At 42.0% G+C, this 60948-nt stretch overlaps 1 protein-coding gene across 3 annotated transcripts; it reads right to left on the bottom strand.

Annotated features, from left to right (window-relative positions):
• Nucleotides 1-18351: 18351 nt before the first annotated feature.
• Nucleotides 18352-60716, bottom strand: kcnk10a (potassium channel, subfamily K, member 10a). Of its 3 annotated transcripts, none has more exons than XM_086060940.1 (8): nucleotides 60581-60714; nucleotides 60244-60461; nucleotides 57273-57655; nucleotides 49289-49406; nucleotides 49010-49170; nucleotides 31547-31739; nucleotides 28958-29100; nucleotides 18352-26468 (listed from the first exon to the last, which is right to left on the bottom strand). In XM_086060940.1, exons 2-8 carry the CDS (start codon nucleotides 60413-60415, stop codon nucleotides 25791-25793), a joined length of 1848 nt encoding a protein of 615 aa, XP_085917066.1. In that variant the 5' UTR covers nucleotides 60416-60461; nucleotides 60581-60714; the 3' UTR covers nucleotides 18352-25790. The 3 variants fall into 3 exon arrangements, with proteins under 3 accessions (XP_085917066.1, XP_085917067.1, XP_085917068.1); XM_086060941.1 differs by having other exon boundaries at nucleotides 60244-60480; nucleotides 60581-60704; XM_086060942.1 differs by having other exon boundaries at nucleotides 31622-31739; nucleotides 60244-60716.
• Nucleotides 60717-60948: the final 232 nt, after the last annotated feature.

Raw genomic sequence — 60948 nt, forward strand, 5'->3', positions numbered from 1 at the left:
TTGGCATTGGTGGAACTAAACTTAGTTTGATTATTAGGTGTATACATATACTGTATATGTGGTTATAAAACCAAAAATATGAATACTTATTATGTTTAGGCTATATTATAAATATAATATTAATACACAACTATATCTAAAGTATATTTAAACAAAAAAATCTCGCTTGGGTTACTGGTGTATTGTTATGTTTAATCCCCTGTTAATTTCCTTCACTTTCACCTCCCTATTCGTTTTTGCACTGTTTTATTTACTTACACGTTATCTTACACGTTACCTCACACGTTACCTCATATTTTACACAAACTATATAAATCACCTAACCACTTTGATTCTATCCTATAACATGCCAGTGGTGGCAAATGGCCTATACAGATATATACATAGGACTGAGTTTATATTGTTTGTATGCATAAATTGGTTCTGGTTTCCTGGAATGTTTGTGGCGCTCGCTCACAGGCAAAAAGAATAAAAACTTTAGACCATCTCTTAAAATTAAAAACAGATATTTGCCTCCTACAAGAAACCCACCTACAAAAATCTGAAGAAAAATAACTTATTGATAAAAATTTTAGCCAAGCGTACTCTGCCCCTTATAACAGTAGACAAAGGGGAGTCTGTATACTCATACATAAGAATTTACTCTTTACTCTAAATAATACAATAACAGACCCAGAGGGCCGATACATTATTATTCAGGTGACTATATTTAATAAAATATATACATTTGGTAATTTATATGCCCCTAATAATGATGATCCGGCCTTTTTCCATGAATTTTTCTCTAAGCTGTTTGAATTAGCAGCGAACTCTACTATTATTATTGGAGGAGACTTTAACACAGTCTTAAATCCATTAATAGATCGTTCTAATAAAACAACATGTATAAGGCGATCACAATCTACAAAAGTAATAGGGAAATATATGGATGACTTTGGCCTCGTCGACAGCTGGAGACTTAAAAACCCAAATAAGAAGGAATTTACCTTATTTTCCGCTGTGCACCGGTCCTTTTCAAGAATTGATTTTTTCTTACAAATAATTCTATTGCTGATAAAACTGTTACAAAAATACATCCTATTATTATTAGCGACCATGCACCAGTCTCCCTTTCCCTACAAGTTGATTATACCTTTAAACCACCATCTACATGGCGTTTTAACATCTCACTACTAAACGACGCAGAATTTGACAAAATTATAAGAAAAGAATGGCCAGACTTTTTGGAAATAAATGACTCTCCAGACCTATCTCCAGCTCTTCTCTGGGAAGCTGGGAAAGCAGTAATTAGAGGTAAAATTATATCATATTCATCTTATAAAAAGAAACAGGATCAAAAATTAGAAAAAGACTTGGAAGATAAAATTAAACAACTGACGGATGAGTACGCAATAAACCCAAATAACCAAATATGGACTGACTTACAAAATACAAAAATACAGTTAGACGATATGTTAACTAAAAAGACGGAGTTTATAATACAACAATTGAGATACAACAACTTTGAATATAATAACAAATCAGGTAAATTTCTTGCAAACCAACTTCAACGTAATCGGGAAAAATCGCTTATAACGGCTATTAAAGGGACAACTGGTGAATGTACACAATCACCAGAAGAAATTAATCAAATTTTTTATAATTATTATCACAACCTATACTCAGAAATAAGTCTAACCCAGAGCATATTGAGGCATTCCTCAGTAGCTTAAATATACCTCAGTTAACTACTGAATATAAAGATATGTTAGATGCACCACTTACTATAAACGAGTTGTACAGTGCTCGAGATAGTATGCCAAATGGCAAAGCACCTGGCCCGGATGGTTATCCGGCTATATTTTTAAAGCACTTCTGGTCAATGCTTGCTCCACTATTCTTAAGAGTAGTAACAGAAATTAAAACTAATGGTCACATACGCCCACACATGAATACAGCAGCAATTAAACTTTTATTAAAGCCAGAAAAAGATCCCACCCTTCCATCAAGTTACCGTCCGATTTCACTAATTAACACTGATATTAAAATTATCACTAAGGCTTTTACATCTAGATTAGAAACAGTAATCCCGACAATCATTCATAGCGACCAAACAGGCTTTATTAAAGAGCGTCACTCTACTAATAATATTAGAAGGCTCTTTAACCTTATTAGTATGTCACAGCGGCATGATAAAAAGGCAGTTATTATATCATTGGATGCAGAAAAAGCTTTTGATAAAGTTAACTGGTCCTTCCTCTTTGCTGTTTTAAATAAATTTGGCTTTGGGAAGTCATTTATTCACTGGGTGTCAGTATTATATGATTCTCCTAAAGCTACTGTTACTACTAATGGGATTATATCTAAGAGTTTTACTCTACAGAGAGGCACAAGACAGGGATGCCCACTGTCGCCTTTATTATTTGCAATATTTATTGAACCGCTTGCATTAGCCATACGCCAGGAAAGAAGGATTCAAGGAATTCACTCTGGGGTAACAGAACATAAAATTAATCTATATGCCGATGATATTTTACTTTATTTAGAAAAGCCTGCTATTTCGTTAGGGGAAGTATTTAACTTAATAACTAAATTCTTACAGTTATCAGATTATTCTATTAACTGGACAAAATCAACACTTCTACCTATTATAGAAAATTCATGGAACCCTGCAAGCCAGGACCCACACTACTCATTTCCTATAGGTAATTTAAAATACTTAGGCATAAAAATCTCACCTAAATTAACTGATTTAATTAATTTAAATTTTACTCCACTTCTGAATAGCATTTATAGTGACTTGGAGCGCTGGAATAATCTTCCTATTTCTCTAATAAGACGAATAGCCACTATTAAAATGAAAGTTTTACCCATAATAAACTATTTTTTCTCAATGATTCCATTTAAACCTACGGCTAACTGGTTCCAGTTGTTGGACTCAGCCGTTACAAAATTTTACTGGAATAAAAAAAAAGCAAAGATTAGTCTATATACTCTTCAGAAAAATAAATCCAAAGGAGGTCTAGAGGCACCAAATTTTATGCACTATTATGTAGCCAACCAACTACAATATATTATTTTATGGGCACAACCCAAAAGAGATACTAACTGTTGGCTGGAACTAGAACAGAAGGATTGTAATAACCTCAGACTCCTAGATTTACTCTTTATTACAACATCGATTAAGCGACATAACTGCTTTAAAAATCCAATGATTTCTGCCACCCTGACTGCCTGGTGGAAGGCACTAGAAATTACAAAAGCCCAAGTGGAGCCCTGCGGGCTTTCTCCCCTATGGCATAACCCCGACTTTCAAATTAACAACCAATCGTTGTATTTGAATGTGTGGGAGCAGAAAGGAATTACACATCTCCACCATCTCTTCTCAGATAATATGTTTATATCATATACATCCTTGCTCCAAAAATACAAAATAAAAAACGGAAACTTTTTACATTATTTGCAAGTTAAAAGTATGATAAAGAAACAAATTCCAACACTTCAGGGTACGCTCCAACCGCCTGTTTTAGCTAAAGATATTACCAAGCTTTCTCCGACAACAACAAAAAAACTCTCAAAAATATATAAGTTACTTTCATATACTGATAAAACGTCTTTACCCATCTCAAAATGGGAAACACACTTGTCTATAGCGCCGGAATCTGACTTTTGGATTCAAGTTTGTGAAAACGTTTTTAAAATGACAAAACACACAAATTTACAACTTATCCAACATAAAATTATTCACAGAACATACATTACTCAATATATGATGAAGAAAATGGGACTCTCAGACTCCGACATTTGTCTCCAGTGTTTACAAAACACTACAGACACTTATTTTCATGCTTTATGGTTATGTACTCCGGTTATGTGTTTCTGGACTAAAGTCTTAGATAAACTTTCCGCTGTCTTGGACTGTAGGATACCGTTCTCTCCAAACTTGTGTTTGCTAGGTGACTTAACAACAACTGACTTACCACATAAACAATTTCAATCTATACTTGTAGCCCTTACTATCGCAAAAAAAAACAATTCTTGTTAACTGGAAAAATAAACAAACTCTGAATATCGACCAATGGTCTAACCTCCTCATAAATCACATTTTAATGGAAAAAATATCTGCCTCAAATAAAAACCAAATGTCAAAATTTAAAGAAACATGGTCTACGTATATAGAATTTTTTAACCTAAACCTGGTTACTTAATTCTGCCTGTTAGCGAGAGCCACAGCAGCGTGATAACTTGCATTGATGTTTCTGTATTTGGCAATTTGTAACTAATGGTTGTGTTTTTATAGTCAGGAACCCGGCTGCTGCCAGCGGGATCGAGCGGATTCGCCTCCGATGGGCACCAGGGGTTGATATTCGGATTCACGGCATGCCAGTGGGTTAATTCTGTGGGTGCTGTCCCCCCTGGCTGGGCGTGGGCGGGTCTGCCCCTCTGTTGGCTGCTGGGTGGCGGCTGCGTCTTGGCCGTTCCCTGGGTCTCTAGGGGGGTGCTGCGTTGCGGGGCTTTCCCTGGTGTCTGGGGCCGCGCCGTTCCGGCGCGGTCCGTCGCTCTAGGCCCGGCGACGCGGTTCGGGGCCTGTGGGCCGCCGGGGTGCCTGGTGGTTCCTTCTCCCCTCCCCCTTCCTCCCCCTTGCTGCCTCTCCCTCCTCGCCTCTCCCCGCCCGTCCTCCGCCTCCCTGTCCCTTCTCCCTCGTCACCCTTCCTCCTCCTCTCCCCCTCTCTCTGCGGCCCTGCCGCTGCCCCCTGCCCTTCTTGTCGTCTCCTTCCCCCCTCCCTTCCCCCTCCCCGGTAAGCCTTCCTTCCCCTCTCCTGGGCCGGGGGCTCCATCCATGTATCCGGGGGGCAAGCCCTATCGCCCCGCCGGGCTGGTCCCATATGCCCGCCGAGGTCCCGGTCCTGCCCCCGCCCGGTTGGATGGCGGGGGTGGATGGGGGGCGGGGGGGGGGGGGGGGGGGTCGTGGGGGGTGCGGGGGTTGGGGGCCGGTGGGGTGCCTGGCGGGCCTGCGGTGCCCCGTCCTGCTGCGTTGGGTCGGGGGCGCGGGCCGTGTTGGGGTGGGGGGCGCTCCTGCTCCTGGGTTTGCTCTCCGGCCGGTGGCCCTAGCGGGGCCCGGGGGTCGTCCTTTGGCGCTGCCGCGGCCTGGGGGGCCCTGAGGTGTTGCACTTGCTCTGTCCTGGCGGGAGTCGACGGCTCCCCTCTTTGGTGGAGATTTTCATGCATGCCAGATCCACCACACCAGCATCTACCGAAACTCAGACACAATCTGCTTCCTCCTCAGGTCATTGAATCGGTGGAGGCTGGTGTCTGTGGATCTCACTCGGCTTCGTCTGTCCTTCCTTCCTTCCCTCAGTCTCTCCTTCGTTCTCTTGAGGTCTCCCTGATTTTTTATTTTTTTTTGGATTTGTTGGAATTTAGATGTTTCTTGGGTTGGGGAAGACTTCTGGTGGGTGGCCCGGTGGGTGGTGTCTGGTCGGTGCTGGATTTCACCTTCCTTGGTTTTCTTTGGTTCCCCTCGGGTCCCCTCGGGTCTCCTGACGGCGGTGTTCGGTTTAGGTGAACGGTATGGGATTTTTTCTAATAGGTTTTTGGTGAGCTAACAAATACACGCACGCACGCACGCACACACATACACATACTCACCCACATACAAAAAAAAAAATATATATATATATGTGTATATATATATATATATATATATAAAAAAATAAAAATAAAGAGCAATGATGATGACATTTCCGAATGAACAATACTTAGCTCTTTAGAAAAAAAGAAGGAAAAAAAAAGAGAAAAGAATAAAAAAATAAAAAATAAAATAAAGAAGTGCTCAGCTTTGAGCCAACCAAGGGAGTCAATACCCATTCCTGCCCAGTAGATGTCAGCAGTGGCACATTATCATCCGGCAATTCCAGGATAAGTTCATCAGGGCTGCATTAGATGACAGGAGATATCTGCCCAAAAGATTGACTGAACAGTTATGTGCAACCAAAAGAATGCAAAACACATAAGAATGCAAAAGAGTCTGTGAACAGTCACTGAGCATGTGGATTCAGGGCACCATCATTGTGGAAACTGTGCACCAGATAGAGGCAGATACTGTTGGTTTGGCACAGGGGAATGTCATTGCTGCGGCGTGAAGTTTATTGGCCTCTGCCTCACCACCAAGACGCTGGAGGTCGCTGTCTGCAATCGTGGGCCCGATGACACATGTTGGGCCACCCAGGGGTGCCCTTTGACCAATAAATGTACCTGCTTGATACATTATGCACTCGGAAACGACAGAGGGAGATGAGATCACAGCAAGAGAGTTTACTTCCTGCTTTTTCAAAAAATTTCAACTGCACCATAGCAAGTTTTGGGAATGCCCTTCAAAATGGCTGCTGGAAATACTTGCGAATGCAAAGTGAAAGCCGTAGGGGCGTATCCTGTTTTCAGATCAGTGAGGGCCAGAAAGCAGCGGGCTCCCCATCTGCTTTGGAAGTTAGCATCAGATCTGGAATGACACACTGAGAGAAAAGACAAAGGTTAAATAATTTTCTCGCCTGTGAGCCTAATTATCAGGGAGAAAAAATAAAAATAATAATCATAGTCAAAAACAAAACTTTATAATAAAATATCAAACTATAAAAGCAGACATAATTGTTTAAAAAGAACACGGATATCACCTGCTATTAACATTTGTCCTGTAACAGCTTTCTGCACTGCTTGAAGCCAATTGGCACCACCGGATTGCATGGGAGAAAAGTTTCTCCATACACACACTCATTTCAATAGTAGAGCAGCGGGGTGCCTGGAAACCTGTTTTCCCACTTTCCTATTCGAAAGGCGAGTCCTCAGCACCACTATCACAACATTCTTATCTTTCACACTCACCCTCATTTGGCTCATTTGGAGACAATGAAACAATTCCACAGTTTTTTTCCTTTTTAACAGACGACACGAGAGCACAAGCCTTTTCCATTATCTCATAAACATCACCAAACATACAGTTGAAGACATTGAGGAGAAAAAATAAAATAAAATAAAAATATCAATTTTCGCAACACTTCTCATCCACGCTCTCTCCCCCTCCCCCTTGGGGACAATCCAAAAGTTCAGCCCCCCACCTTTTTCGCAGTCCTCATCTAATTATTCAATAATTATTTCTCTACTTCCCTATCTTTTGCAGGTACACACGCACGCACACACTTAACAGGTATACACTAAACACTAACTAGAAAATTCCCATAACAACCACACAATTGACCCTGGTCATTTTACAACAAAGAATAGTCCCTCACACACACACGCACACGCATGCTCACACACGCACGCACACACATACTGCTGACTGTTGGTTTGGAAGAATACGTAGGTCAAACCATACAGTATTGCAGTCAAATTCACCCTCCATTTCTATATTATTTACTTACTCCCTCATTTATTATTATATTCAAGTCGTATTAACCATTATAATTAAGTCAGTGACGTCTCACTTGTGGTACCACAGTCCAATAGGTTATATTAATTCAACAACGTTGCTCATTACCCCACCAAGAAATAAAATCATAATAACAAACAAACACGTGGACGACGAAATGCACGGATTTATAATCCCTAAAATTCCAAAAACGTGGAACGAGATAGCCATGTGGTTTGTCGAATAAATAGATCCGGATCTCCCGATTCCTTCACAGCGGCCGAAACTTCAACTTCTTATCCCAAAAATAAATGCCTCAGAAATGCAAAGGCTTACGATCTCTGCAGATTCGTTCACGGAACGAGACGGCCATGTGTTTTCCGTAATTTAATAAGACCACTGCTTCAACCTGTACTCACATATAGCTCACATAGCTTATTCACTCAGCTGCGCGCGCAATCCAACGTGACGTCACTACCTTAAACAAAGACCTAGGTTACTACGACACAAAACCATCGTGTATAGTTCGATGTCGTAGTAAAAATCAAAATCAAGGACTTCGTGTCCCTGAGCTACCGTAACAGAACGAAACAAACTCGTATTTTAAACACTACTAATACCTGTTCACTCAGATCTCATGTACAATTTAGCCAAAATGTAGTCGACGAAAACCAGTCGCAGAGTTCACAACAGACAGGAATTCACTACTACGAAGATTAATGTCTCCTTACCGTACAATTAATTTTGGCGCCAGAAGTCCTGTCCGTCGAACAAACCCTTCAACCGGCAACGTCGAACGTCGGGAGTCACCATTTGTTGGAAAACGTTCCTTGTTTTCCGCGTGTTATAATGTTGATTATCAGAATCAGACAATGAGATCGGTGAAATCAGGTTTCCTTTGAAGGATTTATTATCAAAAGCTTTTGGACACAGAGAGGGAGAGCGGCCAAACACCGCCATTGTTCTCCCCCATGTGCGTAACGCTCCTTCCACTACAAACGCTAATATAGTTCAGTCATTCTAAAAAGTCCCTCCCTCTGCTCTCCGTGCCCTTCCTCCCAATCCTCAGCGCGCCCCTCGTCTTCTTCTTCTTCCTCTGCTTGCCCAAGCCCCCTCCCTCAGCTAAGACAAACATCATTCAATACAATTTGGCCAGATAGTTAAATGATATGTAAACAGAGCAAGCCAGACATCCTGTCTCCAGCCCCAACATCTGCTCAACCGATTGTAAAACACAAAGGAATCTAATTAACACATTTGCTCCTCCCAAACAATGACTCAGGAATGTGTGAGCAGAGCAGCTCCCCCCTCACATCATTTCAATTCTCACCCAGCTCTACTGAGTAAATTAAAGCAGTTATGTCCAAATCTAAACAGTTATAATTAAATCAAAACAGTTATAATTAAATTGAAACAGAAGATTCACTTCAAGTGAAACAGAGAAACTGCTGATGAGCACTGTATCACATTTTTGTTTGTCTCTTGAAATTATGCTATTTTAAAAATTGAACGCCTATGGCAAGGTGTTTCTAATGAAATTATGCTATTTTCAGAATTGAACGCCGATGGCGAGATGTGTGGATGGCCGTCACGTGGATCTTTTATGATGTGCTTCACACACTGGAGGAATATGGTCTCCCTGACATCTCAAACGCACTGCACCTTTTTTGTGTGCACTGTGTTTTTTTTTTATTTATTTTTTTTTTTATTTTTTTTTTTACTTCGCCTTAAAGCAGCACTCACTGTCTTTACATCTGGCTGGAATAATCATTCAATCAGGTAATGCAAAATTAAATTTTATTTTAATGGTTGTTGTGGCCGAGTGTTCCGGTTTTGTCACGATGGGGGGGAGGACCCAAATGCAGGGAGGCAGGAAAATCACGGCAGGGATGCATGTAATACTGAACACAATTTATTTAACAAAAACACTAACAGGGGAACTGGGTAAAACATTAAATGAACAAAACCAACAAAGTTCCGAAAAGACCAAAAATCTAAGTAACAACAAAACACATGAGTGGTGATAGCGACAATGATCCAACCCAGACTGAACGAAACCAGGAAACTAAATAAAAGCCAACTGACGAGACAACGAGAGACACCTGGACAAGACACAAGTGGCTGGGGGAGATGATTGGATGACACAAGGGAACAGGATGACGAGTACAGGTGCAAACAAAACCTAACAAGCAGGACAGGACACAAACCCAAGACAACAAACTCAAGCATGATATACACAAATCATAACACTACACGATGCACTGAATCATGTATCCTTTCCCATTGTTCCCGGCTACCCATTGCCATTAGCTTTCCCCTGACTGCCCTATATCCTGCATTAGGCATCTGAGTTTTAATAGCTCTAACTAGGTTGTCCAATTCGGAGTCAGTCATGGTGCTGTAATATCCATTCACACTTAGTCCATACTCCTCCATCCTACGGAAAACTGTGCGTATGGACAACCCCAACAACTGAGCAATACATGGCACTGTGAACTGAGACTTAAACAAATGATAAAGCTCCTCTCTCTGGATAATGAGTCTAGGTCTTCCTATCAGCCCCACAGCTGTCTCTACATGTGCCATTGTCACGTTCTTGTCAAACACAGCTTGAATTTTCTCCAATATTAAGTTCAACTGCTGTACAATATAATTGTCGATCTCAAATGGATCCAAAAATTTCTAATTAAGTCAAAAAATGCAATCAAATGACTCCGAAACCCTCTCGTGGACAACTGGTAGGTTATGAAAGTGAGAAAAATTAGAAAAGATTAGTTAATATTATGAAACAGTTGTTTTTAAGTGGAATGTTCGCTCGGCACTACTTTCTTTCGCGGCGTTAATCACTCGGCCTGGTGCTTCTCGGCTCCGTCCAATTAGCTTAAAACCACCAGTTGTGTAAAAGTCGTCTTCTTCTTCATAGCGTTGTGAAAATAAAACAAATCAGATTGTAATGCTTTTTCAGAGATTTTTCAGTCATTCAAAAATATTTTTGGAGATTCAAACCCTTATTATGAGGTTTTCGAGTATTGGCAGGAATCTGAATCCATAAAAATGAGCCGACGGTCAAATTGTGCTGAAATGCTTTACGTCGCGATCAAGACGATTCCACAAAAATGACAGATCGTGATTCCTACATTTTGTCACACGATCTAATATTGTCATATCGCCCACCCCTAATTGAAGGTGATAAAATGATATTCAAACAAAGGCATTTAAGGAGGCTTTTCAGTTAAATCAAATGACATTTTAGTGTATCCTTAATTAAAACCCATAAGAACCCACGGTGACACCAATGTAGCAAACACTTTGAACATCCCAGTCTCTTTGTTATAAAGCTTTATGTCTGACTTTAACTCATTAAAACCTGTTAGAGGATAAGCTTTTTCCTCCGCGTGTTCGTTTAATTTCGGGTAGTGAGAATGTCTGGCTGGAGACGATGAACAGTTCCTTCAAAGCTTTTATTTCTACAGAATATTCCGGGCACAAATAAGTTACAAACAATGCCTGTAGCTGCTCACAAGTGCGCAGTTTCAGAGGACTTACAACATTCTTATACTATCTTGAAGGGCGGTACCACAAAGTTTCCAGTAAACAGTTCAACAAAGTTAACCGGACCTGCGATAACATTCAAGGACACTATCCAGACACAGAACAAAGCTCATTTGAGGAATAGAGGAAGTTATACAGTCATGACTACACCTGGCAAAGATAGCGATAACACTCAAGGCGAGGATATATCCGTAGAACAAAGCTCAACTAAGGAAATGAGGAAATTAAAACAGTTATGACTAAATCTGGGCAGAAACAAACTTCAAACCCTAAGCGACATACAGGGAACATCTCCAAAATGGTGGTATTGCAAGAAGAAGCGAGCTGCAGACCATGGGCGAGTGGAGCTCTACCGGAAACATGTGACCTCCAATTCAGTCTTATTTTTTTTATTAAGCATAAACGTAACTATAACACTAAACATAACCATAATCTTAATGCAAACTAACAAGTAGTATTATTTGTATTTTTGAGTATATTTCGCTGTTTTAACTAAGACGGCTGTTGGCGCTTTCGTCATCCCCGGAACACGTGACCCCCATTTGAACACCAAAGTTGTAGCGCAGCGCCACCGAATGACGAAAACAACGTAGCGTAATTGCAGTACATAGTGTGTTGTACGCTTCACGTTGGTTTGTCTGAACAATTAAATAAGGTGGATGGAATTAGTTGTGATGGAAATATTAAATAACAAAAGCGCTAGCCTCGGCAGTTGAGGTGGGTGCTGAAGAAGTACTGTACATCATTCTGCAGGCTACTCTGCTGGCAGCTCCTTCCAGTTCAAAACACCTGTTTTTTGTTATTAAACATCTTTGTAGATTGGTGTCATTAACAGGCACAGCACCTTTCCATTTTAAATCCCGCTCTTGCAAATTCAAGCATTTTAAAATTTATGGCTTAAATGCAAGTACTTGAAAACTTAGGAATAACTCACAATTAAGTACTCCTAACTTTTTATTTATATGTAAACAAATGAGTAACGCGTCACATGCAATTGCAAATAAGTTTGAGAATAACACCCAGTGGCAATATAATGTAATAATACACAAACAATTTGACATTTTCAGAGAAAATTAACCGACCCCACCCCCCATTAGTAAAAAGAAACAGCATCCAAGTCTTTCTCCATAGAACATGAGAATTGCAAAAGGACAAAAGGAAAACAAAACGAAACATAAAAGAGGTCCAATCAGACAATAAATCCTTCAAATGATCAAATACCAACGAGGCTTGCTTTGTTTTTAACCCTCCTCAATGTCCTTTCAAAACTTTTGTTTTCCTTAAATAAAAATAAAAAAATAAATAAAGGTCGACATTTAAATCACGGTTTATTTGAGGACATTGTAAATGCACGGACTATGTTAAGTCCGTCTGTACGACAGGCTTCATTCAGAGGCAACGCGTTTCTGATGGAGTTGTGTTCTTGATGTATACATTGTTTATGTTCACATTTTCTACATGTTTTGTATACTGTTTTGTTCAAATTAACTAAATAGTTAGTTTATAAAGTAGTTTTTTAGTTAAACAAAAGTGACAAAAGAGCTTCTAGGCAGAGGTTGCCACTAGCCTCATTCTTTTACAGGCACGAAGAGGCCGCCCATCACTCAATCCCACATCTTCACCACCACCACCGCCCAAACGGGTTGTTCGGGTTGTAACGAATACTGGCAGTCACCCTAATTATTATTTTTTTTGTTCTCCTTTCCTCAAACATTTCACTCTTGAAAATATGCGCGAGGTCAACCTAGGTTTGGGGTGAGAGATAGCAACTCTCCCCCTCCTTTTTCACCCTCGCCGGAACCGGCCAAAAGGGCCTTCCACCCTTTTGAAGTCAATCGTCACCGATGTCACCAGGATGTTAATGTTTACTTTTCACCCGCCAGAACCACGAGTTTATGGTACTAAAGTGTCTTATCGGGGGCTCCATCCTCTTCCCTGTTGAGTTGGGGGATTAACACAACAGATAAACCCCACACCAGATGTTCAGTTGAACCCAGGTGGTCACATTCCAGCGTTCTTGAAAGTTACTTGTGACCACAGCGCCTTCAACTGGGGACGATCGAAACTGCCCTCACTTGGAACACCTATGACCCACAAAGCAATCTTACACATTTCATCTAAAAAATTTCATCACATACAAGTGAATGTACAAACAACTGAATGTTTCACACCATGCATGTTTTGTTTGTGTTTGGAAAAGAATGTCATATACATTTCAACCTCAAGAGAGTTCTTAGTTACTCCGTAAAGAACGAAATTACCTCGTGCCGCAGTATTAGTCGATATGTGTAACGATAACATGTTTTGCTTGGAAGAACTTGGCTTGCCAGCCTGACTAAATTTTAATTATTAGTTATTAATTATTTAAATAATTTGGAGTTTAAGAAGTCTTGGAGTTGAGTCGAGTCAAAGAGGGAGGGGTCGCCCCACAACTTTAAAACCAAGGGCGCGCGCTATTGCTCTCTCTCTCGTCTTCTGCCGCTGTTCCTGTTATCTTCCACCTTTTTCTCCCCCGTCCGTCTGGCCCAGAACAGACAAAAGGACTTCCCACGTGGCACTTTTGTTCCAAGAAAATACCAAGTGTCTCGGACTCGGCGAGCGTACTTGGAGGCGCAGTGCACCGAAGCTGGCACGCGTCCGCACTGTCAGACGGACACATCCTTTTTGTTTGTTGTTTTCATTTTTCATATTTTCTTTTCTTGGTGGGCTCGCCCCACTTCGGCAACACCAACTTTACCGTGACCCCGTTGGGGCCCAGTCACCACAGTTGAACGGACATGCGCAAGTCCAGTGCGTCCCGCCGCACTTGCTCCCATCGTGGTGAGAGCGGGTACAATGGCTGATCTCCCTCGGGACGCAGACACGCAGCGAATCTCGGCTTCAGGTGATTGGCCAGCTGAGACGCGGATCTCCCCGCGCGCCGAGAGGACAAAAAGTCCTGAACGCACCTGAGCCGAGCTGTTTCGCGCGCGTCCGACTGCTGAACAATTTTTCATAATTTTTATTTTTGCCTTATTTTTTTGGAGCAGTTTTTCCTGTCTTCTTTCTTCAACCGATCTTCACTCCGCCGCTCGATCCAACTCACTCCAGTAAGTTGCACGTCTCATGACCAATTTGACATATCGCTGGTGCAACTTCCATTTCAAACATCTCACAGATTTGGCAAGTCAAACCTTTCCTTTCTACCTCGTTAAATTGTTCCTTTCTTATTTCTATTAGTTTACTTTTATTTTTATTTTCTCCACCGTATGATAGTTAGGTAGACAGTATTGTGATTCTGTATGTGTGACCGTAGTGAATAAATTGTGCTTGTGTCCGAGTGGATTAGTAATTCTTTTAGTAATACAAAGAACCACAAACTTTGAATGTGGCGACTTCAGATTATGAATAAATAAACAAGAATTTTGATTTTATTCTTAGTGTTTCTTCAAACTGAAAGTAAACAGAACGTGGTTAATTTGCTTACTGCGGGTGTGCCAATAGATGTTTCTGTCTTCATAGGTCTTGTGCTCGTTATCTCACGCATGCAAGTATTTTACTCTGCGTCGCTTTATTTTGTGATTTACGTGTATCTAATTTTTGTTTGTTGTGCCTGTGTCATTGTAACACCCTTGCTCTTTTTCTACCCTGGTTGTGTTTGCCAACGAGTGTTCTTCTCCTGTCACGATATTGTGTAATAAAACTTTTGTACTTAATTCTGGTCTACATTTGTTGGATCCAAACCACCGGCAACCACGGAACCTAACAGGAGGCACTTTATGGTTTCTTGCGACGCTGCAATACTCTTGAGAAGGGCATTAACAAATTATGAGATGACAATTTGATGATGTTTTAATAGAACAAATATATTTTATTTTTTCCCAAACTGCAAAGTTTTATAGCATAATTTCTGAACTCTTCCATTACTGCTACTTTACCTTGAAGGAAAAAAAAAAGTTTCCGGTGGTGTTCAAATTCAAGATAATGTCCAACAAGTGTCCAACAACCCCAGTGGGGATGATAACCATCATAAACATTCATTACTTGTTGTGTATGGGGGACAGAAAATTGACATGGTGTGGCAGATTTAGGACTCAGGCGCAGAGATAGGAGTTTGGCAGATATATTAAACATAAAACTCCTCATTTAGAGGGAAAAACAAAGGCTATAAAATGTTAAACTAAAGGTGCTCCAAAAGGGAGGATATCTAATCTACAAACAAAACAAAATCACTCCTAAACTAAAACTATACTGTGGCTATGCAAAGTTAGAAACAAAAGTTCACACAGAAGACAGGACAACAAGGCTGAGGACTATGACTGTGACTGGGCTAGAGCAGAGGTGGGCAATCTCGGTCCTCGAGGGCCGGAGTCCTGCAGGTTGTGGAGGTTTCTCACTTCCAACACAAGCTGATTCCAATTAACTGGATCGTTATCAGGCTTATGCAGAGCTTTCTGATGAGCTGATCATATATCAGCTGTGTTGGAGAAGGGCAACATGCAAAACCTGCAGGACTTCAGCCCTTGATGCCCACCTCTGGGCTAGAGTGACTCTGACGAAAACACTTTGGCACAAGACAGGGGAGACGCAGACCATTTAACACATGAGGGTAATGAGAAACAGGTGGACACAATAAGGAATTAGGGTTGACACTGACACCACATGAGGAAGGGCAATTGACCTGAAACGAAAGGAGAGTCAGAATTTTCAAAATAAAACAGGAAATGACAAGACAGTAAAAGCCCAGACAAGACAACCTCACTGCGGTGTGACAAAAAATAAACAACAACGTGATACCTTCAGTTTTGAGTCTGCAATATTGTAATCACAACTTCATGCCTACCCCAGGCTGAAATGAAAGCTGAAACCGTTTGGCTTTTTCTATTTATTTTAATTATTTCTTTCATTTCAGAAAGCCTAAACTAACTATAGGTTTAAAAGTGACAACATTTGGTGATTTTCACTTCATTTCAGGGGAAATGTCACCAGCTGGACAGTTACTCACTGTTTTCCGTCCCCAATAGGTGTTGATGTTGCTGCTGCAGGCTGTGAGTCGCTGGCAGAAGATGTAGACACAGTGAAAAATATTTGTTATTTTTGGTAATTTTGCAATAAACTTTTTGCTTTCCTCCTCCTCCTTCGTCTTTTCGCCCCTGCTGGGATTGCTTCTGAGTCTCGCTCGCTGTCGTCACTTCGCGCCCTTTGCTAATTTTTGGCGCAGACTTTCTAGATACTTTCTGCACATGCGCAGTAGAAGCAAGAAGCATTCTATTGGCATTTTAGCAAAATGATTTGAATCAAAAACATAATTAATGTGCGCAAATAAGTAAAAACTGTATTGACCATTAGTGTATGAGGAATTGTATGGGGCCCCCTAGTAACGTGAGGCCCTAGGCCAGGGGTGGCCAAGTTCGGTCCTCGAGAGCCACTATCCAGCCTGTTTTCCATGTCTCCCTCTGTTTTGTGGAAAACACTACTTCACTTTTATATTTTTATGCAGGATCGTGAGTGATCGGCGGCAACAATGAATACACAGAGACTGATATACTGTGCTAGAACAAATATGCCCTTTATTCCCCGCAAACAGCAATCAACACACTTCAACGCTAAGCAGCAGAATATAATCATCATCAGCGCTTACCTTGACACTAGACCGGAGAGCCGACGGTCCGGATAGAACGAGCTGCAAAACGGCTGGGCAATCGTACGTATCCCACAGCTGACTCTACCCACACCGCGTGCCGCTCCGTCTTTTATTCGTTAACAAAAAGGGGTGAGCGTGAGAAACCGGGCTGGCCAAGCCCTCTCCCAGGCACCCTCAAAAACATGTTTCCAAAGCAGGGAGGACTGTAGTAAAAACAAGGCATTCACTCCCAGGCACCCTCGAAAACATTTCCGAAGCATTTGAGGACTATAGTATAAACAAGGAAGAGTTCCCAGGTTGATTCCGCCCTTTATTCACAAATTGTTGGGCACTTGGATTCGTACAACAGTTCAGGACAACAACATATCCCTATGTAAGAGGTTACATGAGGACATATCAAACCATGGTTATTTTCCCTTCACCCTCCTTCAGCACAGCTGAATCTAATGATCAGCTCATCAGCAAGCTTTGCAGAAGCCTGATAACAATCCTGATCATGAATCAGGTGCGTTAGTGAAGAGAAACATGGAAAACAGGCTGGATAGTGGCTCTCGAGGACCGAACTTGGCGACCTCTGCCCTAGGCAACTACCTAGGTTTGCCTAATGGTAAGTCCGCCCCTACTCAAACCCTTTTTTATACTCTCAAACGATTTTTCTTGTTGCAAAGAAAGTCTGATGTTCAAAATTTTATGACAAGAAAAACATTTCTCTTCCAAAATGATACGTATAGTGGGAGTCGGCACTAAATGTTTGTCCAAAAGTTCGGATCTTATGCATATTAATGAGCAAACGTGACGTCAAATTGCTGACTTAAACTTGTGAATATTGTTGCTAATTGGCTCACAGTTATGGAAACCGTGCTGTTTTGCCAGAAGTGGATACAGCAAATTGGACTACACTACAGTCAAATTATACCCACTTATACATGATAAAGCCGAAATTATGTTACGTCCATGTTAGATTAATGTATCTTAGTTATCCCATATTTAGTCTTTTATTAATTATAAAGCATTTATTCAACCTTGTTAATTTATTCAACATTGTGACCTGCTGGAACTGTGTGAGTTGGAGTCACTGCGATCACAATCAGTCACAAAGATTCAACAGAAAACGGAAAATATGCAGTCACGAGCTTCAACAGAAAACAGATGGCCGGATGGTTGAGAAACTTTTAGTGTTAAAGGATGTCTGCAATGTTGCCTGTGTAACGACTTTTTGTAAATGATTGTCACATTACTGCTATGTGCTTCCCCAAACCCCTCAGAGCAGTAATGTCCATGTGGTAGGTCAACCCAAATAAAAGGAGGAGAAACGGCAGAGTGTGTCAGAAATGGGCAGGAATCTGTGATCAGCACATCTCTGTTCATTTCTCCTCGCCAGCCTATATCTCTTGTCTTCCTTCCGTGTCTGTTTATTAAATGTTCTAGGTTGAATAAACACAACAGTCCACATTTTACAGGCTGCAGACAGACCCGGAAAGTAGGCGGAACTCTACTGGAGGTTGGAGTTGAAACTCCTTCTGACAGGGGACTCTCCCAGATGTTCCCAGCAGACCCTTACATTACATTACATTTGCGTCTGATGGGTCAGACCGGGTCCGGCATCTTCCCCCATAATCGGAGCCAGCACACCACCATGTGGCGATTTGTTCACAGCTCCGCCTTGTCTACAATTCCCACATTTCCTATAACATAGCACTCGCCAATCAGATGCAGAGACATATAATACCAGACAGTTTCATTAACTTCATATTCAGTGATATTTATTTCCAAAAGGAAACATTATGGTTGCACCTTCGAGACTGCGAAAACATCCAAGTACAAGGCAGATTTAAAAAACACAGGCAGATAGAAAAATAATAATTAAAAAACAAACACAAAAGCCTTATCATCTAAAACATGTAGAGTGAGACCATTGACATCACACTGTACATTATTTATGTTTGCAATATAGCATGCGTCTTTTTGCATTTGACTTCTCAGTTTCATGTTGAAGCTCTGAATTTTTTTAATAATTTTTTTTTAAACATGTGGCCTTTTACTGCATTCATCAGTTTTATCTTTTTTAATCTATTTTTTTCCACGTGTAATGTACACAGAAGCATAATAAAAGGAAAAAAATGCTTTAACATTGGTTGTGAGAATGTAAGGCTAGGTCAAGTGTCAGTGAATACCAAATATGAGTCATGAGCAAGTGGCACAGTTTACATTTGTCTCGTTTAGTGCTGTAGTGCCATTTAACTGTTGGGTAAATGGTTCATCTGAACGTGCACATACTAATGTTAACTGCTAAGTCGTCACCTCAATGCAGTAATATTTTTCTTTCTACTTAATGAAATATTGTGCACTCATGCCTCCACCTGAGCCACATTTCTTTAAATGTGCATTATCCAGTTTTTTACTTCACTACTTTTTTTTTACTCCAAATCTAAGCTTAAAATCATTCCTTCTGGGAGCTCATTATAAGCATTTAAAAGACTAGATGTGTCCTCTTAAACACAAATTGCACAATCCACACTCAGGAACAGCTGCTACTTAATCATCTCAAACTGATCCATCACTAAATCTCTAAACACAACACGTTTCTTTGCGTTATAGCTTATGTTATATTCGGTTGTCATTCACTAAATAACACACGTCAAATTCAACCATACATCTTTTTCTCTAGCACTTTTCTCACGTTAGGGTCATGGGTAAATGGAGCCTATCCCAGTTGATTTTGGGCAAGAGGTGAGCTACCATCCCTATTTTTATGTATTTTTTTAAATATCAAAGCAGAAAATACGATCAAAAAACAAAAACACAAAAGGCCCTGAGATAGTGCTCAAAGAGGTCATGGATATATGTTATATATAACACATCTAGATGTCATATTAAGGAAATATAATCTCAATCATTTTATGCACGGCGACATCAATCACAGTATGTGTTACATTCAGCTTTTACGATGGATGACTAAATTGTATATATACCGCATTTTTCCCAACAATGTTTTATCTGTTAGATTATGTGTGCTCTGGCATGACTTATAAATGATTTCATAATGTCAAATACTTCAAATTACCTCACAATGGACTTTTTTCAATTAGGAAATATATTACAAAGACGCTCCCAACATTATATTAAATATTTCAAAAAGTAAGCTTGCACTATACATTATATAAATGAGTTGTTTAATTTCAAACAATTTAACCACTTTATTTCAAGCTGCCACCTATTTATTAGGCCACTGTGTCTCCAGAATGTACAGTGGGTCAAAGTATACATGTTGAGGGCCGATATACTGCAAACAGCATGTTAACTAAAGACACCATTGAGTTTTAAAATAAGGGTAAATCTATAACGATGTCAGCAAAAATGGTGCTCAAACTCACTGACAACGCCATTATATATATATAAAGGTGTTTTTTTTAATGTGGATTTTATTTTTATTCGATCCCTTAACAGTGTACGTGTGAATACTGAGAGATATACAGCACATTAAAGCTAATGCACTTGTAGCATTGCATCTTTTTGCATTTTCACTTTGAAAGTCTGTTATATTTTTCTGCTTTTATTAGACTGCGCCATAGCTCTACGTGTTCAAATTAAATTAGAAAACAAAATGTGAAGGTTATGCTTATAAAAGACCTATGTTTGTACGTGTTTGCTTGTTGTTTGAAATGCTTATTTTGGAGTTTAAACTTCCTTTGGAGAAAAATCCACAAACCGCCACTGACCATTAGAGATGTAACGATTATATATATATTGATTATTATATATATTGTAGCAATATCGTGTTATTAAAAGTGCCACAATATCGTCGTCGTCATGTCACAATACTAAAAGTAGCACATCCGTTAAAAAGGCGAGGTTGTATTCCATTTGTGCAGTGTTAGTTCATTAGTGCAGATTAATTTTAAACAGGAATGTTTTGGCTGGTGCACTGGTTATCACTCCTATAAATCAGTCTACCAGCAAATCTTTTTCAATATCTCCATAAAAAAAAAAAAAAAAAAAAAAATTACTTTTGACCCGCTTCAGCCAAACACAACAACATGAGCTTTTATTATATATATTTTTTATTTAATTGTATTTTTTTATTTTTACAATACAATTTTTTACATCAAGCTTGCCACAATATATTGTGATAATTATCGTATCATGAGGTTCATATCGTGATATTTATTGTATTGTGCTGTTTGGATATCGTTACATCCCTACTGACCATACCCTCCCCTCAAAATATCGGAAAATTGAAAATGAAAACTTAAAAAAAAAGTACGAGACAAGCCATAAACATTTTTATAATTTTCCCCAGGTATTTATGACTGGATAAGATAATCGACTTAGAAGATGGCATTATTTGGAAAGAAATATCAGAACAGACTTAAAATAGACATTAAGCAAATCCATATTTATTTTGTAGTTTTTGTAATTATTTGCTTGCGATAACTACACAGCAAATCCCATTGACATCACCCAACTTTTTTTTGCAGGCTATTATCACAGCCACTTTCATGTGTTGTTTGTTTAGGGAGGTTACTGCCTTCTATCTTTTCTTTTACAGGTTAATCTGGAGGTTGACTGGCAATTAAATATTTTCAATCGATGAACAGATGAAATCCTTTTTTGTTTTGGCAGTCTGTTTTGAGTCATTAATGCTGCATGACGAAGGAACTCCCAATAAATTTGGTTACATAATTCATAAAATAAATAATAATTTGTAAAGTCATGATTAAAAAACACTTGTAAGCCACAAATATAAAACAGTCAAATGAAAAAAAAAAGTACAGTGCTAACTGAGCATGCCTTCTTGTGCCGTGTGACCGTGTGACCGTGTATTCTTTACGCCATTGGTTCGTTTGTGACCTCAAACGATTTATAAACTCTGACTTTCTGTGAGACCCTGAAGGTGTCTTTGTGTGTTTTCAGACCTGCACTGTTTCGTCTGCTTTAAACGGACCAGATTTTGTTTCCCACGCTGATCCTGACCTTTTGACAGGTCTGAATACACACAAACAAATCCTGGTTCGGATCAAACTCACTCGGTGCGGTTCACTTCGTAATCTGAATACAAACTACGGCTGAGTCGCACTAACTGTAGGACATATGCGCCTTTTTGGGCTTAACAAGCCACCGTAGCCAAGTATCAAGAGGTAATATCGCTCGGTGTCGGTACCAGAAGTGATCATGCTGCCAGATTGTATCGGGGTCGCCTACCGATGGCTTCATGCTACTGGATTGGATATTTTCTTTCCAATGTTTGAGGTCAACCGGATAATTTCTGGCCAATCCTATAGCGTGACGTGTTCGTTAGGCAACCCCGATACTGATACGATCTGGCAGCCCGATCACATCTGGTACCGACACCAGTAGTGAATGTTGTGCTAAATTCATTCATAATTCTCCGTATTAGGTTTAGTCGTGCTGCTGTAAGCATGTTGTGGGTCAGGGCACGCGGAGCACAACGGCTTTTTCAGGTTACTGCACGCTTGTTTGAGGACGCTGTTCCAAAATTAGAAACAGTGTTGCGGAACCTCCGTTGAATGAGCAAATATTTTGCATCTAATAACACCACAAATATGCAGAGCAGTAAGAATTCCATGTGTTCCTCGATTTCCGGGTTTGTGCTCTGCATGACGCACTCGTCATTTCTGTCCAATGGTAGCAACGATCGTCACACGTTGACGTGATAATGCAATATAGTTCACAGTGTAATATGAGCAGCACCAAATGAAAAAAATCAAGTCCATTTTTGGTCCGGACCAAACAAGCGGACTTTTCTGGTCTGACTACAAGTTTAATGGTGAGTAGGTCAGAGGAAGGAAAATGATTTTTGATGTTTGAAAGAAACAATCGTTTAATTATTATTTTTTTTTTACCACTCCATTTGGCCCTGTTGATTTAATCTTCTAGTGATTATTATTATTATTTTAATAATTGTGCAGTACATCTATTTGCAAACCTGGCCAAATTGTGGGAATAATGAGTGTCAGCATTATTTGGTTCAAAGAATCCTACCCAAAGAACAAAAATGTGTGGCTCGTCAGGGCTGGATAGCTCGTTCTTTCCTCAGTATCTATCTGAATTAGCCACGTTCTGATCATTTCATATTCTGAGGAATTTCCAAATCTGTGTTCTTCTCCAAGATTATCCTCAAAGCACACACTGAGTGTTGAATCACATTTCTCTGATTTCATGCCTCCAATTAACCTTTCGCCAAAGCCCCGCCCCCTTAATTGACGCTTCATGGTTCGACAACCTTCTGTACACTTAAATGAATGCCAGTGAGTGTTCTTGGAGCAATACAAGCACGATATCTTCCAGACCGGGGCAAAAGGGTCTACAGTAAGAAGTAGAAGGATATATTCTCTCCCCAACATACACAGTTTCTCCAACCCTGATGATCTGGTCACACATTACAATTCTGGACTTCATAACATCTTGAATACCCTTGCTTCACTAAAAAAAACGGCCTGTTTCTTTCTCGCTCTCTGCTTCTTGGTTTACCCCCGATCTCCGTCTCCTAAAATCAAAAGCTCGACAACTGGAACGCCTCTACAGGAAAACCGGACTTACCATTCACAAAGAAATGTATGCTAATCACATTTCATATTATAAGGTCTCCATTACCAATGCCAAAACTAACTATTATTCCAAGAGAATCACTGACAATAATGGAAATTCTAAGTCCCAAACAATATCACCCCTAACCAGGACTCCCTCCCTCCTCACTTATGCACAACCGCCTTCTGCAACTCCATCTTGTCATTTTTCCATGATAAAATTAAGGACATTCATCACAACCTTGGGTCAAGCCATCAACCTACCTTTTCAGCTGACTTTTACCCATCTGCACATTCATTTTCCTCCTTTCAGCTCCCCTCTCTCTCAGAAATAACAGAATTCATTCATAAATCCAAGCCATCCACCTCTCAACGGGACCCAGTCCCCACTCAACTTGTCAAAGCATGTGTCCCCTCCCTTATCAACATCCACTCCTCCCTCACCACTGTAACTGTACCAAAATCATTCAAAACTGCTGCCGTTACTCCCTTCTTGAAAAAAAGCCGGCGCAGACCCCACCAACTTCTAAAACTACTGTCCTATCTCCAACCTTCCCTTCATATCCAAAATCCTTGAAAAATCTGTTGCAGCTCAACTCTATTCCCACTTATCCTCCAATCATCTGTATGAACAGTTCCAGTCCGGTTTCTGCCCACTCCATAGCACCAAAACAGCCCTCATCAAAATCACAAATGACCTTCTCATGGCAACTGATTCTGGACTCCTCACCATTCTCATTCTCCTTGACCTGAGTGTGGCCTTCGATACCATCAGTCACACCATCCTCCTCAACAGACTTTCTTCCATTGGCATCACCCACACTCCGTTGAACTGGTTTTCATCCTACCTCACCTGCCGCACTCAGTTCATCCAACTCAAGTCCCTTAAATCTGTCTGTCTGTTACTTCAGGTGTGCCCCAGGGATCTGTCCTGGGGCCCCTCCTCTTCATCATCTACCTCCTCCCTCTCGGCAATATTTTCGTAAATTTAACATTCAATTCCAATCTTATGCTGATGATACCCAACTTTATCTGTCCACCAAACCCTCCTCCACTATACCACCTACCTCCCTTACAGACTGCATCTATGAAATAAAAACCTGGTTCAGTCAAAATTCCTGCAATTAAACAGTAGCAAAACTGAATTTCTACTCATCGGCACTAAAACCAGCCTCTCAAAAACAGACAACAAACAAATTGACAATGCCTCTATTCCACCTTCCCCCCAAGTCAAAAGACTGGGAGGCATCCTGGACAGCACGCTATCTTTTCAATCCAACATCAATAACATTACCCGGTCCGCATACTTCCACCTACGTAACATCAACCGTTTTCGCCCCTCTACGACCCCCCACACTGCCGCCATCCTGGTCCACAGTCTTGTCACCGCCCGTCTCGACTACTGCAGTTCTCTCCTTTTTGGCCTCCCTCACAAACACCTCCATAAACTCCAGTTGGTCCAGAATTCAGCTGCCCGCGTCAACCCGAACTCCGTTCACACATCACCCCCATCCTCCACCAGTTACACTGGCTCCCGGTTCAGATTCGCATCTAATTCAAAATCCTCCTGTTCACATTCAAAACAACATATTATTATATTATTATGTTAGCTATATTAGAATATCATCAAGGTCAATGTTTGCAGGTACTTAAATAGGTGAGAGGAAGCAAAATATATTTAACCAAATATTTATATAAACAAAGATTATGTTTATATATATTTTATTACACCTCTACACATTACCTTGACGTAACTTTGTAGACCTGGATGAAATTACTAAAATACCCCAAAAAAACATTATGCTTTAGCACAGTGATCCCCAACCTAGTGATGTTTTTTATTTTTTATTTTTTTTACATATATTCATTCCACTTCGGAAGGTTATCGCTGACGTGGTAACGGGGAAGGTAATCATTGACAGGGCTGGACTGGCCATCTGGTATTCAGGGCAGATGCCCGGTGGGCCGGCCTCTTTTGGTCCGATGCAGTGCTTTTTAATTTTTATTTCCCTACATTTTACCCCAAGAGACGTGCCCACAATTTAGAGGGACCAGTCCATTAATCCATTTCGAATACAGAAAGAAAACTGAAACATCATCAATAAACATCAGCCCTGGTCAAAATTCCAGGGCCGATTTGATTTTTTTGGTACCAGTCCTGCCCTGGATCTTGTATAAGGGTTTCCTTAGGTATAGTCCCCATTGGTAACTAATTGACGAGGGAGTGGGTGGCTGACATATCTATCTTTGGAAGGTAATCACGTACGCGGTGGTGGGGACAGGGGCTGACATTTATTTATATATTTCTAAACATTTTCTCTGTGTTTCTATGCAGTCCCATACTATATTGCCCGCAGACTGCTACTGGGCCATGGACCGGTGGTTGGGGATCTCTGCTTTAGCACTTTGAGGAACACTTTTTACCCAATGACCATCACTTGGCATATAAGTGCACAACCTATGAGGGTATTTTGCATTATTACACTGGATCATGATGAAGCCAATATAATGTGTATCACATATTCTTAGGGCACTGTGAATACTGCATGTCAACGGAACAGTATATGTATACTGTAGCACAAAGAGGCAGGCATTATTCCTGCTTAAGCACATACTGGCGAAAGAGAAAACCTAAGGCACAAAAGGTAGCATTTTAAAACTTATTGTTTCGACATACAGACTGTTAAGGGCTCATCTCAATATCTAGCTCTTTCATTTCAAGTGTTTCATCATTCTTGTTCTCTTTGGTTTGCTCAAGAATAAGCCCATTATGTGACTTGTAAGCTTCTACAAACAACGGAAATTCAGACAAGCTTGTATTGCACTCTTTGTCTTCAGTCTCTTCAGGTTCCTCATCCTTACGCTTCCCTTCATCCATAACAGGTGTGCTACAATCAAAGGTGGTCGTAATCCAACCATAGGCTTCACTATGAGGACGTCGAACTTCTTCTGTGATGTTCTTCTTCAAGTCCCTATTCTTGTTGCGTTTTGCAAGCTTAGTGACAGAACCCAGACGGTTAAAGATGTTGTCCTCGGATGTTGTTTGGTGGTTGGACTGACGGTCGCACTGCTCAGTGCCCCTCAGTCGAAGATTGTTAAACTTGGTGTCAATACTCTCTTGGGAGGAAGTTTTGTAGCTGTTGGTGTCCAGGCTGTTGAAGATTGCTCGGCGCTCTGGAGAAAGCATATCCATGGAGACCGCACGTTGATCCAGGCCGAGCTGTCGTCTTTCCATACTGCGGATGGTGGCAGCTCGCTGCAGTTTGTCACTGACCTCAACACTCATACGCCGCCTTGTCTCTCTCAGCTCGGCTCGCACATTTGCTTTCCACTCTGCTGCGTGAGCCTTGATTTCCCCAACCTAAGCAAAATACACAAATTACTTTAGTGTGTGTGATGTCATTTATATATTTAAAAAAAAAAGAACCAAGAAGGCAGGGGGAGGAACTCTTTGAGAGCCACTGTTTTGCCTATTTTCCATGTCACCCTCCACCAACACACCTGATTCGATGAACAGGATCATTATCAGGCTTCTAAAGACCTTGCTGATTAGCTGATCATTTGAGTCAGCTGTGTTGGAGGAGGGAGACATTAAAAACAAGCAGGACAGTGGCTTTCGAGGACCAGGGTTCCCGACACCTATGATTCTCTGAGAAACTCGACAAAGTCAAAATTGTGATAACAATCAAGATAATGATTTTAAAAAATCATACACAATTATCATAACCTTTGTTAGGGTTGGAGATGAAACAGTCATATAATGGTGTATAATTTTAGTCACGATAACACATTACTCAAAGAAATGTTAAAAGATTAAAAAGAAAAATCACACACAAACACACACAAACACACACACCCCACACACACACACACCCACCCACACACACACACACACACACACACACACACACACACACACACACACAAATACATACATACATACATCTATATTTATAAATTAATTGGCTTGGAGTAAAAAGTCAAAGTATATATTATTCCAAGCTAATTATTATTATTGTTATTATTAATTAATATTATTTAAATTATTATTATTATATTTACACCAGTGGCATATAGTGGCAGGCATAACAAATAACTGCTCTTCAATTGAATGGTAAAAGGTAAAACCAACCTTTGTGTATCAGTCTGTTGCCAGTCATGCAACAAACTAAGTCATGGTTACCTGCAAATATATCAGCTTTGTGTTCAACAATACAAGCCCAGCTTTCACACTAAGTACATTTGCGACTAAACTGAGTTAAGATCATTATTTCAGTAGGAAAACGTAGGTTTTTCTCGTGCAAAATAAATGCATTGGCTCCACAGGTTGGAAATCAACTCTAAAATCAAATTACAATTATACTATTATAATATGAAATTATTAAATATGTCTTATTTAATGGACATAAGACAAAGATGTGTCATAATTCATGTCAAATATAGATAGAGTAATGCTTATCTTGTTATTACTCCCTCTACATGATCTGTGAATGACTTCAGCTCATGCCCTACTAGGCAATCTTAGTCATATCTTTATTCGCGTTGTAAAGACCACCACACTGTATTACAAACAGAATGTGCTTTAATTGCAGTTTTTGAATTGAGAGGATTTACAGAACGGTCAACATTTGCTTTCCAGGACAGACCTTGATACACCAATCCAACGTCGCAAGTCGGAAAGTGTATGGGCGTATGCGCTTGAATGCGGCTTGAGGCCTATACGAGCGTCGGCTAGCTGTGTGCTATGCTATCATCGACTTTCCTCAGGTTAAACCAAATGCTTGTTTGAAACAAAACACCTCAGTCATGAATATAGTGATTTCCTGCCAGTTGTAATTCCGACGTCACCGTAACCATGGACAGCGCCATAATTGATTAGCGCTCATAAGTGCAGGAAAAAAAAGAGTTCGTGAAAGGACTGAATGGAACGCAGACGGACGAGCTGTTATTTTATACATCCGACACCCCCAAACTTTCTTAAAAGACTTAAGATGACAGTGATATTAATTTCACTTTAATTAAATATTTAATTTCTATAATTTCAAGCAGCATTTTAAACTAGCAACATTTGCAATGCTAGGACTCCTAAATTCAAACTAACTGGACTGTGATTGAGTTTTTAAAGGACTTTTTGTCAACTCATTTCCTAATCCAGAGGCAGGGTTGGGCAATCCAGGCCCAGAAAGTAAAAACCCTGCCACAGATTGGCTTTAGTTTAACTGGCAGGTAAACGAGTTCATAGAAGCACCTGTTGAGTAGAAGCACCTGTGGCTAATGTTGAACTGTTTCAGGGTTTGTTCTCTCTGGACCTGGACTCCCCAACCCTGTCCATAGGTTAGCCATTTGTGATTGAGGTTTCAGACCTACAGTAGCTATGACTCTTTTAGGCCCCGTTTACACGTATGAACGGGAGATCGCTTTCTGCGTTTTACCCTGTCATCCACACGTCCCCAGGGATTTTTTTTCATTAAAAACAAAGGTTTCCAAAAACTCCGGCCAAAGTGGAGCTTTTCTGGATTTCTTGAATACACACATCAGTCACACACTTACCTCAAGTTGTTAAAAAAGACAAGTGAAGCTTTTTATTTTTTTTATTTATCCTCTTTGTTTTCCTCCATGCTCCGTTTATGATGTACTCACTCTGATTGACTGTTTACAGGTATTTTTTTTTTAAATAAAAAAATAAGTCTGACAGTAATTGGCTGTCGTGAAGTGACGTGGCTTCAAGTTCACATTTTCAAATAGTTGAATAAGCAAAATTGTAAAGTGGCCCACCCCAGTGTTAAATGTTAAGATAGTAATTCAAAACCAATTCAAAACAGCATTGAATGATGTAAAAGGCGTGAGTACCTCTTCTTTGGTCTTTTTGGATAACACCCTCAACCAGTCGCCAATCATGTTTAGCACTGCAGCAAAATAGGCCAAACCACCCAGGATCCAGAACCAGACCAGTGGTCTGTACCACTTGCGGTACTCAATCTTCCGATTTCCACCTGAGATGGAAAATAAATAAATAAATAAGTGTCTCATCCATCAATTTCCAATACCGCATGTCCTCATTATTTTCGTGTAGAACTGGAGCCCATTCCAGACTGCCAGACTTCTACAGTAGGTGGGGTACAACTAGAGCTGATGAACACTAAAAGAACTGAAGTTCAAATTTAAATTATTAACATTAATGTAATACATGGCTAACCATGGTAATTAAAGTTAATTATACATCATAATTTTTATGCAAAATGACAGAGCACAAGTTCATTAATTGAAGAATGTTTTAAACTGTATATTTTTTTACATTGTTTTGGTCTCTATTTAAGTTTAATTACTTGTGGTTGGAACCTAATCATTTCAACCCTCTGTCCAAAATCACATGTAATAAACATGCCCTTGTTGAAACTCGGTTTATTGATATCATGTATATTTTAGGGTAGAATTGTTTTATAATATGCCAGAAATGTTGCTGTTGTGAAAGAAACACAACTGTCCATTTATTTATTCTCTACAAGTTGCCAGTCAATCTCAGAGCACATTTTCTCACGTATTGAAAACTTGGAGTCTTCAAGTTAACCTAACACATGTTAATAAGAAGGCATGAAGAAGCTGAGGCACTCTTTTACAGAGGAATTTACTGTACAATGTATTTGCACTCACAGTCTAGATCGTGGCTAATCATCATTTTTGGAATGTCAGACAGGGAGTACCCAGCTATAACTCACACAATCTTGAGGAGAACTTAGTACCCTACGTACAGTCCTGTTCACCATTATTGGCACCCATGAAGGTAACGTACATAATGTGGAATATCTTCTTTAAAAAATTTATCAAGTAAAACATTTTATTTTTTATGGAGAACCTGTGTTTTATCCGAAAGACCAAATGATAAAAAAAAAATAATAATTATAACAATAAATAATGAGCGGAAATAATACTAAACACCATTGTTACTCACCTTTGTTAAATCACAAATGAGGATTCCCTGTTTTAAATTGTCTGTGCCCAATTGACATTATTTAACCAATGAATGATGACTTTGATGTTTTAAAAAGCCACCCTTTGTCACAATCGTGTAAACAAAAGAGCTGTCTGAGGACATCCAAAGTGCAATTATTCACAAACACAAGACCTCCAAAGGATATAGAGCCATCTCGAAAGACTTTGGTAGCCCAGTTTCAGCAGTGCGTAATGTTATTAAGAAGTTTGACGAGCATGGAACTGTGAAGAACCTCCTTGGACGTGGGGGGAAGAGAGAAATTGATGACAAAAGTCTTCGACGGTTGGTGCGAATGATGGAAAAAACACCACGTTAAACATCCAAAGACCTGAAAGCCAAACTGGAACAGTCTGGGATCATGGTTTCAAGAAGTACCATACGCCACACACTAAACCAAAAATAGGGCTTCATGGGCGAAGACCATTGCTGAGACAGACATACAAAAGAACGGCTAAACAATGGATGAAACAAAAATAGAGCTTTTCGGCAATGCACGCGAACAGTTTGTTTACAGACCGCGCAATGAAGCTTCCGAGGAAAAGAACACCCTCCCTACAGTATCTGGTACTGGAGGCCTTAATCATATCACAGGAATCATGAAATCAGATAATTATCAAAACATTCTAGGGCAGTGGTGGGCAAACTCGGTCCTCGAGGGCCGGCGTCCTGCAGGTTTTGGAGGTTTCCTTGCTGCAACGCAGCTGATTCCAATCAACAGGATTGTTACCAAGCTTATGCAGAGCTTGCTGATGAGCTGATCATATATCAGCTGTGTTGGAGAAGGGAAACCTCCAAAACCTGCAGGACTCCGGCCCTCGAGGACCGAGTGTGCCCACCCCTGTTCTAGGGGGACATGTCCACCCAAGTGTTAAGGCAATTTGGTTTGAGTCAAAGGTCATGGGTCCTCCATCAAGACAAAGACCCAAAAGTACAAAGGAATGGTTAAAAAAGAAAAAATACTGTTTTAACATGGCCAGCAATGACTCCTGATTTCAATCCGGTATACAAAAATCTTTGATATGAGCTGAAATGTGCCATTGCGAATGCAAACATTCAAAAGCTTGAACAATTTGCAAAGGAAGAGTGGGGGGAAATACCAGCGGAAAAGTGCAAGAAGCTTAGAGATGGCTACAAGAAACGTTTGGACGCTGTCATCACTGCCAAAGGGTGTGCAACCAAATATCAAAGAGGGGTGCCATTATTGCTGCACATGCTGCGTTTTCTTTGGAATTACATTATGTAAGTTGAAAAACAATTTCCTTTGTAGAATTACTTTGGACATCCAATTAAAAGGTCAGAACCTCTGAAATTTAAAGTAGATGTTCTAATTACTAGTTCAATGTGCTTCCCATACAATAACTAGTTTATACAAATTATTTAAGACACATAGAGTAAACATTGCCACTAATTAAGGGTTATTTTAGTTTCAATAGAATAAAATGTTTCACCTGCCACATAGTCGCCTATTCCAACAGTTGTCAAAGTGATGACGACAAAATATGTCGATTCTAGAGCTGTCCAACCTTCGATGTGTTTGAAGATCACAGCTGGGATGGTCACAAACAGGATGCAGCCAGCCAGGATGAAGAGGAGGGTGGACGCTATTCTGATCTTAGTTTGACTGATTTGGTTGTGTTTGTTCTATCCAGGAGAAATCATCCAGATAATCGCACGCACGCACGCACGCACACACACCCCCCACACACACACACACTGTAATTTATTTATATCCAACAAGTATTGATTTTTATCAGATAACCAATAATTTTTTTACTTTTTAAGCTGTTACTGTGGTATTACTATAAGTAGTGAACATTTTCCCCTTTGCCCAAGAATAATGGTAGTTTGCTTTATGTCATTATTGCTGATTTACAGTGAACAGTAACCTAACTAGCATACGGAAAGACACAAATACAGTAGGCCATTATTAATTTCCACTTGTCCACTTTACCATCATTTACCTCGTTATCAGGATTAGGGAGTAACAGAATACATGTTACGTATTTAGAATAAAAAAATTGTTTTTAACTGTATTCCGTTAAAGTACAGGAAAAAAACATGTAATCAGATTAAAGGTACATTTGTAAAAATGAGGATTCTTTTGATAGTTTACAATTTTCTTCGATTAAAGAGAGAGAGAGAGAGAGAGAGAGAGAGAGAGAGAGAGAGAGAGAGAGAGAGAGAGAGAGAGAGAGAGACAGAGAGAGAGAGAGACAGAGAGAGAGAGAGACAGAGAGAGAGAGAGACAGAGAGAGACAGAGTGAGAGTCCGGCAAAGTTAGCAAGAGATTGGCAGATACGGTGTTGTCGGTCCAATAACTCCAAAACAAAACGTCATTGCAACATAAACAATGGCTTATTCCAATCTCTGTGAGCTCGCCAACGTGCTACAATTTGAATTTCAGTTAACACAATTTGTGGTCTGAGCAGTTCATGTGTCATCATGCTTTTTCAATAGGCTGTGCTGAGACGCGGGTCCAGGGACCGTCAACAAATAGAAGCTGCTGAAAAGAAAAAATGCCATTAAAAATCCAAGACGACATCATTGTTCATTGTTGGGTTTTTGCAATAATTGCATGCACAGAAGATGTCCACCTAGTTACATTGCAACCCCCCACCCCCACCCCCACCCCCCTTTCGAAATTTTAGAAGTGAGTTTCTTTCAAATAATACTCAATAAGTTAATTATAGATCTTTAGGTATATCTTTAGGACTCACATCACACATAAATGGGGACTCCCTGCATGTATTACAACTCTTATTTCATCAAAATAACACATCCTGTATTTTTTTGAATTTTGTTGTTTTTAATGCTCAATAACTTCATGATTGTACATTGTCATGTCTCTTAACTCACATCACACATAGATGGTGACTGCCTGCATATACTACAACTCTTATTTAATCAAAATGACACATCCTGATTTTTTGGGGGTGGGATTTTTGTTGTTTTTAATTCTCAATAACTTCATGATTTTACATCGTCATGTCTCCAAACTCACATTACACATGGATGGGGACCTTCTGCTTATACAACAACGCTTATTTATTCAAAATAACACTTCCTGAATTTTTCAGAATTGTTTTGTTCTTGTTGAAAAATACAGGAAGTGTTATTTTTGTCACGTTTCGGTTTTGTATGGGTTAGAGTTTTGTTAATTTTGGTGTGTTTGTTGTGTCTTTCTGTGATTGGTGTTTGTCTTGTGTTTCTGAGTGTTTCTCCTGTCTTGTTATGTCTTTTTTTATTTCATTTTTTTATTTTGTATCTTTTTCGAGAGAGAGCTATTGTTTGTTGAGTATTGTTTATTTGGTAATCTTACCTATTCGACATGTCATCATCATTGCTCTCTTTTTTTTCTTTTCTTTTTTTTGTATGTGCATGAGTATGTGCATGTGTGTCAGGAGGTAAAGTTTGATGGAGGACCCAGTCGCAGGGAAGCAGGGCAAAGAGGCAGAGGTTCAATCAAAAAAAGGGATTTTAATTACTACAAACAAAAGGTGATCTTCCAAATTGCAAGATGAACCAAAACTAGAACCAAAACATGAACCAAAACATGGGGGAACAACAATGCAAAAACGAGCAGCATGACATGGGGAAAAGACAAGGCAAAAACAGTCAGCATAACATGGGGGAAAACAATGAACCGACACAGACAGAGGGGAGACAGCAGACTAAATACACAGACACTAACGACACAACAAGACACACCTGGGGCAAGACACAAGTGGCTGAGGGCACTGATTGGATCACACGAGGAAGGGCAGGATCACACTTAAACGAGACCAAGGGAGACACAAAAGGAAAACAGAGCCCAAAACATGACAGAACCCCTCCCTCGAGGGACGGCTCCCAGACGTCCCTAACACAAAAAAGTCCAAAAACAGGGCGGGCGGAGGGGGGCACGGAGGCGGGAACCTGGCACACCCATCAAGGCCAGTCGGGGACTTGAGGCTGCCGTGGAGGCGGCAGACCTGGCTCGGGGACTTGAGGCTGCCGTGGAGGCGGCAGACCTGGCTCGGGGACTTGAGGCTGCCGTGGAGGCGGCAGACCTGGCTCGGGGACTCGAGGCTGCCGTGGAGGCGGCAGACCTGGCTCGGGGACTCGAGGCTGCCGTGGAGGCGGCAGACCTGGCTGGGGGACTCGAGGCTGCCGTGGAACCGGCAGACCTGGTTGGGGGACTCGAGGCTGCCGTGGAGCCGGCAGACCTGGCTGGGGGACTCGAGGCTGCCGTGGAGCCGGCAGACCTGGCTGGGGGACTTGAGGCTGCCGTGGAGCCGGCAGACCTGGCTGGGGGACTTGAGGCTGTCGTGGAGCCGGCAGACCTGGTTGGGGGACTTGGGGCTGCCGCGGAGCCGGCACGGGGACCTGGGGCTGCCGCGGAGCCGGCACGGGGACCTGGGGCTGCCGCGGCAGACGCGTTTCGGGGACTTGGAACTGCGGCAGATGCGGTTCGGGGACTTGGAACTGCGGCAGACGCGGTTCGGGGACTTGGAACTGCGGCAGACGCGGTTCGGGGACTTGGAACTGCGGCAGACGTGGTTCGGGGACTTGAAGCTGCGGCGGACGTGGTTCGGGGACATGTGCTTGGCTTGGCGGTGCTTGGCTTGGCGGTAGCTGGGTGAACATGGCTTGGGGTGGCGTGGCTGAAGCAGACTTCAGAGCAGGAACTGGGGCCACATCAGCCTGCCACCATGGGGAGTGAGGAGCAGCAGGGATACTAGAAACCGAGGATACAGAGACTGAAGGAACGTGACGAGAAGAAACGGGATTAGGTAAGGAACCAGGTGAAGTGGGGACTAAGTATTGACGTGGCGGTAATGTGGGGATATGAGGTGCACAAGATGGGGACCGGAGTGATGAACTTGGCGGGGACCGAGGTGACGGGGGGTGACATGACCCGGTGTTAAAATAATCCGCAAAAGAAAACCGTGACGAAAACATGTAAGGGTCTATGCTGGTGAAAATATCCAAATCAGTGTCTAAATCGGACCTGGAATCTGTAAGTGCATTAACCTAAAAACAGCCTTCTTCATCATCATCTGTGAAGTCTGTGTCTATGAAACAATGGGGTGACAAAATGGTGTCATAGGGCAGGGACTTAAGTGAACTAAGGAGACCGGGTGAATGGGGAACAGAGGACAAGGCGGAATCAGTCAGAGAAAAAGTACCTACATGGAGGGAATGGGATTGGGTGGCAGGCTGACGGTGCTTTCGAGCCGACCGACGGCGTGCCAGTCGGCAACGGGAGCTTCCCGCTGGGTCTGATCGTGTTCGGTTCATTCTGTCAGGAGGTAAAGTTTGATGGAGGACCCAGTCGCAGCGAAGCAGGGCAAGGAGGCAGAGGTTCAATCAAAAAAAGGGATTTTAATTACTACAAACAAAAGGTGATCTTCCAAATTGCAAGATAAACCAAAACTAGAACCAAAACATGGGGGAACAACAATGCAAAAACGAGCAGCATGACATGGGGAAAAGACAAGGCAAAAACGGGCAGCATAACATGGGGAAAAACAATGAACCGACACAGACAGAGGGGAGACAGCAGACTAAATACACAGACACTAACGACACAACAAGACACACCTGGGGCAAGACACAAGTGGCTGAGGGCACTGATTGGATCACACGAGGAAGGGCAGGATCACACTTAAACGAGACCAAGGGAGACACAAAAGGAAAACAGAGCCCAAAACATGACAGAACCCCTCCCTCGAGGGACGGCTCCCAGACGTCCCTAACACAAAAAAGTCCAAAAACAGGGCGGGCGGAGGGGGGCACGGAGGCGGGAACCTGGCACACCCATCAAGGCCAGTCGGGGACTTGAGGCTGCCGTGGAGGCGGCAGACCTGGCTCGGGGACTTGAGGCTGCCGTGGAGGCGGCAGACCTGGCTCGGGGACTTGAGGCTGCCGTGGAGGCGGCAGACCTGGCTCGGGGACTCGAGGCTGCCGTGGAGGCGGCAGACCTGGCTGGGGGACTCGAGGCTGCCGTGGAACCGGCAGACCTGGTTGGGGGACTCGAGGCTGCCGTGGAGCCGGCAGACCTGGCTGGGGGACTCGAGGCTGCCGTGGAGCCGGCAGACCTGGCTGGGGGACTTGAGGCTGCCGTGGAGCCGGCAGACCTGGCTGGGGGACTTGAGGCTGTCGTGGAGCCGGCAGACCTGGTTGGGGGACTTGGGGCTGCCGCGGAGCCGGCACGGGGACCTGGGGCTGCCGCGGAGCCGGCACGGGGACCTGGGGCTGCCGCGGCAGACGCGTTTCGGGGACTTGGAACTGCGGCAGATGCGGTTCGGGGACTTGGAACTGCGGCAGACGCGGTTCGGGGACTTGGAACTGCGGCAGACGCGGTTCGGGGACTTGGAACTGCGGCAGACGTGGTTCGGGGACTTGAAGCTGCGGCGGACGTGGTTCGGGGACATGTGCTTGGCTTGGCGGTGCTTGGCTTGGCGGTAGCTGGGTGAACATGGCTTGGGGTGGCGTGGCTGAAGCAGACTTCAGAGCAGGAACTGGGGCCACATCAGCCTGCCACCATGGGGAGTGAGGAGCAGCAGGGATACTAGAAACCGAGGATACAGAGACTGAAGGAACGTGACGAGAAGAAACGGGATTAGGTAAGGAACCAGGTGAAGTGGGGACTAAGTATTGACGTGGCGGTAATGTGGGGATATGAGGTGCACAAGATGGGGACCGGAGTGATGAACTTGGCGGGGACCGAGGTGACGGGGGGTGACATGACCCGGTGTTAAAATAATCCGCAAAAGAAAACCGTGACGAAAACATGTAAGGGTCTATGCTGGTGAAAATATCCAAATCAGTGTCTAAATCGGACCTGGAATCTGTAAGTGCATTAACCTAAAAACAGCCTTCTTCATCATCATCTGTGAAGTCTGTGTCTATGAAACAATGGGGTGACAAAATGGTGTCATAGGGCAGGGACTTAAGTGAACTAAGGAGACCGGGTGAATGGGGAACAGAGGACAAGGCGGAATCAGTCAGAGAAAAAGTACCTACATGGAGGGAATGGGATTGGGTGGCAGGCTGACGGTGCTTTCGAGCCGACCGACGGCGTGCCAGTCGGCAACGGGAGCTTCCCGCTGGGTCTGATCGTGTTCGGTTCATTCTGTCAGGAGGTAAAGTTTGATGGAGGACCCAGTCGCAGCGAAGCAGGGCAAGGAGGCAGAGGTTCAATCAAAAAAAGGGATTTTAATTACTACAAACAAAAGGTGATCTTCCAAATTGCAAGATAAACCAAAACTAGAACCAAAACATGGGGGAACAACAATGCAAAAACGAGCAGCATGACATGGGGAAAAGACAAGGCAAAAACGGGCAGCATAACATGGGGAAAAACAATGAACCGACACAGACAGAGGGGAGACAGCAGACTAAATACACAGACACTAACGACACAACAAGACACACCTGGGGCAAGACACAAGTGGCTGAGGGCACTGATTGGATCACACGAGGAAGGGCAGGATCACACTTAAACGAGACCAAGGGAGACACAAAAGGAAAACAGAGCCCAAAACATGACAGAACCCCTCCCTCGAGGGACGGCTCCCAGACGTCCCTAACACAAAAAAGTCCAAAAACAGGGCGGGCGGAGGGGGGCACGGAGGCGGGAACCTGGCACACCCATCAAGGCCAGTCGGGGACTTGAGGCTGCCGTGGAGGCGGCAGACCTGGCTCGGGGACTTGAGGCTGCCGTGGAGGCGGCAGACCTGGCTCGGGGACTTGAGGCTGCCGTGGAGGCGGCAGACCTGGCTCGGGGACTCGAGGCTGCCGTGGAGGCGGCAGACCTGGCTGGGGGACTCGAGGCTGCCGTGGAACCGGCAGACCTGGTTGGGGGACTCGAGGCTGCCGTGGAGCCGGCAGACCTGGCTGGGGGACTCGAGGCTGCCGTGGAGCCGGCAGACCTGGCTGGGGGACTTGAGGCTGCCGTGGAGCCGGCAGACCTGGCTGGGGGACTTGAGGCTGTCGTGGAGCCGGCAGACCTGGTTGGGGGACTTGGGGCTGCCGCGGAGCCGGCACGGGGACCTGGGGCTGCCGCGGAGCCGGCACGGGGACCTGGGGCTGCCGCGGCAGACGCGTTTCGGGGACTTGGAACTGCGGCAGATGCGGTTCGGGGACTTGGAACTGCGGCAGACGCGGTTCGGGGACTTGGAACTGCGGCAGACGCGGTTCGGGGACTTGGAACTGCGGCAGACGTGGTTCGGGGACTTGAAGCTGCGGCGGACGTGGTTCGGGGACATGTGCTTGGCTTGGCGGTGCTTGGCTTGGCGGTAGCTGGGTGAACATGGCTTGGGGTGGCGTGGCTGAAGCAGACTTCAGAGCAGGAACTGGGGCCACATCAGCCTGCCACCATGGGGAGTGAGGAGCAGCAGGGATACTAGAAACCGAGGATACAGAGACTGAAGGAACGTGACGAGAAGAAACGGGATTAGGTAAGGAACCAGGTGAAGTGGGGACTAAGTATTGACGTGGCGGTAATGTGGGGATATGAGGTGCACAAGATGGGGACCGGAGTGATGAACTTGGCGGGGACCGAGGTGACGGGGGGTGACATGACCCGGTGTTAAAATAATCCGCAAAAGAAAACCGTGACGAAAACATGTAAGGGTCTATGCTGGTGAAAATATCCAAATCAGTGTCTAAATCGGACCTGGAATCTGTAAGTGCATTAACCTAAAAACAGCCTTCTTCATCATCATCTGTGAAGTCTGTGTCTATGAAACAATGGGGTGACAAAATGGTGTCATAGGGCAGGGACTTAAGTGAACTAAGGAGACCGGGTGAATGGGGAACAGAGGACAAGGCGGAATCAGTCAGAGAAAAAGTACCTACATGGAGGGAATGGGATTGGGTGGCAGGCTGACGGTGCTTTCGAGCCGACCGACGGCGTGCCAGTCGGCAACGGGAGCTTCCCGCTGGGTCTGATCGTGTTCGGTTCATTCTGTCAGGAGGTAAAGTTTGATGGAGGACCCAGTCGCAGCGAAGCAGGGCAAGGAGGCAGAGGTTCAATCAAAAAAAGGGATTTTAATTACTACAAACAAAAGGTGATCTTCCAAATTGCAAGATAAACCAAAACTAGAACCAAAACATGGGGGAACAACAATGCAAAAACGAGCAGCATGACATGGGGAAAAGACAAGGCAAAAACGGGCAGCATAACATGGGGAAAAACAATGAACCGACACAGACAGAGGGGAGACAGCAGACTAAATACACAGACACTAACGACACAACAAGACACACCTGGGGCAAGACAAGTGGCTGAGGGCACTGATTGGATCACACGAGGAAGGGCAGGATCACACTTAAACAAGACCAAGGGAGACACACAAGGAAAACAGAACCCAAAACATGACAATGTGCGGGTATGTGTGTGCATATGTGCGTGCGTGTGAGTGTGCCACCTAAAACCTATTAAAAATCCCATACCGTTCACCTAAACCGAATACTTCAGAATCCAGCTAGAGTCGTGAGGTTGTCAGGAGACCCGAGGAAGGATCAAAGAAAAGAAAGGAAAGTGAAATCCAACCAGACATCACCTACTACCCACCGGTTTACCAACCAGAATCTTTCACCAACCCCAGAAACATCTAAATTCCAACCAATTAGGGAGACTTCAAGAGGCCAAAGGAAAGACTGAGGAAAGGAAGGAAGGATAAATGAAGCAGAGTGAGATCCACAGACATCAGCCTCCACCGATTCAACGACCAGAGGAAGAAGCAGATTGTGTTAGAATTTCGATAGATTCTGGTGTGGTGGATTCTCCTACATGCTCATGCAGCTGTGTTGCGTTCTAATGTAGATCTATTGATCCAATGGAACTCCCATGTAGCTTTTGTTATTAGCAATATCCGCGGTAGTTGACACAAAATCGACCTCATTCAGCACGGCCTCCAGATTTTTTTCCATCTCGCTCTCTAAATACGAAGAAAAACGAGGGTGAATCAACCGTGTTTATGGGCAGCATTTCTTCAACAACATAACGCTAACAATTCTCTTCAGCTCTCCCCCACTTACAAGTGTTTTTGCACCAAAGTCCAACTTTTGTTGTTTCAGAGGTGGACATCGTGCATCAGTCGCTGGCGCTGCTCCCACCTGCTTCCCAGGTCGGACTTTCTCGACGAGTTTCACTGTACTGTGCTGCGACTCCAGATGTTTTTTTTTTTATTTGACTTTGTGTTTTTATAGCTCGATAGGAATTTGTCACCAGCACATAAAGCACAACAAACCTTGATGTTGTCTTCTTTGACTGACAGAAACTGAAAATAACGACTGTATTTCCAGGTTGAAAATGCAAATCCCCGTCCTTCCTCCATTCTTAGTGCCGCTAGTCTTGTCTTGAGTCGTGCATGCTGAAAACGCGACTTGACATTACTCCCCCCGGAGAGAGGGCATAGATGACCTCATCCCATAATGCTTCACGGTTGAGGATGGAAATAGATTAGTTTTACTACTTTCATGGTCCATAATGTACACTCTTTTGTTGAGTGCCTGTTGGTTAGTAAAACTAGTAGTAAAAGTATCATCACTTTTGTTTTGAATGTGCAAACTATTCACAACCAGACCAGCAGTTGTTTGTGACTGCAACAGGGAGATAATTTGACTCAGCAATATAAATGTGGAGTAACGCATTGAATCCCTGAATAGAAACTTTAATCAGACTACTATGTAAAATAAAGTAATGCGCTAGACTACTAGTTACTTTGGAAAGCAGAATGTTTTGGGGGAGTAACGCGTTACCGGCAACACTGGTCATGTCTCCAAACTCCAAAAGTGAGTTTGTTTCAAATAATCCTCAATAACTTAATGAAAGATCTTTAGGTCTCACATCACAAATAAATGGGGACTCCCTGCATATACTATAACTCGTATTTAATCAAAATATCACTTCCTGTAATTTTCTTGTTGTTGTTATTACTGACCAATAACTTCATGATTGTTTATCGTCATGTCTCCAAACTCACACCACACATGGATAGGGACCTCCTGTGTATACTACAACTCTTATTTCATCAAAACTGTTATAAAAAGGTGCACGTAGGAGAGGGTAGACCCAAAGGAGAGAAGAACCAGTAGGGAGGCAGGAATTGTGAACAAAGAGAGAATCTTTATTGAAACAAAAGGAGACAGATGAGGCTAGTCGCCACGGCTGGACTGAGCGACAGGAGGCTGGTCGCCACGGCTGGACTTGAGCGAGAGGAGGCTGGTCGCCACGGCTGGACTGAACGAGAGGAGGCTGGTCGCCACGGCTGGACTGAGCGAGAGGAGGCTGGTCAACACGACAGGACAAGATGAGAAGAGGCTGGCTTGACTGTAGGTAGCAGAATGTGGGAAGCTTGGCAGAACTTGAGAAGCTTGGCTGACCTTGGGAAGCATTACTGGACGTGGAGAACTTTGCAGGGACGTGGAGAACTTTGCAGAGACGTGAAGAACTTTGCAGGGACCTGGAGAACTTTGCAGGGACCTGGAGAACTTTGCAGGGACCTGGAGAACTTTGCAGGGACCTGGAGAACTTTGCAGGGACCTGGAGAACTTTGCAGGGACCTGGAGAACTTTGCAAGGACGTGGAGAATTTTGCAAGGACGTGGAGAACTTTGCAGGACGTGGAGAACTTAGCAGGAACGCGGAGAATTTTGCAGAATGAGAGGATCACTTGAAGGTGACTTGACAACAGGACGGTGACAGGGATGACGTGACTGAGATGAGGGAGAAAAGAGTCAGACGAGGGAGATTTGATGGGGACGTGGGCGATTGGACGAGGACTAAGATAATTAGACGAAGACGTAGACAACTAGACTGAGACGTGGGCTATTAGACTGAAACAAAGACGACTTAACTGTGACGAGGCTTAGCTTGACGCGACGAGAAACACAGACTCCCAAACCGTACTTCGACAACGACACCTGATATAGACAATGATCCCACACCAACTGGACAAACACAACAGACTAAATACACCAACACTAATGAGACACATCTGGGGAACACAACAGGAAGAGGGCACCGATTGGTCAAACACACTGGGAAGGGAACAGGCACACAGGTGGACATAATCAGACATAACGGGACAGATATTAAAATTATCACTAAAGCTTTCGCATCTAGACTAGAAACAGTAATGTCGACAATCATTCATAGCGACCAAACAGGCTTTATTAAAGGTCGTCACTTCGTCACCCTACTAATAATATTAGGAGGCTCTTTAACCTTATTAGCATGTGACAGCGGCATGATAAAAAGGCAGTTATTATATCGTTGGATGCAGAAAAAGCCTTCGACAAAGTTAACTGGTTCTTCCTCTTTGCTGTTTTAAATAAGTTTGGCTTTGGGAAGTCATTTATTCACTGGGTGTCAGTATTATATGATTCTTCTAAAGCTACAGTTACTACTAATGGGATTATATCTCAGAGTTTTACTCTACAGAGAGGCACAAGACAGGGATGCCCACTGTCCCCTTTATTATTTGCAATATTTATTGAGCTGCTTGCATCAGCTATACACCAGGAAAGAAGGATTCAAGGAATTCACTCTGGGGTAACAGAACACAAAATTATCTATATGCCGATGATATTTTACTTTATTTAGAAAAAAATGCTATTTTGTCAGGGGAAGTATTTAATTTAATAACTAAATTCTCACATTTATCAGATTATTATATTAACTGAACAAAATCAACACTACTAACTATTACAGAAAATTAATGGAACCCTGCAAGCCAGGACCCACACTACTCATTTCCTATAGGTAATTTAAAAATACTTAGGCATAAAAATCGCACCTAAATTAACTGATTTAATGAATTTAAACTGTACCCCACTTCTGGATAGCATTTATAGTGACTTGGAGCGCTGGAATAACCTTCCCATTTCTCTAATAGGACGAATAGCCACCATTAAAATGAAAGTTTGACCCAAAATAAAAATAAAAATCCTCAATTATTCCATTCAAACCTACGTCTAACTGGTTCCAGTCGTTGGACTCTGCCGTTTTTTTTACTGGTATAAAAAAAAGCAAAGATTAGTCTATCTACTCTTCAGAAAAAGGAAATCCAAAAGAGGTCGAGAGGCACCAAATTTTATGCACTACTTTATAGCTAACCAGCTACAATATATCATTCTATGGACACAACCCAACAGAGATACTAACTTTTGGCTGGAACTAGAACAGAAGGATTGTAATAACCTCAGACTTTTAGATTTACTCATTATTACAACATCGATTAAGCGACACAATTGTTTTAAAAACCCAATGATTTCCGCCACCCTGACTGCCTGGTGGAAGGCACTAGAAATTACAAAAGCCCAATTGGAGCCCTGCGGGCTTTCTCCCATATGGCATAACCCCGACTTTCAACTTAACAACCAATCGTTTTATTTAGATGTGTAGGAGCAGACCATCTTTCCTCAGATAATATGTTTATATCTTATACATCCTTGCTCCAAAAATACAAAATAAAAAACTGACATTTTTTACATTATCTGCAAGTTAAAAATACGATAAAGAAACAAATTCCAACAATTCGAGGTACGCTCCAACCGCCTGTTTTAGCTAAACATATTACAAAGCTTTCTCCGACAACAACAAAAAACCTGTCAAAAATATATAAGTTACTTTCGTATACTGATAAAATTTATTTATATGATGAAGAAAATGGGACTCTCAGACTCCGACATTTGTCTCCAGTGTTTACAAAATACTACAGACACTTATTTTCATGCTTTATGGTTCCGGTTATGTATTTCTGGACTAGGGGCTGTGGACCGGTGGGGCGCCTGGCGGGCCTGCCGTGCCTCATTTTGCTGCGTTGGGCTTGGGGCGCGGGCCGTGTTGGGGTGGGGGGCACTCCTGGCTCCTGGGTTTGCTCTTCGGCCGGTAAACCCTGCGGGGCCCGGGGGTTGTGCCTTGGCGCTGCAGTGGCCTGGGGGTCCCTGGGGAGTTGTGCTTGCTCTGTCCTGGCCGGGGTCGACGGCTCCCCTCTTTGGTGGAGGTTTTCATGCATGCTAGATCCACAACACCAGCATCTATCGAAATTCAAACACAATCTGCTTCTTCCTCTGGTCGTTGAATCCGTTGAGGCTGATGTCTGTGGATCTCACTCTGTTTCATCTATCTTTCCTTCCTTTCCTCAGTCTTTCCTTTGGCCTCTTGAGGTCTCCCTATTTTTTTGGGGAATTTAGATGTTTCTGGGTTGGTGAAAGATTCTGGTTGGTAAGCCGGTGGGTAGTAGGTGATGTCTGGTCGGTGCTGGATTTCACTTTCTTTTCTTTTCTTTGATCCTTCCTCAGATCTCCTGACAAGCTCACGACTCGAGCTGGATTCTGAAGTATTCGATTTGGGTGAACGGTATGGGATTTTTAAAAGGTTTTAGGTGAATTAATTAATTAGTACACACTCACACGCACGCACATATGCACACACACACCCGCACATGCACATACTCATGCACATACACACGCACATACAAAAAAAGAAGAAAAAAAATGTCGAATCGGTAATATTACCAAATGAACAATACTGAGCTCTCTCGAAAAATATAAAAAAAATTAAAATACACATGCACACACACACCTGCACATGCACATACTCACGCACATACAAAAAAAAGAAGAAAAAAAAGAGAGAAAAAAAGACAGAGCAATGATGATGACATGGCAAATCGGTAAGATTACCGAATGAACAATACTGAGCTCTCTCTCTAAAAAATAAAAATAAAAATAAAAAAGCATGTAGAAGAATTCGTGGTAGACACACGTATGATGTAATTGGTGCAGAAATTGAAAACATCCATTCATCATTTGGACTCATCAACAAAGTAGTCGCAACAGTGACTGATAATGGATCCAACTTTTCAAATTTATCAGCCTGTCTCAGAGTTCAACGAAGAGATCGGAAGAGGAACGGCCTCTCAGCTCTAAGGCTGTTAACAATCGGTTCAATGTTCAGAGAACATGTTTAAAATAATTGAATAGTTATGTTTGCACTATAAATGTTAACTCTTGCCATTACATTGTCTTTAAAAAAGGCTCTTTATTTTATATTCTAAAAAGTATATTGTCTTTAAAAAAGGCTGTCTTTATTTTATATTCTAAAAAATATGTGAAGTCGAAAAAGATTGTACTTTTCATAACCAGCCTACTTACTTTCTATATTTGATTTATGTATTTATTTTTATTTTTTTGTTTCATAAAAATTACTTATGTTACAAGACGTCAAGAAAGACTGTCTATTTAGTTTTTCTTAAAAAATGCACTTCCAATAATGTATTTGGAACCCCTTTCCTACCACATTGTTATTTTTATGTTGTATTATCAGCAGCTGCTGAATGTAACTAAAAAGTAACTTGTAATCTAACTTAGTTACTTTTAAAATCAAGTAATCACTAACATAATTTAGTTACTTTTAAAAGCAAGTAATCAGTAACGTAACTAAGTTACTTTTTCAAGGTAACTGTGGCAACACTGGACATGACGATGTACAATCATTAAGTTATTGATCAATAATAAGAACAAAAAAATAATTCTGAAAAATGCAGGAAGTATCATTTTTGATGAGTTGTAGTATTTGCAGTAGGTCCCTATCCATTTGTGGTGTGAGTTTGGAGACATGACGATGTACAATCATGAAGTTATTGAGCATTAATAACAACAATAAAATTCTGAAAAATATAGGAAGTGTCATTTTGGAGAGCTCATATTGTTCATTCGGTAATTTTACCGATTTGACATGTCATCATCATTGCTCTCTTTTTTTATTTTTTATTATTTTTATTTTGTATGTGTGTGAGTATGTGCATGTGCGTGTGTATGTGTGTGTGTGTGGGGGGGTGCGTGCGTGTGAGTGTGTATTCATTAGTTCACCTAAAACCTATTAAAAATCCCATACCGTTCACCTAAACCGAATACTTCAGAATACAGCTGGAGTCATGAGGTTGTCAGGAGACCCGAGGAAGGATCAAAGAAAAGAAAGGAAAGTGAAATCCAGCACCGACCAGACATTACCCTACTACCCACTGGGTTACCAACCAGAGTCTTTCACCAACCCCAGAAACATCTAAATTCCAACAAATTAGGGAGACCTCAAGAGACCAAAGGAGAGACTGAGGAAAGGAAGGAAGGACAAACGAAGCAGAGTGAGATCCACAGACACCAGCCTCCACCGATTCAATGACCTGAGGAAGAAGCAGATTGTGTCTGAGTTTCGATAGATGCTGGTGTGGTGGATCTGGCATGCATGAAAATCTCCACCAAAGAGGGGAGCCGTCGACCCCTGCCAGGACAGAGCAAGTGCAACACCTCAGGGCCCCCCAGGCCACGGCAGCGCCAAGGGACAACCCCCGGGCCCCGCAGGGGCCACCGGCCGGAGAGCAAACCCAGGAGCCAGAAGCGCCCCCCACCCCAACACGGCCCACGCCCCCTCCCACTCCCCCCACGACCCCCCATCCACCCCCGCCATCCACCCGCGCCATCCAACCCAACCCAGGCCCCCAAACCCCCAGACCCCCCCAAAACCAAGCCACCGCCCCTCCGACCTCACCCCCACCAACCGCCAGCCCCCGACCCCCAAACCCCGGGGACCCCCCGTACCCAGGCATCTGTGCCGAAGAAGGGCCGGACAGCGGAGCGGAGAGGGCACCCGCGCCCACCCCACCTCCCGCTGCGTGGAGGGACGGAACACCGGCGGCAGAAGGGGAGATGGGGGCGGCACCCCCGAACCCCAGGCCCAGCGGGGAAAGGCCCCGGTCGTCACTCCAGCGTTCTTAGTGAAAGCTAACCCTGTTACTGAGTTCGCCAGCTCGCCGACTGGCGAACTCTACCCCAACACCGTGAATGTAACCCCACCCAGTGTATATACAAGTGTGTGTGTGTGTGGTGCATTAAGATTGCAGGTGAGCCGGAGCTGAGGGAAATGATATTCCCACGCTCCGATCCACCTGCCTCCCAGTCATGTCAGTGAGTGTATGTGGTGCATTAAAAAAATAAATAGGGGGGGCACGGTGGCGCGGCGGGGACACGGACAGGGGATCGCAGCACTGCTCTATACTGCGGTCTGCCCCAACCGATGGCACCCCACCCCGACACACCTGCCCTCCAGTTGTGTGGTGCATTAAAATTGGAGGGGAGTTGTAGGGCGAAGACGGTGTCTCCACACTACCCCCCCCACCCCCCAAAAGTGTGTTATGTGTCTATAAACAAAGTGTTGGGCAAAACTAGTGCAGTGAGTTAAGAGGAGCGACCAGCCCACCAAGAAAGAAAAGAAGAAAAAAAAGTAAAAAAAGGAAGTGTAATTTTGATAAAATAAGAGTTGTAGTATTTGCAGTAGGTCCCTATCCATGTGTGGTGTGAGTTTGGAGACATGACGATGGACAATCATGAAGTTATTGAGCATTAATAACAACAACAAAATTCTGAAAAATATAGGAAGTGTAATTTTGATAAAATAAGAGTTGTAGTATGAGCAGGGGGTCCCCATACATGTGTGATGTGAGTTTGGAGACACGACGATGTACAATCATGAACTTATTGATCTGTAATTTTAACCAAAAATAATAATAATACAGGAAGTGTTATTTTGATGAAATAATAGTCCCTATAGATGTGTGGTGTGAACTTGGTGACATGACAATAACCAACCCATCTATTCATACATTTTAATGTGTGTCAATTATACAATGATTTTTGCTATTAGTAGGCTGCCTGGGTCCATATCACCCGCAAATAGCAGGGGTGCACTGTATAGAAATATATATTGTGGTGATATTTATTTTAATGTTGTCTTCATGAGCATACCCGTTATTGGAGTAATCCAAAAACAATCCAAAGTAATCAAGTTACATTACTTTAATATCATGGTTTTTGGTTTTTTAGCAGGTAACTTGGAACTCTAACGGAATACATTTTAAAAGTAACACAACCCTGCTCGTTATTGATAGAACACTGCTGATTGCATAAGGTGATGGTGGTGTTCCAGAAATCACGTAATGTGAATACTCCGAATAAGTTATTTCTGAGATAAGAAACTCTGAATTACCCGGTCCAGAAAACCAGGTAAGAGAAATACAGAGTCCGATGCCACTGGCCGGTGTTGTATGCTAATCCCTGACTTCCTATCAGTCCCCTTCCACCAAGGCAAACCGCAATGTCATCAGTATTGAAGCATAACTAAATCTAAAAAGGTTTGCCGTCAGAGGTGTAAATATCAACAGTACAACATGCTGCACTGCACCGGGGCCCAGATGACGTTAGGGCCCATGAAGGAAAGGGGAAAAACACTGCTCTACAGAATTCCCACAGAATTGGGGCGGGTCCGTCATGCTAAATGGCTGGTATGGGAAGAGGAAATGATCATTTGTCCAGTCACAATGACACCTGTCAGTCCCGACAATGTGACTTCAGTTGTTTCTACTTTCAGCAAAAAAGAAAAAGAAAAAAAGTGGCGAGCTACTTGACTATCTAAACTCAGGATTCTCCTTTTTTTCCTTCACACGCTTTGTGACCCGGGCCAGTATAGCCAGTCTCACTGAGGCACCTTAGCAAGCCCCCAAGAGAGAAAAAAGGGTACAGTATATATATATATATATATATATATATATATATATATATATAGATAGATAGATAGATAGATAGATAGATAGATAGATAGATAGATAGATAGATAGATAGATAGATAGATAGATAGATACATTCTTTTTTATTTTATTTTTTTAACTTATAGCCTCTAGAAAAGATTTGTTGTTTTTCTTTATATTTTTTTTGTGAATAGATTTTGGGTCACAATAATGGTGGAAAACGTTTTCAAATGATTTCTCTTGGCCTCATTTTTGTGACTAAAATCTGGCATTTGAACAGGGGTGTTTAGCACCCAACCCAAAATACCCAATGTAAGATACACATGTAACTCACCCGGAATATCTTCTCCACTTTGGCAATACTTTTGACAAATATGGTCCCTAACTGGTCACCAACCCCCGCCAAGAGGAATCCAAAGAGTGGGATGCCAAATATTGCATATAGAATGCAGAAAATCTTTCCTCCCTCAGTGCTCGGAGCGATGTTACCATACCCTAAGAAAATTGGTAAAATAAGGTCAAGGGTTTTTTTCCTTGCAAGATTGATCTGAATGTACAATATTCTTTTAATATACATGTCACAAAAAATACACTTTAGAACTTTTCATTGTACCTATGGTTGTGATAACGGTTCCAGCAAAGAAGAAGGCACTACCCAGATCCCAGTGACTAGAGTTGTAAGAGGTATCGCCCACAGGATTCACACCAGCATTCACAGCATCAACAGAGTGCTGGGAAAAGAAACCAAGAGAGAGGCATGTCAGATTAAAAATGGGATTCTTGTTGAGAATGTATAGTCTGTTGCGGTTACTGTGTGTGTCTCACAGCTGTGCAATTTAGTGAGAGTGTGTATGGATAGTGTGAACTAGGGGTGCAAATGTCTCGTTACTTCATTTTCATTCAATGTGTTTATTAGATTATTGATGTGTCTTGAATCGATCTGTATCTTTTACATTTTGTCCTAATGTGTGACTACTAAATAATGTTTGACCCATATTTCCATGACTAAAACACATATATTTACTTCTGCAAACAACTGTGGAACATCCTTCAAGCCCTCGCAGCACCACCCAAGATCATCGCCCTGTTCAAGCTGCTCTACAGCAATGCAAAGAGCTGCGTCCGCATCAACGGCATTGACTCAGACTGGTTTACCATCTCTAGTGGCGTTCGCCAGGGCTGCGTGGCTGCTCCTGATCTTTTCAACTGAATCATAGACCATCTGATGTCCAGCGTCTGCGAGCGCGACCCCGGAATGTCCCTTGGCAACCACCATTTGACTTAGAGTACGCTGATGACACCATCCTGCTCAACACAACCTACTGTCAGCTGAGAGACGCTCTGGGCATTTACAGTGAAAGAGGCAGCACAGCTCGGCCTCCAAGTGAGCTAGACTAAAACCAACTTCATGTACGTCGGCGATGGGCCAGATCCACCTCCCATTCTTATTGGTAGCAACATCATGAGCCTGTCTTTTTGTATCTGGATTCCATAGTGACAGATAACGGTGACCTAAAACCAGGGATTATTCGCAGACGAGCCCTAGCAGCATCTGCACTGCAGTCTCTCTGGAAACCCCTCTGGCGGCACCAGACCCCAGACCATCTCACACAAGACAAAGCTCCGGACGACCACGAGGGAAGCCCCGCACCCAATGGCTTGATGTTAGTGAGAGCGACATCCAACAACACGCCGTTGACGTTTCCAATGCAGCATCCCCAACCCTCGCTAGAGGACTCATGAAATGAATGAATGAATGAATGAATATATATATATATATATAGTTTTCCTCTTGTAATACAGTACTATCAAGGTGAAAATGAGGACCACCAGACCTAAAAACAAAAAGCTAACAGTAAGCATTAATAATGTTATGGAAATTATTAAACTTTTCGAGGATATTAAAAAAAAATTACCAGCAGCAGTAGGTGCTGGTCAAAAATTTAGAATATCGAGGAAAAGTGTATATATATAAATATATATATATATATATATATATATATATATATATATATATTTAAAAAAATTATATATATATATATATATATATATATATATATATATATACACACAGTCTAGTTCTCATCCCGCTCCTCTTACTTCAGGGCAAGTACAGAATTCATTACCATGACCAATAGGGTACATAGATGATGGACTCACAAAGCTGCCTATAATGCTGTAGCGAGAGTGTGCTTAACTAGAACATTGATTTCTCTGTGGCAATTTCATATTATTTTCTGGCTCCACGGTGAGAATACCAGTTTGTTGCATACTGGTGAAATGTACTACATCTACATTTCATCTGTAAAAATGTGATTAGAAATTTTTTCATCAGGTACATCGTTGAGTGCCACTCAAAGATTCATCTGCATCATACTGTCAGAACCATGAACAATGAAATTAATGCAAACAGGCTAGAGTTACCTCTTTTTCTCTGGTTTCAGTTACCTCTCTTTCTGAAACGGAAAATGCTTTCCCACTTTTCAGAGTTTCTTGACCCAGAGTTCTCACTAAACCTGCTTTGTGAAATAGACCCCTGCTGTACGCACAACAGTTAGTTATGTGTGTTGGTAAATCCGACCTGTTTGCACGTCTATTCGTCTAACTCCATTTGCATTGAGATACATCTCAAATTGACCATAAGTAGCAGCAATCCCTTTAACAAACTTGAAATCATGGCAAAGAAGGCGGAGAGAATTTCCGAGTCCAAGAGGACAGATTAGGTACATGAGGATGAGATGAGGATACAAATAAATAGTACTGTTTGGAGCAATTAATTCAGGTGTTACCAATAAAAGAAAAAAACTGTTTGACATAAACTCTAACTCTTTGCACAAATAGAAAAAAAAAACGTTCGATGTTGATGAAACATGTTGTTAAGCGTATGTAAGTTTTTATGTATGTTTATGACCACGTTTTTACAGTTTCAAGTCTTTACTGCTAAATTTAAAGTTGAAGCAGGCAGACAGGCTTTGATATTGAGATATTTTGCAGTTCTGTCCAACTTCATTCAAACGGTTCAGACCAAACGATCGAGTCAGGCTGGCACCAGTTGGCTTGTCCCCCTTGAAATTTTATGGCGAAAGAAAGAATTACATTGACTTTACATAAACTAAAGGCTGTTGTCTTTATTTATTACACCGTTCATTGTGCACTTACTTTATAATGTGAAAAAAAGAATGTCCCCACTAGACAGAGCCATTGTTCCCGACTACAGTAGTAAAACATGTCTCAAGAATTTCTTTTTTTCTTTTATTGGTCATTCAGGGGTTCTATGCTACCAGCGTGTGTGAAAGGATTGGCAATGGCCCAGTTATAAGACTGTAAAGAAATCTCTCCCAAAAGGATACTGTTATCCTGTAGTTACAAAGATAGTGGGTGGGTGCTAATTGTCTTAACACATTTGCATAAATATCCCAGGTTAATAAATCCCATATTTAACCAAGTTATTCACTGTGTATCATCTCTATCTTTGGCACACAACAGAATAATCAATACTGTAACAAACTAAGTTGTGTTGTGTTGTGTGATCCTGTGTTGCACATTCTGATTTGCATTCTTGTGTCCGAGTGTTAGCAAACGCATCACACGTCTTGCGGTGAGGGAGGGACCCATATGCTCGACTTGGTTGCTCGTGTTGCTAATTATGGCTCGTGGGGTTTTTCTTGTGTCTGGCGCCGGCTCCGGCCAACAGTAACCGTTTTTGTGAAGGTAAATAAAAAGGTGAGATTACTAAACGTCTGCTATCAGCATTCTTGTGAGACGCCACAATACTTCGAATGACCTTTTATTACTACAAGGTGGTACATTTTGTTTTTTGTTTTTATTCAATAAATAAATAAATACAATGCTTCATCGCACGGTGGCTAACTGGTTAGCACGTCCGCCTCCCAGTGCAGAGGACGTGACATTGAGTCCGGGCTTCGGCCTTCCTGGGTGGAGTTTGCATGTTCTCCCCGTGCTTGCGTGGGTTTTCTCCGGGTACTCCGGTTTCCTCCCACATTCCAAAGACATGCATGGCAGGTTGATTGGGCACTCCAAATTGTCCATAGGTGTGATTGTGAGTATGGTTGTTCGTCTCTGTGTGCCCTGCAATTGGCTGGCAACCAGTTCAGGGTGTACCCCGCCTACTGCCCGAAGCCAGCTGGGATAGGCTCCAGCAACCCCCGCGACCCTTGTGAGGACAAGAAAGACAAGACAAGAAAATGGATGGATGGATGGACAATGCTTCATCCTCTTCTGTGGTTGAATTAGATGCAATGCCATTAGTCACTATCTGTTGAGATTCTTTCCATTTGACAGTTGTTTTTGTTTTTATTTGGTTTAATTTTTCATAATTTGTCTTTGACTGGTATGATGGAAATATACTTGTCCCCTAGCCTGCCAGCAAAAATAATCAAGAAATAAATAATTGCTCAAGCTAGTGAAATATTTTTTTCGTTTTCCAGGCACACACAAAAGGTGCGTCAAAAATGTTGTCTGACTGGTTTCAAAAAAATATATACAGTGACGCATTGAGATACGATTCCCTCACCTAACTTCTCTGGAGGCAGTGTGAGTTCAGTTTTCACTCAGTGAAGATCACAGAGTGAGAGTTTTTGAATAGTTGTCTTTCTTCAATATTTGCCCTTTATTGAATGGCACCCAGTTAATCATGTAGTTTGCCTTTTACCCAAACGTATTCAAGGCTATTGTATTGTTATGATGTGAATTGTGCTTCACCTTCTTGGCCAGATCATCCTTGAAAAAGAGATCTCGGTCTCAAAGCCTTTTTACTTGCTGGTTAAATAAAGGTTGTGGTTGATTGACTACACGTCAGTTCCCTCCGACCCTCACCAAGATATGTGGTGTAGACAATGGATTGGTAGTCAGTAATGTGATCATGAGGTTACAAAACATCAGTAGCTCATAAAAATGCTATAAAAGGCTTGTCTTTCCCAGGACAATAAAATCTTCATTAATAATCATGGCCTTTATTAAAAGGTCTCGAGGGAAATGGTCTAATACTCACAGACCAGAATTACAGTACATATCGTAAAATCCTGTGTATAATACGCCCCAAAAAATCACCCTTAAAATGTTTTGTTTTTTTCTCTGTGCCCGTGTATAACATGGTCCCCTGATTTGCTCGCATCTTTTATCATAATGGCCAACCCCCCCCACCCCCCGAGTGCCAAGGACATTTTAATGTTTTGAGTAATTATGGGCTGCTGAGCCCGAAAATGACAAGTAATTGATGATTCATTTGGGGATATTTGTTGTTCATTCACTAATAAAATTAAAACAAGCTTGATGTTTACTGCTAAAATTGTGTAATTTTGATTGCCATTTGAGTGAGCCTGGTTTGTTAAAAAGTGATCAGCCTGTGTGAGGCTGTCAGCACCAAAGTGTGCTGAGTCATTTTTGTCTATCAAACTGCCTTTGAAAAGTAATCTGTTAACACGTAAATACACACTGTAATACCGCAACAATTTCCTATGTGCTTACACAAATTGCTTAAGAAAGGAATCTTAATAAAGGAATCTTGATAATGGTTGATGGTTCTCGCCATCTTGCTTGCTACATGCTAGCAAGCAAGGAGATGCTAACACTGGGGATGCTAACCTTAAATACAGGCAACAGATGCCGTATAATACAATGTCAGTGTTTTTTAACATCACTAATTAGCGATTAAACATGATTTAACAACAACGTTGTGTTGACGTCGGTGGCAAAAGTTTGCAAGAGAACGCAACCAGAGTGTCTCAAAATAATTAGTCAGATCAATGGTCACGTTGCGGCACGCTGCCAGAAGCCACTTCAAATTAAAAGCGACCAGGACAAGAATGTCAGGGTATTACTGCATTTGGAAAGATTTTATTTTGAAGTTGGCCTCACAACTGGCTGCGTTTTTTGTCATGGATAGCATGAACTTTATAGCCTTATACTAGTTTTGCTTATGATCTCTACACACGAACAATTTCTGGAAACTAGGTACTTAATTACATAAATTTGTAACATTAGACATAAAATATCATGTTGGAATGTTAGTATGCCTTTTTCTATAACATAACATCTAGGTACTGATAAATGTCTTTCAAATCTTAAATTTTGGGGGTTTCTTTATGATTATAGTATGGCGGAAAAAAAATCTTAGTCTTATCCACAGGAATTTATCGTACAAACTCAAAACCTTACCTTTTATCAAACATACACACTTGCATTTCAATATGAGGAACATTAGTGGGATTTTTTTGGACTATTAATTAACTGTAGAAGCTGAGTTGGCAATGCAGTATCCACCTTGTTGTATGGGCACAAGTATTGGGATAGTGAATTTGATGTTGGGTCTGAGGGAAATTATCTTCATTCATGCAGAAGAGTTTCTAAAAGTTTTTAGTTTATCCAAAAGATAATTTGTGGGATTAAGGTAAAATGTATCTGTGGGCCAGTCAATGACTGGTTTTAGGCCTCCCTCAATAGTCTAGCAACCTGCAGACCAGGGTGTACCCGTCCTCTCGCCCAAGCGCAGCTGGCATAACTGGACTGTATTTATAGTTTGATTATTTATCACTTGGCACGGCCCAACAGGCAACACCTTAAATCTTGCTTAAATTAGATGGATGGATGGATGGATGGATAAAAAAATAAATAAATAAATAAATAAAAAATAAATAAATAAATAAAACCCTTAGCTCGCCCCTCAAACCGTAGTTTTGGATCCTTTTTTATTTTCACATTGTTTTTCGTATCAATCCATCCACCAGCCAGGCAGCCAAGCAGGCAGCCATCGATCTATATCACAATGTATGTGCTAAGATATACTCCTCTTAAAGTGAACTGTGGCAGTTTTGCGCAATTGGCAGAAGCAGTTGTTGCTTTGACCGGTTAGGAGATAGCGTTCACACCTATTTGCATAAGCAATCAATGTACACTTGTTTTTGCGCGTGCAAACGTTTAGTAAATCAAGCTCTAGATTTTCAAACAGGCGGCAAGCAAGACAGATAGACACTCGTAAAAAGGTTTATGTATGTTATGATTTAAGTAACAGACACATTTGAATAATAAGCCATGTCTGTAATTAATCAAAGGAGACAGCAATGTTACACATTCCAAGTCTGAAAGGGACTTAAAGTTACACTGCTATTTTTGCTGTTTATTGTGAGACTGTGACTCAGAGAAAACAAAGCACCAGGTTTGAATTTATTTCTGCCAGTCCTATACCAGCCATGAGGAATGGATTATAAAATGATAGGCCTTCATTTCATGACACATTTACACTGACAAAGAGTGAAAACGTATGTTATGTAAAAAGTACCACAGGGTTGCCTGGAGACATCTGTCACCATATCACTACCAAGCACATTCTCAAAAGGACAGAGACATATAACAAGCGCCTCGGTTGAATCAACGAATCACAGAGCACATCGCCTACTCATCTGCTATGACTGACATACGACAACAGCTCTCTATATTGAACTTGACATTTTACTAAAGGATTTTGAATTCACTTTCGAAATCTGTACCAACTTATCAACAAAACCAATTCCTTTTTGCTGTGCATATAAAAGGCACCAGTAGTGCTTGCAGCTTCCAAAAACAAGGATGTTTTAAAGAAGCTAGCGTGATATACATTATGTTAGGGTGACCAAACATCCTCTTTTGCTCAAACATGTCCACTTTTTTACATCCTGTCCAGATGTCCAGGTTCTTTATTAATCACAATTAATCACATTTTTCTACTTCTGTTTCTACTTTCGTCATCAAAGCTTGTAACAGATATTGACTCAAGTAAAATCTTGGAATTTATGTAAAATCATCAAATAGAAAATGTGTTTAGAACCAAAAACTGTTCTAATAACTTTCTTTGATCCTCGATTAGAAAACTTCTCATGTAAAATACAACTGTTAAACAAAATGATTCAATTGGATTCAGCTTTACAGGCCTTTTTTATTCTCATGCAAACAATACTCTACCAGATTTAGTTGTGCTCACAAACAGCACACTTCAGAAAGGGTTGATTTGCGAGGTCCGTGAAGGTAGTAACTTAAGCAGGGTATTTTGCTCTAACATGATATGTCAAAGACAGTAAATAAATCAAATGTATTGAATAAGAAGGTGTGTCCAAACTTTTGGCCTGTACTGTACAACTATTATTCTATTTTAATTTGGCTTTGTAAAGTAGACAAATTACTTGAGATTTCTCCAACAAGTGTTACTATAGTCCATGTTTGTCCATTTTCATGCCAGTGGCTAAGTTTGGCTGCTGGTTATGTGGTTAGGTGAAAATATGGTGAACCTACATTTTGTGCTTTATTAGAATTTTCAAACCATTTATTAATTGAATACTTTTAGTTATCACTAAAGTATTCCCGTTTTGCCTCAGTAGTCTTAATATTGCCTTCAGGTAGTTCCACACCTGATAAAAAAACAACAACAACAGACTTCTATTTTTTTGTACTTACTTGAAGGTTAAGTAAGGTTTTTTTTTACAGAATGACGGCACGATGTGTTGAAGAGAATAGGGTCAGATCGATAGGAAGCTTAGCTAATTCCCTCTCGGGACCCCATCCAGCGCTGAGGTAAAACAGGAATATCGATCAGCGTCTGGTCTTACTTTGATGAGAGCCTCCAACTCATCTGGGGACACACAGGGGTGTTTTTGCAGGAATGCTGCCTTCTCTGCTGTAATAGTGATCTTCTGGTTGTCTTCAAATGGTTGCTCTAGTGCTTGGAACACCAGTCCTCCTGCCACCAAGTAGGCCACCACCACCACGAAAACTGCCAGCACCGTCTTTAGTTTCATCATGGTGAAAGGAGCGGTGCCATCAGCAACTGCCTCAATGCTGGCTACCATGCTTGTGGGTCGGGAGATGGAGAGTCGAGGCAAAGAGCAGCCCATTGGGTTCTGCATGGTAGCCACGCTGGCGTGCACAAGGCTAGATTGAAGCATACCTGGCTGCATCTTTCTGGGTGGGACCAAGTTAGTCTGAACTGCCACTGAAGGAACAAAAGAAAGAAAAACAAATTTAGGTTAAATGTTCTAATATGCAACAGAAAAACTTCACATGATCCACATTGGCAGTTTTACATTTCATGTATATGAAAGGATGGCCAAATATCGTCGTAAACATCATTAATATAGTTGCTTCCATCCATGAAAACCCTGCCATCATGGTCCCCCTTCGCCTTGTGACCAAATAATTAAGTTTACAGTTTAATATACGGAAGGGGATTAGGGCCAGTGAATAGGGGGGGGGAGGTTAGTATGGCACGATTCTGACTTTAAAGTTAGAATTCTGACTTTAAAGTCAGACTTTAAAGTTAGAATTCTCACTTTATTCTCAGAGTTCTGACTTTAAAATTAGAACTCTGACTTTAAACCTCAGAATTCTGATTTTAAAGTGAGAATTCTGACTTTAATCTCAGAAGTCTCGCTTGAATCTGTGCCTTGAAGTCATAATTCTGAGAATAAAGTCAGAATCTTGCCAGCCTTTTTTTTCTCTTCACTGACCATAATCCTCTTCCGTAAATTAAGAAGTTTAAGAGGACAGTTTAATTTAGTTCAGAAGATCAAAAACTAAATCAGAAGATTATAAGAGATTTCAAATATCAAGGGCAAAACCTCTTATTCCATTTTCTTTCTTTTTTTTCATAGCTAATTTGTTAATATGTGAGTTTATTGGGCAGTCGTGGCCAAGTGGTTAAAGCTTGTCATTTACCACCAGAAGGATCCCCAGTTCAAAACCAGCTATGATGTCCTTGAGCAAGACCATGATACCCCAAACTGCTCCCCAAGAGCGTAGGTAGGCCCTTGCACCATTGTGTGCCACTAACAGTGTGCGTTTGCTCTGTACACTACTGTGTTGTTTAAATTTTGTGCATGTGTTACTCAAATAAAGATGATCTTCTCTTCTAAATGTTCTAGTTTGCCGGTGGAACGCCAAAGATGGCAAGCAGTTAGACTGCAGATGATACTAACTGAATTCCGAGCTGCTATAAACCTGACAGCTACACAACTAGTATAACAGCTATTCTTTAGCTGTCTTTATTTTCAGTGAGAGCTCCCACAAAACAATATAATGCACCCTTTAACTACTTAATACAAAAACATACAGGCAAGTGTTTTATTATTCAACGCATTTGTCTCCTGTAAATTCTCGCTTAAAGAAAATTGCATGAGAATTGAAATATTCAAGCAAGTTCAAGTACTCCAATTCAATAGGGGGCAGCATTTCACCTAAAAACAATTTGGAAAAACAAACAATCTCAGCATATCAGTTGATTCACTGTCCGAACACTTACCTGTAAAGTCGCTTTGAATGTTAACGGAAGGAGAGGATCACTGACAAAAGACGCTGCAATGAGTGTCCTCTTATATCAGTGCGCATGTCCTGGGTTTATACTGCCTTGGATTTGTAGTGCATTACACATACCTGAAGTGGTGACAACATGGATAGGTGCAGCCTTCTGATGGTTGCATCTTTAATTAAGCTATAGTGACTCGCTACCACCTCTTGAGGATCAAAGCTGAACCAAGAGACAAAATATAAGACCGACTAACAATCTATCGTTTACAAAATAAATGTTCCCTATGTGTTTCTTACGCTTCTTTTGGTTTTCTCATTGAAATGCAGTAGTATAGGCAGCATGTTGCTGAATATCACACCTATCAAAACGACACATGAACAGAAATCCACTGCAGAAATGCAGTGGAAGTGTTGATTGTAGCCATGCATCTCAGACAATGACCCCAAACTGACAGCAGTGTAATTTGATATTTCTATCTACTGTATGCATTTCCTATTGTGCTAATGATACAGTGAATATCAGTGACACGGGCCGATTACTTTAAGTTATGTAACCATTCAGTTGGAATGTGCCGAGAATGGTGCCCAAGCTGCAATTTTCAAATTTTCCAAATAGACCTCTGGTTAAAACAAACAGACAAAAAAGACACCAAACAGTTTAACTGAATAAAAGCAATTATGCCTTTTCCAGAGATGTGCACATCTATTCGATTATTATAGCATCACTATAATATCAGAGTCTGCCACAACTGGATGACCATGGAGCTGCTGTGATGGGACGTGACACACATGCAAGATTTGAGGAGGATCTGCCCATAGTGGGTGAGGTAATGCTAAATACAGAACAACAGTGGAAATCCCACCACTGCGCCACACTGATGCCATAGGTTTGCCAAAAGCAATTGTTTTCTCACAAATTCAATGGTCCTGCCATTATCGTATTGAACCCCCCCATCTTTTAGTTGTAATATGATGTAACTGATATGCTGCAGCTATTGACTACAAACTTCAGCATGCAGGCTGGACCTTCACTGCTGTATTTCTCTATTAAATTTTCATTAGCAAAGCTTCTGGAGCCACAGTACAAAAATACTCAGGGCTTCACATGAGGGAGCCTCCCATCAGTATCAACATTGCAGAAAGGTAGAGCTTACTGCAGCAGTTTGAAAACAGGCATTCATTGGAAGGAAGTTAAGGTAAACTTCACGCAAAAAGAATCCGTTTGGTGGACTTTCTATTTGCATACGGATAAACAAAACGAGTAATTGACAGTCTAACCTGGTGACGGGCTGTTCCCTGGTTTTCTTGGATTTTCACTTGGAAATTTCATCTTGGTGATCCAGGCTCCTGACGCTTCTATAGATAAAATATATGTTTCTCTAATTTCTCGGCGTCCTTGCAGTCTGCAGCGTTGTCTTAGCATGGAGAAGGGCAGCGAATAAAAACACATCCTCTACGGCTGTGGTGGAGATGCGGCTCCTCTTCCTCTCCTTCACCTACGGCGCACACCCACAGCTGCATCAGCATCGGGGGAGTCAGTAGTAGATAAACAACGTGCATGGAGACGGCGCTCCATCGAAAGACGTACGCTTAAATTATGGCGGATTTTACGTACATCGTGATGTACCGCTGGACTAACTGCACTGCATCCTGAGATCGCCGCATACAGATTGTACTGTCTAGCGTCGCAGCTGCGTGCGGAGAGGATGCGTAATACCACCAGATGTCAGATACTCGAAACAGCCTTTGAGGGGAGGAGACGGTGCAGACAGTGCACATGGAGGATAAGGATCGATGGATGGGAGGAATAAATGACTAAAACAATGGTTCGAAGTATTGCAGCAGAAACGCAATTCACGCTTTCAGCATTTACGGCAAGGCAATGCAGTTTTATTTCTATAGCACTACATTTCATACACAAGGCAACTCAATGTGCTTGACACAAGCTAGGGCATAACACCTACAAGCATCAAAAATACAGTT

Source organism: Leptonotus elevatus, chromosome 18, assembly GCF_054856555.1.
Source record: "Leptonotus elevatus isolate MCC_2025b chromosome 18, RoL_Lele_1.0, whole genome shotgun sequence".
In the NCBI taxonomy this organism is placed as follows: Eukaryota; Metazoa; Chordata; class Actinopteri; order Syngnathiformes; family Syngnathidae; genus Leptonotus; species Leptonotus elevatus.

Excerpts from the sequence above, each read along its gene's own strand:
- kcnk10a (XM_086060940.1), bottom strand. The coding sequence starts at position 60,415 with ATGTGTTTTTATTCGCTGCCCTTCTCCATGCTAAGACAACGCTGCAGA. Across the intron at positions 57,656-60,243 it reads AGGGAACAGCCCGTCACCAG|TGGCAGTTCAGACTAACTTG; the intron begins GTTAGACTGTCA and ends TTGTTCCTTCAG. Across the intron at positions 49,171-49,288 it reads AACCGTTATCACAACCATAG|GGTATGGTAACATCGCTCCG; the intron begins GTACAATGAAAA and ends CAATTTTCTTAG.